Genomic DNA, 72,089 nt, shown 5'->3' with positions numbered 1-72,089 from the left:
CAATGGGTCATTTTGCCACTCTTGACACCAGGCAACATCCATACACTCAATACTATAGTCAAGAGCCACCTTGAGCTTCATCTTTCACATACTTGTTCATTCAATCAATCAAGAAGCAAGATTAAGGACTTGAGTAGAGAGAAGCTTGTGTGCATCCGTTCTTGGTGATCGGTTCTTGCTCAAGTGAAGGCCTTAGCTTGTTACTCTTGGTGATTGGCATCACCTAGGCGATCTTGGTGATCGAGGTGTTTCTCGCGGAACTTGCCAAGGATTGTGGGAGCCCGGAGAAGAAGATTGTACGTGGCTTGATATCCACCACGCCGGGATGGTGAACGGAGACTCTTAGTGAGCGCCCTCGTCTCGGTGACTTGGGAGGTGACAAGACTCTTTGTGAGTGTCACAACGTGGATTAGGGGTGTGTGCCAACACATCGATACCACGAGAAAAAATCCGGTCGTCTCTTGTCCACTCTCTTTATTCAAGCATTTTCTTTCATGCAATTTATACAGGTGCTTGACTTAGAGATCATAACTTAGCTCTACCTTGCTAGGCTTTACCTCTCGTTTTATCTCTCATAGCTTGTGTAGGTAGCTTAGTTATCCGGTTGGTGAATTGGTGCCTTACTAGCATTGCATAGGTTAATGTTGCTTAATTGTGTTTTAGAATTTGAAAAAGGCCCAATTCAACCCCCTCTTGGTCCATCGATCCTTTCAATTGGTATCAGAGCCTCGTTGCTCATTTGGATCATTAGGCCTCACCGCCTAGAGCTATGGCCAAGATGGGAGGTTCGCCGCCTCACTTCGAGGGCAAGAACTTTGCTTATTGGAAAGTTCGCATGGCCGCATACCTTGATGCGATTGCCCCCCGAAGTGTGGTTGGCAACTAAGACCGGGTTCACCGGAACTCCCACCTCGGAACAAATAAAATGGAATGCTAAGGCTAGAAATGCAATTTTCGAAGCCATTAGTGAGGAAGTCTTTGCTAGAGTTAATGGCATGGACCTAACAAGTGATATTTGGAAGGAGCTCATTGAAATTCATGAAGGCTCCACTAAAGTTCGTGAGCAAAAATATCACTTGTTTAGAGCTAAGTATGATTCCTTTAAAATGCTAGCTCATGAAAATTGCAATGATATGTATTCTCGCTTGAATGTCATTGTCAAGGACATTAATGCACTTGAAATATCCAAAATTGACAGTGCCTCCATCAATCGCAAGATTTTCATGCTCCTCCCGAAGCCCAAGTATAACATCATCAATGCTATGCTTCAAACGGAGAATCTTGACACAATGGAAGTGGGAGAACTTGTGGGCGAAATTCGCGCTCATGAAATGAGTATCCTTGGTATGTCCAAAGAGCCAACTTCAAGCAAATCAATTGCTCTAAAGACCAAGGCAAACAAATCCCGCAAGCTCAAGATGATCAAGCAAGATTCAAGCTCAAGCAATGAAGAAGATGATCATCATGAAAGCTCATCCGATGTTGAAGATGATGGAGAACTTGTTCTCATGATGAGAAAGTTCACATGCTTGAATGACAAGATCAATAAGAAGGGTTTCAACTTTGACTCTAAAAAGGGAATGTTCCGGTCAATGGATGCCAAGAACAAAATTTGCTACAATTGTGGAGAAAAAAGTCACATCCGTCCAAATTGCCCCAAGTCGGACAAAAGAAACAAGGATAACAAGAGCAAGCATCGCCATGATTCAAGCGATGATGAAGAAGAAGAAAGGAAGAACAAAAACAAGAGACTTGGGAAGAAGAAGAGCCATGACAAGAAGACCAAGCTCTTCCCAAAGAAGAAAGGGCACACCAAGAGAAGCTTCTTGGTGGAAAAACAAGAGTGGGTGACCGATGTCTCATCAAGTGAAGAGTCAAGTGATGAGGAAGAAGATATCGTCACCATCGCCCTCACAAATGAAAAACCACCACTACCTCCGCCTCCTATGTGCATCATGGCAAAAGGTAACACCAAGGTATGTGAGGTGGATAGTGAAGATGATAGTGATGAAGAGCTTGACCCTTATGAATTCACTAACCTCATTAATGAGTATACATCCGTCATCAAGAGGGAAAAGGGCAAAGTCAAGATTCTTGAGAGCACTCATGCCAAGTTAGAGCTTGCCCACTCCGACTTGCTTGGCAAGTACAATGACTTGCTCAAAGAGCACAATGAGTCACTTGTACTCGCTAAGCAAGTTGAAGAGATCCACAAAAAGCTTAAACAAGAGCATAGGGAGTTGGCTCACAAGTATCAAGAACTTGAATTTGCCTATGAAGCAATTGACCCAAGTCTTGAGAACTTTGCTCATGAAACTATTGAGAAGGTCAATGATTCTACTTCATGTGATGACCTACTCATCAATGATAATGCTACTAATGCTTTGTCCAAGCTTGCCCCTTCTAGGGAAAAGGAATTGATGGATCAAGTAGCAAGCCTCAAGAGTAATGTGGAGAAGCTCTCAAGAGGAGAATACATCCACAAGGAGATTCTCTTCAACAATGCCCGTGACTATGGCAAGAGAGGTTTTGGTTCATTTCCGGAGCCAAACATAGCTACTACTCCTTCTTCGGAGATCAAGATTAGCTTCATCAAGGAAGTTGGTTCATATTGCCAACATTGCCAAGTCACCGGGCACCACACTAGGGAGTGCACTTTACCATCACATCCTCTTCCTAAATTACCCAAGAATTACTCATCAATGTTTCAAAATAATCATTTTCTCTTGAGTAAAGTGAAGGGCAAGGTGAAGACCAAGTTCATTGGCAAAATTGCTAAGGAGTCAAAGAAGAAGCTCCCCAAGCAACTTTGGGTCCCAAAAGCTCTTGTCACACATGTGCAAGGCCCAAAGCTTGTTTGAGTTCCAAAAACTCAAAAATGAATTCTCATGTGTGTAGGTGAACTACAAAGCCGGTGGAAAACATTGGGTACTTGATAGCGGTTGCTCTCAACACATGACCGGCAATGATAGCATGTTCACCACTCTTGAAGACCCCGGAGATCATGAACATGTCACCTATGGTGATAATTCAAGGGGAAAAGTTTTAGCTTTGGGTAGAATAGCAATTTCTAAAGATTTATCTATTTTTAATGTCTTGTTTGTAGAAGCACTTAGTTTTAATCTCATTTCTATTGCTCAATTGTGTGATCTTGGACTAGCGTGTACCTTTGACAAGAATGGTGTTGTAGTAACTCATGAAAAAGACAAGTCATTGGTATTCACGGGGTTTAGGCATGGCAACATTTACTTGGTGGATTTCTCTTCAAAGCAAAGAAGCACCATGACATGCCTCTTCACCAAGTCGTCTCTTGGGTGGCTTTGGCATAGAAGAATTGCTCATATCGGCATGAGCAACCTCAAGAAAGCCCACAAGAGAGGGATGATCACCGGCTTGAAGGATGTCACCTTTGACAAGAACAAGCTATGTAGTGCATTTCAAGCCGGAAAGCAAGTTGCAACACATCATCCCATCAAGACGATGTTGTCTACCTCCAAGCCGCTCGAGCTACTTCACATGGATCTCTTTGGTCCAACTACATACAAGAGCATTGGTGGTAACCTCTATTGCCTAGTAATTGTTGATGATTTTTCACGTTACACTTGGGTTATGTTTCTAGGCGATAAGGATGAAACTTCGGAACTCTTCAAGACATTTGCAAGAAGAGCTCAAAGGGAGTACAACTCCCCAATTGTGAAGATCCGGAGTGACAACGGCACCAAGTTTAGGAATATGAGAATTGAAGAATGGTGCGATGAAGAGGGTGTCAAGCATGAGTTCTCCGCCACCTACACGCCTCAACAAAATGGAGTGGTGGAGAGAAAGAACAAGACATTGATCACTCTAGCAAGAGCAATGTTGGATGACTATGGCACGTCCGAAAAATTTTGGGCGGAAGCAATCAACACGGCGTGCCATGCGTCCAACCGGGTGTATCTCCACCGACTCCTCAAGAAGACGCCATATGAACTCCTCACCGGGAAGAAGCCAAACATCTTCTACTTTCGAGTCTTTGGTTGCAAATGCTTCATCTATAAGAAGAAAAGGCTCGGTAAGTTTGAAAGTAGATGTGATGAAGGATTCTTTCTTGGTTATGCATCAAACTCCAAAGCATATAGAGTATTCAATCAAACCTCCGGGTTAGTTGAAGAAACATGTGATGTGGAGTTTGATGAATCTAATGGCTCCCAAGAGGAGGTTGTTGGCTATGACATTGTAGGTGATGACGAGATTAATGAAGCTTTGAAGAATATGTCCATTGGGGATATCAAGCCGGAAGAGGTGCATGAAGGCAATGATCAAGGGGGAGGACTTTCCTCATCTACACCAAGCACCTCTACGGCACCCCAAGTGGATGAAGATCAAGAAAAAGATGATCCACTACCTCAAGAAGATGTGCCAACGCCAACACCCCAAGTCCAAGAACAAGAAGAGCAAAATATTCCACCACAAGCGCAAGTCACCCATGATCCACCCCAACAAGCATCCACGCAAGCACCGCTAGTGAAGCATGGTCGCATCTCCAAGGATCATCCAATTGGTCAAATAATTGGTAGTCCTTCCAAGGGAGTAAGAACTCGCTCCAAGCATGCTTCATTTTGCGAATATTACTCGTTTGTTTCTTGTATTGAACCCACTAGCATAGAGGAAGCGCTTGAGGACTCGGATTGGGTGATGGCCATGCAAGAAGAATTGAACAACTTCACCCGCAATGAAGTTTGTGTCCTCGAAGCTCCTCCGAAAGACAAGAACATCATCGGCACAAAGTGGGTCTTTCGAAACAAGCAAGATGAACATGGGGTGGTGATACGCAACAAAGCAAGACTTGTGGCAAAAGGGTTTTCTCAAGTCGAAGGTTTGGATTTTGGTGAAACTTTTGCTCCGGTCGCAAGACTTGAAGCTATTCGTATCCTTCTTGCTTACTCTTCACATCATAATATTAAGTTGTACCAAATGGATGTGAAAAGTGCATTCTTAAATGGTGTTATTAACGAACTTGTTTATGTTGAGCAACCTCCCGGGTTTGAAGATCCGAGGAATCCTAATCATGTTTATAGGTTGCACAAGGCACTCTATGGACTCAAACAAGCTCCAAGGGCTTGGTATGAGAGGCTTCGTGACTTCCTAATCATGCAAGGCTTCAAGATCGGGAGGGTGGACACCACTTTGTTCACAAAAGACGTCAACGGGGATCTTTTCATTTGTTAAATTTATGTTGACGATATTATCTTTGGCTCAACTAACGATTCACTAAGCCATGAGTTTGCTACCATGATGTCTAGGGAATTCGAGATGTCCATGATTGGCGAATTGACCTTCTTCCTTGGTTTTCAAGTCAAACAAATGAAGGAAGGGACATTCATCCATCAAGAAAAGTACACTAAAGATATCCTGAAGAAGTTCAAGATAGATGAGTGCAAGCCAATCAAGACACCCATGGCTACCAATGGGCATCTCGACTTGGATGTGGACGGTAAACTGGTTGATCAATCCCTCTATCATTCTATGATAGGGTCTTTGCTTTACCTTACCGCATCTAGGCTCGATATAATGTTTAGTGTGTGCTTGTGTGCCCGCTTTCAAGCTAACCCAAAGAAATCACACCTTTCGGCTGTGAATAGGATCCTTCGGTATCTCAAGCACACCCCTAGCATAGGCTTGTGGTACCCCAAAGGCGCTAGCTTAGATCTCTTGGGATACTCGGATTCGGATTTTGCCGGAAGCCGTGTGGATCGCAAGAGTACCTCCGGGGGTTGCCACTTGCTAGGGCGTTCTCTAGTTTCTTGGTCGAGTAAGAAGCAAAATTCCGTGGCTTTGTCCACCGCAGAAGCGGAATATATAGCGGCCGGTGCATGTTGTGCCCAAATCCTATATTTGAAGCAAACCCTTTTGGACTTTGGTGTGAAACTAGATAGAATACCACTCCTTTTTGACAATGAAAGTGCCGTAAAAATTGCCAAGAATCCGGTTCAACACTCTCGCACAAAGCACATTGATATTCGCCATCACTTCTTGCGTGATCACGAAGCCAAAGGAGACATATCTCTTCAAGATGTGAGATCCGAGGAGCAATTGGCGGATATTTTCACAAAACCTTTAGACGAGAGTACCTTTGTTAGGCTAAGAAATGAGCTTAATGTGTTAGATGCGGCAAACGTCATGTAAGTTGCCATGTCATATAGAAAAATGCATACATATAGGACACTTGTCTAACCATGGTAAGATAGTGATGAGCAAGGGTTTAGCTAGAGGTGGTGGTCCACTTGTTTTCCTCTAGGCTTGTAGAAAGACTCATCATGAAGAAGCTTCCCGTGGGTTCAAACTTGACAAGTAGAATTTAAATTCTTGCTATGCATTTCTTGTCATATAGATGTGCACTTCATGTTTACCTTACTTTCGCATGTGATTGTAGCTTGCATTATCATTGCATGCGTAAGGGTCACAAAGGAGATCACTTGATGAAAATGAGACTTGTTTCATATACAAGATCTTAATTCATGAAAAGTGAAAAGAGTAAAGTGTTAGGTGCGTTATTGCCTAGTGAGCAATGTCATGATGAGTTTGAAGCTCTCTATCTTCAATATTCCTATGACAAGGCTCATACATTTTATTTGGCGCTTTGTCTCGCTTCGCGGCTTTTCCTTGTGTTTGAAAAGAAAATTATTTAAGCTAGTGTGCTATCCTATTTATTTTGAGGGGTAAAGTCGCCTATGCAAGTCCATTAACTTGAGTTTAGTTGAATTTTATAAGTTCATTGGACTTAGCATAGAGGTGTGAGCTGAGAGAAGGTTTTTGGGTTCACTGGTTAAACCGACGCTCAACGGATATATACCCATCGGTTTAACCGGCGTTACTAAAGTGTGTCTCAGCTCAGTCAGTTTCAGGCGTTCAACCGGCGTATACAAAAGTGATAGCATCGGATCAACCGGTGAACGTAACACATATCTGACCTGCCAATCAACCGGTGATCCCTTCAATCAACCGGCGAGTTCAAAAAGCATTACGTCGGATCAACCGGCGCTCAGATGATATTTTGCTGGAGTCACGGGTGAACTGCACCGATGCAATCGACCGGTGTTCTAAACCTAGTCATCGGTTTAACCGGCGTTAAGGAAAAACACGGGGCCCACCTGTCATATATCCCTTGCCCGCTTCCTCTGTTTCACCCGCACTCTCCCTTCACGCCGCCGCCCGACTCGATTCGCGCCGCCGCCGCCATTCCACGCCACCACGCCCTCGCTCACCCACGCTTACGCCGCCGCTCGCCTGCACGCCGCAAGCCCGAGTCACCTCCGCCGCGCATCCACCTCAGCGCATCCTGCGCCGCTCCGCTCCCGCACCCGTGCCCGCGCCGCCAACACGCCGCCCGTGCGCTGCCGCCACCGTGTGCCTCCACGCCGCCGTCAGGGTCAGAGCCGCCGTCCCTGCACCACACGCCGCCCACGCAGCAGCACGCTTCACCGCAGCCACAGCCGCTTCGCGCTCACCAGGTGCTCGTTTTTTTGCCTATTCGAGATGGGACGCGAGAAGAGGAAGGGGAAGGAGGTCGTGGTCGAGAAGCCCGCTCGCAAGCAGACTCGTGCAGAGAGAGAGAGAGGCCGAGAGGGCCGAGATGGTGGCCAAGGCCGCCGAGGAGCAGGCGTCAGGCCGTGCTCGCCCGTTCGCGATCAGGGATCCGCCAGCTAGGGGCAGGGGCAGAGGCCGAGGTATGGGCCGAGTTAGAGGTGCCAGGGCTACCAGAGCCACGACTGAGGCAGCAGCAGCAGAGTCAGATCGTTCAGGTACAGCTACAGAGTCAGAGGCAGATTCAGAGGCAGAGCAGTCTGAGCAGTCGCAGGGGCAGTGCACACAGGAGTCACTGACTCTACGACGTTCTGGCCGCACTCGGCAGACGTCCCCAGCAGGAGAGTCTTCTCCGACGATCGAGCGTCGCACTGGACCGAGGACGCGAGGAGGTCACCAGCCACAGGAGCCTCGCAGGTCCGCAGCAGCAGTAGCTCGTAGAGCCGAGGCCCTAGCGGCCGAGCGCGCAGTGTTCCGAATGGACACTGTTGTGCATCTGGAGCCAGGTGTGCTGCTCCAGAACTTGACCAAGGCCAATGCGGTGAAGGTCAAGAGGCTCAGGTGGAGTGTTCAGGAGGAGCACTGGTTCCCCGTGACCCATGACAGCCGGGTCGACCGTCGGTTCTGGATGCTCCTACAGGCCAGTTTCTACGAGACCTACCAGAGGCGGGGCCACAGGATCTTCCCGCACAGAGTGCTTGACTGGGTGTCACTGAGGACAGCCGCAGGGGGAGCAGACGTCAGAGAGCACTTCGCTCACTTCAGGGGCCTGCCCAGGTTACTCTAGATAGAGCAGAACAGATACATAGAGGACTGGGTTAGAGTGTTCTATGCCACAGCTTGGATAGCTCCAGACCGCAGAGCAGTACACTTCGTGTTTGGAGGCCAGGTTTTTGGTCTGTCCAGAGCAACTTTAGCAGGGATTCTTTGAGTTGACTTGGTTGACGTCTCCCTGCACGAGATGATTTACGGGGACTCAGACCCACCCCGCAGGGCGATGATTAGCGGGATTGCACCTTCTCACGAGGCGATCTCTCAGTGCTTCCGCCAGCCGTTCCCTGCCTCCTACGCCAGAGTTCCCAGCCTGCTGACCCCAGAGGCATATGCAGTACACATGGCACTCCGGAGGACTTTGCTACCGAGGAGTGGCTACCCAGAGGGGTTTACAGGTTTGCAGCAGCTCCTGCTTCTACACATCCTCACTCACGAGCCGTTTGACATAGTTGACTTTATTCTGGCTGAGATAGATGATGTGATCACAGACGGGATGGGTGTGGTGCGACAGTTTCCATATGCACACTGGATCAGCTATATATGATCTATGATTGTGCCAGCAGAGTCACCCATCAGCGCTCCTTACCATCACGACGAGGCTCCCCGGTTCCCAGTTTACCGTCCGACAGCACCCCAGGACCGGAGGAGAGGCAGACAGGCCGAGAGAGCTGCCATGGCTCAGTTGTCCCCAGAGGCACAGACCCGAGTGGCACAGGAGGACGAGGCACTGCTAGCCGCCGAGGCACAGCTTCCCGGAGGAGAGGATGAGATACACTGGTCTGAGCTTGAGTCAGACTCCTCCGAGGACGTCGAGTACTTCCCTGCAGCAGCCCCAGCTAGTCACGACCACGAGGCAGGGGGGTCCAGAGAGCCAGCCCCAGAGTCAGCCGCTGCTACTACAGTTTCTGAGTCCCAGGTGTCTCAGCCGTCCGAGCTCACCACACTTCTACAGCAGCTCGTGACTTAGCAGAGAGGACCGGCTTGCACAGGAGGAGGCCAGAAGAGCCCATGAGGCTCAGCTTGCTGCCATACAGAGGGAGGCCGCCCGAGAGCGGGCTGCGACCGAGGAGCGTTTTGTCGGGCTTATTGACAGAGTCTCTCAGAGGACAGACGCTCAGTTCCAGCAGATGCAGCAGGGCATGATGGCGATGTTCGGGATGATCTCACAGCTTTACTCTCACACCGGACTCGCCCCGCAGCAGCCAGGTCTTCAGGGTGTTGCAGCACCTCAGCTTGCGGTCACACCAGCTCCTCCTCCGGTTACTATTGCAGCTCCTGCTCTCTCGACGACACCGGAGACCACGTTCTCGATGTCAGCACTTCTTGGGTTTGCCGGTCGTCCACTTTTCTCGCCACTGCCAGCGACCACACTCTTCCAGGACTCACCGTCGACAGTCGCTCTCCCCGCCGTTCCACAGACACTACTTTCAGGGGGAGGAGGAGAGGGGTCCTTACTTCAGCAGTCGACACAGCCGGCAGCTTCAGCACTCACAACGTCAGATGTTGACACTTCTTCTGCTGAACCGGTTACCACGTCTACGGACCCCCTTCCAGGCAGTGCTAGCACGAGAGCCTCTACCACAGCTACACCCCTAGTCAGTTCAGATCCAGCAGGCAGTACTGACCAGCAGCTCCCGTCTGTCACCGAGGGTTCACCGTCTGACGACGACGACGACGATGACAACCCGGACCGCTTCCTTGCCGTGCCACGACAGCCGGATCAGTAGCTCGCCTTTTTGGTACTTTGATGCCAAAGGGGGAGAGAGTCAGAGTCAGGGGGAGGGTAGAGTTAGAGAGAGCTCGTAGTTATCAGGACCTTGATGCTTTGTATCACATTTGGTGTTAGTTCATGGATATGTACATTTGTCGCTTGAGTATGCTGTGGTTTGAGACATATCTATGGATTTCGTTTGAGCCGTTGAGCTCTTTGGTCCTTCTTCGAGTTTGCTTGTGTTTATCTTGTTTTTATCTTTCTCGCTCTCTCGTTATTTATGTTTGTGTTGTCATCAATCACCAAAAAGGGGGAGATTATAAGCATCTAGGCCCTCAAGGTATGTTTCGGTGATTAATGACAACCATTATTGTGACTAATGAGTTTGTGCAGCTTAATAGATCATTATCGCTCATTTGGTCATATGTCAAAAGAGGCCCCTTAATTTCATTATTCAAAAAGTCGATCTCGGTATTCAACTCATATATATGTCAAGACTAAGGATCTTTCTAGTGCTAAGTGTCACAAGGTTGAGAAGGACACTTAGGTTAGTATAGGTTTTATAGTTTTGTAGTGATCGCACTATTAAGAGGGGTTAAGGCCAAGTAACTTGAGCATGGACATGGTCAATCAAAAATGGATGCACACTATGATCACTCAGGTTCCTTGAAGTTCAAATAAGTGGCTTTCAACTTATATCTCAAGAATATTTGGATTTCATTCAAGACTCAAATCAGAAAAGGCAAAATCAGAAAAAGTCGTTAACACCGGTTTAACCGACGCTCTCCCTTTTATATACGTCGGTTAAACGAAGTCAGCAGAGTCTGGACAAGTCAATACACCGGTTAAACCGACGTGTTTGAATTTAACGTCGGTGCATTAGTCCAGAGTTGGTTTTTCCAGGGTAATTCAAGTTCTATACACCGGTTAAACCGACGCTATTTGAAATGAGACGTCGGTGCAATTGACCAGTGAGATGGTTTTTCCATGGATTTCTGAAGTTGTACTCACCGGTTAAACCGACGATGTTTTTGAGTTAACGTCGGTGCAGTTGTCCAGAGACTTGGTTTTTCAGTTGATCAGTTGACAACTACACTCACCGGTTAAACCGATGATACGTCGGTTAATCTGCCCAAGTTGTAACGGCTAGTTTTCAGAAGGGGCAGTTTACATTCATCGGTTAAACCGACGATGACTATTGGAGGTACGTCGGATTAACCGGCGCTACGCAGTTTTCTGGCAGCTTTTTCTCCAACGGCTCTATCCGTGTGAGCTGCCTATATATACCCCTCCAATGGGTCATTTTGCCACTCTTGACACCAGGTAACATCCATACACTCAATACTATAGTCAAGAGCCACCTTGAGCTTCATCTTTCACATACTTGTTCATTCAATCAATCAAGAAGCAAGATTAAGGACTTGAGTAGAGAGAAGCTTGTGTGCATCCGTTCTTGGTGATCGGTTCTTGCTCAAGTGAAGGCCTTAGCTTGTTACTCTTAGTGATTGGCATCACCTAGGCGATCTTGGTGATCGAGGTGTTTCTCGCGGAGCTTGCCAAGGATTGTGGGAGCCCGGAGAAGAAGATTGTACGTGGCTTGATATCCACCACGCGCGGGATGGTGAACGAAGACTCTTAGTGAGCGCCCTCGTCTCGGTGACTTGGGAGGTGACAAGACTCTTTGTGAGTGTCACAATGTGGATTAGGGGTGTGTGCCAAAACATCGATACCACGGGAAAAAATCCGGTCGTCTCTTGTCCACTCTCTTTATTCAAGCATTTTCTTTCATGCAATTTATTCAGGTGCTTGACTTAGAGATCATAACTTAGCTCTACCTTGCTAGGCTTTACCTCTCGTTTTATCTCTCATAGCTTGTGTAGGTAGCTTAGTTATCCGGTTGGTGAATTGGTGCCTTACTAGCATTGCATAGGTTAAGGTTGCTTAATTGTGTTTTAGAATTTGAAAAAGGCCCAATTCACCCCCCCTCTTGGTCCATCGATCCTTTCAATTGGTATCAGAGCCTCGTTGCTCATTTGGATCATTAGGCCTCACCGCCTAGAGCTATGGCCAAGATGGGTGGTTCGCCGCCTCACTTCGAGGGCAAGAACTTTGCTTATTGGAAAGTTCGCATGGCCGCATACCTTGATGCGATTGCCCCCGAAGTGTGGTTGGCAACTAAGACCGGGTTCACCGGAACTCCCACCTCGGAACAATTAAAATGGAATGCCAAGGCTAGAAATGTAATTTTCGAAGCCATTAGTGAGGAAGTCTTTGCTAGAGTTAATGGCATGGACCTAGCAAGTGATATTTGGAAGGAGCTCATTGAAATTCATGAAGGCTCCACTAAAGTTCGTGGGCAAAAATATCACTTGTTTAGAGCTAAGTATGATTCCTTTAAAATACTAGTTCATGAAAATTGCAATGATATGTATTCTCGCTTGAATGTCATTGTCAAGGACATTAATGCACTTGAAATATCCAAAATTGACAGTGCCTCCATCAATCGCAAGATTCTCATGCTCCTCCCGAAGCCCAAGTATAACATCATCAATGCTATGATTCAAAAGGAGAATCTTGACACAATGGAAGTGGGAGAACTTGTGGGTGAAATTCGCGCTCATGAAATGAGTATCCTTGGTATGTCCAAAGAGCCAACTTCAAGCAAATCAATTGCTCTAAAGACCAAGGCAAACAAATCTCGCAAGCTCAAGATGATCAAGCAAGATTCAAGCTCAAGCAATGAAGAAGATGATCATCATGAAAGCTCATCCGATGTTGAAGATGATGGAGAACTTGCTCTCATGATGAGAAAGTTCACACGCTTGAATGACAAGATCAATAAGAAGGGTTTCAACTTTGACTCTAAAAAGGGAATGTTCCGGCCAATGGATGTCAAGAACAAAATTTGCTATAATTGTAGAGAAAAAAGTCACATCCGTCCAAATTGCCCCAAGCCGGACAAAAGAAACAAGGATAACAAGAGCAAGCATCGCCATGATTCAAGCGATGATGAAGAAGAAGAAAGGAAGAACAAAAACAAGAGACTTGGGAAGAAGAAGAGCCATGACAAGAAGACCAAGCTCTTCCCAAAGAAGAAAGGGCACACCAAGAGAAGCTTCTTGGTGGAAAAACAAGAGTGGGTGACCGATGTCTCATCAAGTGAAGAGTCAAGTGATGAGGAAGAAGATATCGTCACCATCGCCCTCACAAATGAAGAACCACCACTACCTCCGCCTCCTATGTGCCTCATGGCAAAAGGTAACACGAAGGTATGTGAGGTGGATAGTGAAGATGATAGTGATGAAGAGCTTGACCCTTATGAATTCACTAACCTCATTAATGAGTATACATCCGTCATCAAGAGGGAAAAGGGCAAAGTCAAGATTCTTGAGAGCACTTATGCCAAGTTAGAGCTTGCCCACTCCGACTTGCTTGGCAAGTACAATGACTTGCTCAAAGAGCACAATGAGTCACTTGTACTCGCTAAGCAAGTTGAAGAGAGCCACAAAAAGTTTAAACAAGAGCATAGGGAGTTGGCTCACAAGTATCAAAAACTTGAATTTGCCTATGAAGCAATTGACCCAAGTCTTGAGAACTTTGCTCATGAAACTATTGAGAAGGTCAATGATTCTACTTCATGTGATGACCTACTCATCAATGATAATGCTACTAATGCTTTGTCCAAGCTTGCCCCTTCTAGGGAAAAGAAATTGATGGATCAAGTAGCAAGCCTCAAGAGTAGTGTGGAGAAGCTCTCAAGAGGAGAATACATCAACAAGGAGATTCTCTTCAACAATGCCCCTGACTATGGCAAGAGAGGTCTTGGTTCATTTCCGGAGCCAAACATAGCTAGTACTCCTTCTCCGGAGATCAAGATTAGCTTCATCAAGGAAGTTGGTTCATATTGCCAACATTGCCAAGTCACCGGGCACCACACTAGGGAGTGCACTTTACCATCACGTCCTCTTCCTAAATTACCTAAGAATTACTCATCAATGTTTCAAAATAACCATTTTGTCTTGAGTAAAGTGAAGGGCAAGGTGAAGGCCATGTTCATTGGCAAAATTGCTAAGGAGTCAAAGAAGAAGCTCCCCAAGCAACTTTGGGTCCCAAAAGCTCTTGTCACACATGTGCAAGGCCCAAAGCTTGTTTGGGTTCCAAAAACTCAAAAATGAATTCTCATGTGTGTAGGTGAACTACAAAGCTGGTGGAAAACATTGGGTACTTGATAGCGGTTGCTCTCAACACATGACCGGCAATGATAGCATGTTCACCACTCTTGAAGACCCCGGAGATCATGAACATGTCACCTATGGTGATAATTCAAGGGGAAAAGTTTTAGGTTTGGGTAGAATAGCAATTTCTAAAGATTTATCTATTTCTAATGTCTTGTTTGTAGAAGCACTCCAGTCAGCTTCACCCACTGGCACCGAAACAGAGGCACCTTGAAATTGGGACCGTAATCCAGTTCCCATATCTCTTGAATGTAACCGTAAAATGTCTTTATTTTTTATATTGTTGTCTGTGGCGTCCATACGCACACCACTATTTTGATTTGTGCTTTTTTTTATCTTGGGTTGCCGTGTAAAATGTGTTTCCATTTATCTCATACCCTTGGTACGTTAAGATATTCCAAGACGGTCCCCTAGACAACAAGAACAGTTGTTCACCTATATCCATGTTATGCATTAGATGTCTCCGCAACCAGCTACCGAAAGTGTCGATGTGTTGACGTGTAATCCAGGTCTCAGACTTTTTTGGGAATTCCGAGGTTAGAATCTTCTTATGTTCCTCGATATACGAATCCACCAAGGACGATTGTTGAAGAATCGCGTAATGCGCTTTCTTGAACGAGTCATCATCTGTGCAGACATGAGATTTTTTCCCTAGTGTGCCCTTTCCATTTAGTCTCCCCTCATACCGCGATTCAGGGACCCCAATCGGTTTAAGATCATCCATAAAATCAACACAAAAGTCAATAACATCCTCTGTTCCGTACGCACTGGCGATGCTTCCTTTTGAACGAGCACGGTTACGAACACATTTCTTTAGTACACCCATGAACCTCTCGAAGGGGAACATGTTGTGTAGACATACATGTCCGAGGATATCAATCTCTTTCACAAGGTACACTAGAAGATGTGTCATAATGTTGAAGAATGATGGTGAAAATATCAGCTCAAATCCAATAAGACAATGTACCACATCGTTCTGCAGCTTTGTCAGATTGTTTGGGTCAATTATTTTCTTGAGAAATTGCGTTGAGGAAGGCACATAGCTTCACGATGGTTAACCGCCCGTTCTCAGGCAGAATCCCCCGCAGAACAATGGGAAGAAGTTCAGTCATAAGCACGTGGCAGTCGTGAGACTTTAGGTTTGTCAATTTCTTCTCTTGCAAATTTAGGATTCCTTTTATATTCGATGAGTATCCAGATGGAACCTTGACACTGCTCAAGCATTCAAACATGCTTTCCTTTTCTTCTTTGCTAAGAGTATAGCTGGTGGGACTTAAATAGTGTCATCAATTGTCTCGCTTTTCAGGATGTAGGGCATCTCTGTCTTCCATTCGTTGCAATTCCTGATGTGTTTCTAGTGTATCTTTATTCTTTCCGTACACTCCCAAGAATCCTATCAGGTTGACACAAAGATTTTTTGTGAGGTGCATCACATCAATTGCATGGCGAACATCTAAGAATTCCCAATATGGTAGCTCCCAAAAAATAGACTTCTTCTTCCACATGGGCGCCAATCCGTTGATGCTCGGAATAGGTTGGTGTCGGGTACCACGATTAGGGACACCATAATCGGGGTACTAAGATCGCCTTAAAACGCAAACACATGCTAAGGCAACTGGGCCCACGAAGGCCCACGGCCTCCTTCCAATCTGAAGGAAAGGACTCAAAGAAGCACAGCGTGCGGCCCATTCGCATCCCCCTCAAACCCGCGGGACGATCTCCGCCTCGCTCGAGGGTCCCCGTCGAGACCCCTCGACTATGCCCCGTAGCTCCGACTCGCTCGAGGGTAGCGCACCTACCCTTGAGCGGGCAAAACATCTCCGCCTCGCTCGAGGCCACCTCTCGGCATAAGGGACAAACGGCCCCGCCGCTCAACCACTCGCCGTGCGGAGGCATTAAAGGCCAGCCACTCCTCCACGGCTCCCAGGACGGGCGGCGTCGGGCTGCCATTCCCACAGTGGATATGACCGGGGTCTCATCCGCCGACTTCAGTCACCACCCCGCCATACCGGATGCTATAGCAGCACTGTTGGACCTGCAACGCGAGATAAGACAGGCGCTACACTGCTCCCGTTACTATTCTGCCTGCACCGACCAACCAGACCGCCTCCCGCTGAGGAAGGGGTCCGGCGACGTCACGTATCCTTCAGAGAGGGGCGCTCAGCACACACGGGCGGAGTCCCGGATCTCCCCCCCTCAAGGGGTCCGGGACCTCCACGTGTCCCCCGGACCTTCTGGTGCGCACGCCCGCACTCCGACCAGGGGGTCCGGGGCCGTCGCGCGCCCCGCTACCACTAGTGCATGCAGGACCCTGGCCCACAGGGCCCACTGAACGCCACCACGCCATATATAGAAGACCATACACAAGCGACGACCACGCCGCTAGCAGGAGGCTGGCAGAACGCCGGCGCGATCTCCGCAGGACCAAGGACGATATCCAGGACGACTGCGACACACGCCGCCATGCCCAACAGTGTACTTCCTACAGTGCTCGGCCACTGTACCCCCGCGATTCGGGGAAAAACGATGACTTCCACGCCCCCATTCATGTGCACCGCCCCTCCTTGTGACTATAAAAGGAGGAGGCAGGCTTCCTTTAGACAGGCTTCTGGCACTCTCAGGCTCTGGCTGACGGGCTAACTCTCTCTTACACTCTCTCTCGGAGGACGCTCAGATGCTCCCAGACGAGATCTATCATCACTTACACTCCGGCATCCCTGTTCGCCCGTTCAACCCCTCTTCTAGCAGAGACTCGGGAGCCTCTCTCCCTCTCTCACCTCGCTTGTATCCCCTACTACAAGCACGTCGGGTGCAAGATAATACAGAGCCCTCGCACACCCCCTTTGCTGGACGTACGGCCCCGCGGCCGAAACCAGGATAAATCGTGCGTTACTGTATTGCCTCTTGCATCATCATCTGGGACGAGGAAACACGCAGCATTTACTAGTTGGGATCCAGGTCCCTCGGGTCGGGACGCCGACAGTTGGCTACCTGGTCCCTTTCCAAATACTACTTCTAGATCTTTGACCATTTCCAAGACGTCACTGCCAGTACAGTGCTTCGGTTTTGTTCTGTGGTCCACCTGCCCTTTGAAATGCTTGCCTTTCCTTCGTACCTGATGTCTGATGGGAAGAAACCGACGATGACCCATGTATACATACTTTCTGCAGTGAGTCAACCATATATTATCGGTATCCTCCAAACAGTGTGTGCAGGCTCTGTATCCCTTGTTCGATTGTCCCGACAGGTTACTAAGAGCAGGCCAGTCATTGATAGTTACGAACAACAATGCTCATAGGTTGAAGTCCTCTTGTTTGTATTCGTCCCACATCCGTACACCTTTTTTACGCCATAGCAATAACAATTTCTCGACCAATGGTCTTAAGTACACATCGATGTCATTTCCGGGCTGCTTTGGGCCCGGGATAAGTATAGGCATCATGATGAATTTCCGCTTCATGCGTAGCCATGGTGGAAGATTGTATATGCATAGAGTGACAGGCCAAGTGCTGTGCCCATTGCTCATCTCACCGAAAGGATTCATGCCATCCATACTCAGACCGAACCTTATGTTTCTCACATCCAAGGCAAAGTCAGTGTACGTTCTATCTATTTTTCTCCACTGTGACCCATCCGCTGGGTGTCTCAACATTGAGTCTTGCTTGTGTTCCTCTTTGTGCCGTCGCATCAACTTAGCATTATCTTTATTTCTAAATAGACGCTTCAGACGTGGTATTATAGGCAAGTACCACATGACCTTGGCGGGAACTCTCTTCCGGGGACGCTCCCCCTCGACATCCCCAGGATCATCTTTTCGGATCTTGTAACGCAATGCACCGCATACAGGGCAAGCATCCAAATTCTCAGAGTCACCTCGGAACAGGATGCAGTCATTGGGATATGCATGTATCTTCTGTACCTCCAATCCTAGAGGGCAAACAAGCTGGTTCGCTTCGTACATCGTGCTAGACAATTCGTTGTCTTTAGGAAGCATTTTTTTAAAGTTTTAGTAATTCACCAAATTCCTTGTTTGATACACCATATGTTGCCTTCCATTGCAGCAACTCCAGTGTGGTGCCAAGCTTCTTCAACCCATCCTCACATCCTGGGTACAACAACTTGCGATGGTCCTCTATCATCTGCTGGAACTTTAGCCTCTCTTTTTCACTCTCACAATCTTCCGCTCACCGCACAATGCCTGCCCAAGCTCGTCGGTGGGCTCATTTTCTGCACCATCTGCTTCAAGCTCTTCCATGGCAGTATCATCGTCAAGGGCACCGAATCCAGCATGGATTGGAATTTGGGCACCATCATAATCTACTTCTTCATTGTCTTCCAACATAACACCCTTTTCTCCATGTTTGGTCCAACATAAGTATTTGGGCATGAAACCATGACGAAAAATGTGACTGTGAAGGGTTGTTCTAGAGGAATAATCTTTATTATTTTGGCAGTGTAAGCATGGGCAGCACATGAAACTATTCTGCTTGTTTGCCTCGGCGACATTCAAAAAATAATGCAAGGCATCAATGAACTCTTTGGTATGTCGATCAACTTTATATATCCATTGCCGGTCCATCTGCATTGTTTAAATAACATGAATAGAAAAATAAATGGTCCAAAGTAATAACATTACTCATACACCATGATTAATTAAAATGTCTACATAATCCATCACACAAACATAATAATTTAAATAGTCTAAGCTGAAATAATAGTAAATACAATACATGCATGCTAATACAAACTACTCACGAGACCTATTGACCGAGGCCTCGTAAACCGCCTCGCGAAGTTTTTCCACATTACGGTCAAATTCTGCTAGCCCTGACGCTTCACGCCTTGCATTATATCGAGCCATCAACTCGCGATCGTCATCCGTACCATGTAGTTCGACATTAAATTCACGCTGAAATTTGTGATTTTCTCGACCAAGTTCAAAGCATTGAAATGCTCTCTTAACCCAACGACGAATACGACGTCTCAGAAGTCCAACACGCTCCTCAGGTCGGAACTCATGGGAATGTCCGATGGGCTCCATTTGATTGCGTACCGCTGCCTGAGCGGACGCACGACGCTCCAATGTACTCACAGGCGGCAAACTCATACTCTCTATACTTATCTTTATAACAATATAATGAAGACACATACAAAATACAACTAATTATTCATAATATAATACAAAATAATAAAATGATAAATAGTCACATTGTAATATATACATACTCATTGTAAACAAAAATCTAGTTTTAATTTATAATAATGAAAAAGTCTATTTTTGGCCATCCAACTCTTGCCTCAGTTTGATTTTGGCCATTGAACTCTAAAACCGGGTATCTTTGACCACCCAACTATGAAAACCGTTTACAAATGACCATTTAACCCCTTTTAAGTGGTTTTGACCCTGATTTTCCCTGCCACGCTGGATCTACTAGCCATGTCAGCATGTTGACTAAGATGGCCCCACACGTTAGGCTCCGTTCCCCTTCTTCCAGTGCCACGCAGCTCCGGCCACCACCGCCGCCCTCCCCTGTCTCTGCTGCGAGCCCCGCACCTTCGCCTCGCCTAGCCTTGCCCTACTCCTCCGCCGAGCCACTGCGCCGCGGGCCGCGTGGCTCCGCTCATCCGCCGAGCCATTGCGCCTGCGCCACCCCAACCCTCGCCGCCGCGCCGGCTCTGCGGGGCCCAGCAGCCGCTCGGGCACCACGGCGCCCAGCCCCGGCTGTGCCGGTTTCGCGCAGTCCCCGCTGCCCGATTCGCATAGCCCCTGCACCGGCTGTTGCTCAAGTTCGCCGCCGCCGCCCAGCTCCGCGCTGCCCCTACATGGCTCACCGTGGCCCAGCGACTGCTCGATGCTCCCTCGCCCTCATGCCTCGCCGTGCGCGGCCGCTCCTCGCGGCACCGCTCGTGCCGTCGGCCGGGTGAGCTCGAGCTCCGCCATGGGCCCGCATCGTTGGCCCCTCCATCAGCCTCACCCGTAGCGGAGCTCGAGCTCGCCCGGGCGGCCGCGGTGGGGAGGCGGGGGAGGATGTAACATCCTGATTTTCACAACTAGTTTTAAAATTTTTTTTTACAAATAATTAGAGCCAATGATAATATTTTATATGGACGATATTACATACTAGATAATTAAATAGACAAGCTAGTTCCTTCTCTCGAGATAACTTTCTTGCTCACTCTCGTAATCACGTACACCCTCACACTAAAATTTGTTCACAAAGACCACGAAAATCATTGTGCTACTCCAACTTTGAACAGCAGCCCATTCATTTCCATTGATCAGCCACGTGCTACTGTTTGCACTTGCAAAAGCAACTGCCCTCTTCCTTCCCTGTCCACGCAAAAGCAAATACCTTCTTCCTCTCTCTCCAAGAGCACACACACGCCTCAACAGCAGCTAGCACACGCCATAGCCATTCTGGAAGCTGGTTCGCCATGTATCTTCCACCGGAAGCCTCTCAAGCTCGTCTTACCACGCCATAACTCATCGTCAACTGGTGGCAGCACTTACCCGCAGTTACTTGCAAACCGACGAGGAGAAGCGACGTGAAGAAGATGCACCACCTCAGTGCACCGTCGAGCCTTTGCCATCTGGTCATATCAACCTTGCCCAAAGGAGAATGCCACGCTGTTGGACTGGAGTTGACGCCGCGCTGCCAGACTCAGATGCGTTGCTGCCGACCGTGAGAAGACCCGTCGTGCAGAGAGCATGCCGGACTTGAGAAGACTCGAAGTGACTCCACCAGTAGAGAGATAGCAAGCAGCTCGACGACGCCCTCGTGCACGCCCGACAGCCGGCCACCCGCCGCAAGGGCAAATTTGCTATTGGACACTCTTTAATGTCGTTATTTGCTAAAGGACACTACTCAAATGCATCTTTGCCGATAGACACTATTGTTTTGAGTCTATTTGCTGGTGGACATTAGAGATAATAAAATATTAATTTCAGGCTTGAGAGGAGAGAGAAAGAATGTGAAAAGTCTTCTTTGCCCTTGGTTTAGGTGGTCCACAAATTCATTTTTCTTGTCCATCGAGACCGTGCGGCTCGAGACAAGGCCTCGCCTTCGCTAGCTGTGCTACAACGGACGGGCCTCAGGCGAGTGGTGGAAGAGTTGGGAGGATGTCCTCGCTCCTTGGGAACCACACCAGATGGGACTCCAGCATCAGGGCGGCCTGTGCGGCGGCGGGGCCGGCCTGCGCGGCAGCCTGTGCGGCGGCGGAGCCGGCCTGCGTGGCGGGGGACGCGGCCGGCCGGCGCGGCGAGCGGTGGTGGCGCGGCGGGGCGAGCGGTGGCCGCCCAGCGCGGCGTCGAGGGGCGAGCGGCAGCGCCCAGCACCGGTGCGGAAGGGCGATAGCAGCGGCGCGCCGAGCGGCGGCTGTGCGCGGGGCGGGCTGACGGCGACGCGCTCCGCCGTGCCGCTCGGCTGACCGGAGCGGCGGTCGGTGCAGGCGAGGGCTGCGCGCGGCGGCGGCCGGCCCGCGAGGCGTGCGGCGGCGGCCGGCGCGGGCGGGGGCCGGCCATGGCCAGGCGCGCAGGGCCCCCACAAGGCCACGCGTCCGCGGCGAGCGAGCGGCGGCGGCGGCGGCGCGCGTCCGCGGTGAGCGAGCGGCGGCGGCGGCTCTCCCGTCGTGGGTGGAGGTCTAGGGCCCCGCGAGCTCCTCGTCCTCCCGGGCCTGCAGGGCCCCTCTCCACCGCCGTCACCCTCCTCTGCTCGCGCTGGAGGCCATGGCGGGGCAGCTGATGGCGGCGCGGCCGAGCTGCAGTGGCAGAGCGGCGGCGAGCGCCATCCCCTCCTCCTCCCTCCTCTCTTGGGTCTCCGCCGCCGGAGCTCACCGTTGGGGAGGGAGGCGAGCCGCTCAGCCTGCGCGCAGCCGGCCACCCGCACCGCTCGGTCACCCGTGCGGCCCGCCATGGCCACCCGCGCTGCTCGCCGTGGCCCCGCTGAGCTCGAGGCCGCGCCCGTCGAGCTCGAGGACGAGCCTGAGGCCGCGTGCCTGCTGAGCTCGAGGCCGTCAGAGGCACGGGCCGCCGCGGCGGAAGCTGCAGGGGAGCGCGCGGAGGTGCCGCAGCGGCCGGCGCGGGCACGGGCGGATGTATGGCCGGCGCGAAGGCGGGCTACCGAGCGGCCATGGTGGCAAGGTGGGGCAGGGGCAGGTGTGGGGCCGTGGAGAAGATACGGAGTAGGTAGACAAAAAAAAAAGAAGAGACTGGTAGGTTGGAGGGGCATTTTTGTCCATCGACTCTTTTCTCTCTCCCCTCTACTCTAAGAAATTATTATTTTATTAGTTTGGTGTCTTGAAGCAAATATTTGTAATTGAATGATGTTTTCTAGCAAAGACAAATTTAAATGATGTCTACTAGCAAATATCAACATTCAAGAGTATCCTCTGGTAATAGTAAAATTACCCCCGCCGCAATCACCGCCGAGCTCGTGCCCCACCTTCGGCAACTTGCCCTGCCAGCCTCGGGAAGTCGCGTCGAGGTCGCACTGTGCCGGGTCGTCGCGCACAGTTCGCCGGCTGAGATTTATCTCGCCACAAACCGACTTTCCCCGCCTAAAAATTGAGCTGGCACCTCGCCGTAGCACCCCGGCACCACCAGGCACCAGCTCGCTGTCATAGCACCCACAGCCCCGAGCCGAGCCCTTCTTCCTCCTCCAGCCGAAGCACCGTCCACCATCGATCTCCTCGCCGAGGCCCGCACCCGTCGATTCGAGTAGCAGGTGAGCAAGCCGAACCTCCAGCTACCTCCCAACACCGCCCTCTTGGCTTCTCCCTCCCTCCACTGTGCTCACCCCGAGCTCCAGTCAGCCATGGCCGCCACGCCGGTCGCAGCTGCCACCCGCCGTCACCTCGACCCAAATCACCACTCAAGACACTCTCCCTGTGGTCCGAGGAGCCTTTCCCCTCTCTCCCCAGTCACCCACTCCCCTCTCCCGTGTGGATTTTGAACTCCAGTAGCTCCCATGGCGAGCGGAGGAGAGGAACGAGCTCTCTCGTCTGTTCTCCCCCTCGATCCCCTTCCGTTCTGGACCGTGGCAGATGTCCACGGTAAGCCCAAGTGATAAAGCCACTCATCAGCCTTATCCTCCACCTAACCTTGGGCTAATCAATTGATTTGGACCAGCCAATCCAGGAGCCCACGTGATCCAAGACAGCCAGCTACTCCCTTAATTATTTTCGTAATTATCCAACCAGTCAACTTCCAGAGCCAATATCTCAGCCATTTTAACTCCGTTTAATCTAATTCTTTTTCCTAAATTCATATAAAATCAAACTCTATTTAATACAACAATATTTGTGAGATGTATTGATGTATGTTTGCTTTGCTTGTATGATTGTTTGCGCACGACTCTGTCGAAATAGAATCGATTTCGGAGGAGAGTCCGGAGGAACCAGGAGACCAGGAAGCAGCCGCCGCCGCCGCGTACGAAAGCGAAGGAAAGTCTCATCGATCCCTTACATTGACCATGATTAATCCTAAGTAAGGTTAAATATAAAATTTGCTAGACTTAGGGATTGCATGAGATGATACACTGAGGGTATGAAAGAAACCATTGATTGAAGTCATGTTTCATATTGATTTACTGTCAGATTGGCATATTATCAGACCTTGTTAATTGATGAAACTGGAATGAGAATGAGCCTAGGGCAGGGGCAGAATGTGTTGGTTCATACGCTACCGTGGTGGTAGACTTGCGACCGAGCTCTGTCGTGGTGACATCTCGGGTTTGGTTGTTTATGGTTGTTGGCTGCCCTGATGAGCCTTAAGGACCGAGTGTTGTGGTGTCATCTCACCTAACCTACCTTCAGTACGACCACATGAGCTTATATGGGTAAGCCTTAGTCTAATCCCACTGGCTAATCTGGTAGTCGTCCGAGGTGGATATATTTTGGGGTGAGACCTGGATTGGTCCAGACCCGGGGGTTTATGGGCGACTAGTCGGGGTTGAGCCACGGCTGGGTGTCGGCTATGACGGAGCCGTCTCTGGACGGTGAAGTGCGTGTGGGTAAAGCGTACAACTTCTGCGGAGTGTACAATCCATTCGAATGGTCCGTGTCCTCGGTTTGGACAGGTTACGGTATGGACATCTCAACTAGTTGAGCCACCTAGCCCCTGAGATGGATGACTGTTTGGGTTATCTTTAATACTACATTTGTTATTTATTCTGGCTGGTTAATGGACCTTTGCATATTAATCTGTAACTCCCTCCCCGTAAGGGTGAGGTGGGACTTGCTGAGTACTTTCGTACTCAACCCTTGTTGATTATTTTTTTCAGATGATCCTGACTTTGTGCCTGAAGCTTACGAGTAGATCGTGTCCGCACCCAAGATGATCGAGTGGATCTGTGATGGACGAAGAGCTAGTATTGCATGTCGTTATGCTACTCGTTATCCTATGGTTATTTGCGGTAGCTTTGTGTTGTCACTTTACTCCTCGTGTACGAGTTGAATAAAGCTTTGTATGACTTTGGACTCCACTTGATGTAAAATGTATTGTATCGGAGACTTGCTTCGGTTATTAATACATGGTTTAGCCTCGATCTTTGGGTCGGGGCGCTTCAGAGGATGAGCGGCGGGTGATGGAGCAAAGAGCTCGGTCGATCTGGGGAGGTGAGGCGCGAGAGGCTCAACGAGGAGATGGACGGCGGCAGCGGCCCAGCAGGAGGCATGGCGGCCGGCGCAGGGGAGGCACGGGGGCGCGGTGGAGGCTGCACAGGTGCCGCCGGCTCAAGGGCCGGCGGCTGCCAGTGGTGGAGAAAGAAAAAGAGAGGAGAAAAGAGAGAGGAGAGGGAGATGGTGCTGACAAGTGGGCCCCACTGCCACGCGACGTCCATGTCAGCGAAACCGCCCACAAAAACAGCCCGATGGTCATTTGTAAACGGTTTTCAAAGTTGGGTGGTCAAAGATATCCGGTTTTGAAGTTCAATGGCCAAAACCAAACCGAGGCAAGAATTGAATGGCCAAAAATGGATTTTTTTTCCTTATAATAATAATATGAACTCTCTATACATGGAAAATCACACACATCAACTCTCTATACAAGAAAATCGCACATCAACTCTCTATACTCATCTAGATAAATCAAAACAAGTAAATCTATCTATATATGCACAGCTAAAAGTACCACACACATTTAAGTTCAAATGGTATAAAAATGAAGAAACTTTCACAATGAAACCTCCCATTATTTCTCTATTTCTAAACAATAAAAACTGAGCTAAACAAGAAATGAATGATGGGAGGAACAAGCTCCTAACCTTTATAGCTGTTGAATGGACAGGGAATCAAAGAGTCTTCACAAATCGTGGACGAAATGGGCAAGAACTCCCCCCACCCGAGCTAAGAACAGCAAGAACACTGAGTTGAATGGCTCGGGCGGGGGAGGAGGAAGAAAGAGGATATACTGGGGCTCTTTTGTCCCGGTTGGAGCCACCAACCGGGACCAAATCCCCTAATTTTGTCCCCCTAATTTTATCCCGGTTGGTGGCTCCAACCGGGACAAAAGACTCCTGCCCCCCACACTGCCCCGACTAGCCGTTGGACCCGGGACTAAAGTACTCTTTGGTCCCGGGTCCAAAGACAGCCGGGACAAATGATTTGTACTAAAGGCCTGTTCTATAGTAGTGAGCGCTAGCTATGGCGACGCCCAAATGGTTTCAGGTCCAGCGGCCGTGCCCGCCGGCTGGACGTTCGGCTGTGGGGAAGAACACGCCGGCAAGGTGCTCCTCGTTGCCGCCTCCAGAACCTATACGTCGGTCGGCGAACTACCAGCCTAACAGCTGGAGCTACGCTTCCATGGAGTCGTTAGCGGCTGCCAACAAGTATGATCATAATCTGGTGTGGTTAACTTAACTATGTAAAACTCATATCACTTTTCTTGTCTCATCTCAAAAACATTTTGTACGTGAATTTAAAAAAACTTAGAGATTGTCCGGTTGCCCGTTAACACCAGCTGTGTGAGCGCGCGGGGTATGTTATTTTTTCTTGTGCCTAGCTCTACTGTATTTTCGATAGAGAATAAATATTCTGTTGCATATGATTTGTTGGTAGGGATTAACATGGAATGGTAAGGAATGTAGTTAAATTCCTGAGTAAATTGCGCGCACCATACTACAACTTATATGGAAAACAAATAAATATTTGAACTTCTTGTTGTTTGCATGTACGGTCACATATATGTATCCAAGTTGAAAAATGTGCAAATAAATATATCAAAGCTTCGTAGATTTTTCGCATTTTTGCATGTTAGTGAAAAGATAATTTTAGTTTAATTTGTCTAAATTTTTTTAAATAAGCAATGGTCATATAGGTTAAACAAATATAAATGGACGTATTTTATAAAACTGTGGTATGACTATTTCTATCTCCCAAAATCACCGAGGTAATATGTGTGCTTTTTTGTAAACAATGAACATGAGCCTACCTGGTTAAGGAGTTTATTAGGTTCTTCTGTTTGTTGGTGTCGATATATTTTTTTGTTCAATATTTCCTCAACACTGCTGCTATGACATGTTACTTCACATTGGGAGAAAAAACGATGTCGCATTACCCCGGCCCAGGTTAGGAGAAAAATATGTTTACGTCTAATATTAACACATTGTCGCAGCTAATAGATTGTCACAGATCTAATGGAAAATATTTTCGTATTTTTTAAAATAACAAATTATTAATTACTGCTAGGTCTAGATTGGAGGATAGTTTTCGTATTTTTGTAAGGCCAGTTTCACTGGAGTTTTCATGGATCCTACAATCTAGATCTAGCGAAATAGACAGTCTACAATCACGTTGGATCGGAGTACTATAGCAAAGCGGCCGCCATTAATAGAACAAGTCAATCATCACACTCCTTTTCATAATTATAAGGTGTCCATCGAGAGATCTAATTCTTATCTTACCATATCTATTAACTGCAGTATATACTTATGAAATTCCTTTTTTCTTGGGATCTAGGCTGATCCATCTATCTTTGACAAGTTAATGTTCCGCATAAGGCATCTACTTCTCCATGAAATGGAACTACTGCCAAAGCTTAGAGTCATCGACACCTTGCAACGTCTCGGTGTTGCCTACCATTTCGACGAGGAGATCAGTGACTTACTCAAGTCTGTCTCAATGGAGGGACAAGACATCGATCGCATGGACGATGCTCACCTCATGACCTTACTCTTCAGATTGCTTAGGCAGAGCAAGTCTCCCACTTCTCCAGGTAACCAATCTCAGAAAACACCATACGAAAAAACATTCAGAAGCCGATTGATGCTAAGCAGATTAACTGACGAAGTCGGCTAAACAAAATCACAACAGAACTGCTATTGCGAAGCCTGAAGGACGCAACGGGTGGCTTCAAGAAATCACTTCGGGAGGACACACAGGGTCTTCTTTCCCTGTACGAGGCTTCACATCTTGCATTTGGAGGCGAAGATATCCTTGACGAAGCAAGGGTATTTTCAACCGAGGCTCTAAGAGAACGCATGCCGTTAATGCGTCCTCATCTAAGGAGCTCTGTGAACAATGCTTTGGCCGTTCCTCTGCACTGGGCGGCCCCAAGGTTGCAAGCAAGTGTGACAGAACCGTCGAGTTAAAACGTTTAATTAAGCGTAACCGTCATCATTTGAACATATTAGACGCATTAGTTTAATTAAGTATAACTTGACAGGCTATTTCCAACCCACAGGCCGATCGAAACACACCAGGAGTCTCGCACGAAGGCGAGCGCAGAAGGTACCAGCACGATATAAACTTACAAAAATAGTAAATTACATTAAAACTTTTACAAAACAGTTTTACATTTAAAATTTACAAACGAAAAGATAGCCGCGGAAAAGAATCTAACTTACAGAGCATTTTTACTAGAGAATAAATAAAACAAACTAGACAAATCGAGAACTACCAAGACGTGAAGACAAGGCACCACATCGAGCCCACCGATATGACACCTAGTTAGCTCCTAAATCTGAAATATGGTAAACAACAAATCCTGAGCAACTAATACTCAGTAAGACTTACCCGACCAGTGGGTATAACTTAGCCCACATACCTAGACATGCAAGGCATTTGGCTGGTGGTTATTTTGCAGAAAACATCGACTAAAGTAACTCCTTACTTTCAATATTTTAACCCCAGATTCTATACAAATTAACCCTAATCCAATATTTACATAAACAAACTATAGCAAATATGGTGGTGCAATCAATTATAATTCAATATGTTCAACATTATATATATATATAACACATTCTAATATTTTGCTACGATGCAGCAAGGAGATCAAGGCCCTCATAATCGCGAGACACGGCGAATCGATTCGATTTAACCTTGCACGGTTGACCTAACCAACACGGCACACAAAAGCCCCGTCGGACCCCACGCACCGACCTTTCCCCTCCCCGCCTCGAACTACAGGAACCAGCCCAACGACATATGGTCAGCCAAGCTCAACGTGAGACCACCAAAAGTAAACATATGCATCCCCATTTCTCCGCGACTACTCAACTACCCCAGGAGTTGGGTGTGGGTTCCTGTACTTTTGAAGTAAGGCAGTACTCGGCTTACCGGTTTCGACTACCTCCTACTCCCGGCATGCGGTTAGTACAATTCAATCCCCAATCAGCACTGCCGACAACGACCGGTCCTTAATCGACACAGACGGGACTAAGACACCCAGGAACCCTGTCCTGCTGCCATTCCTATGTATCCTCATCATTTCCCGTCCGGTCTCAATTCTCCATTTATTCCATATCGAACTCAACATCTCATGCACTGGAATATAACTATATCTCATATCTCGCGAGTGACCGGAAATTACTCGACTTCTAAACATCCTATATCTCGCGAGTGCAAGAGATCACTCGTCTTCTACCGGAAAACCATTAAGCATAGCACTTCTACCATCCTATACATACTAGTATAACTCAGGGAATCCTAGAGATCATGCAACTAGGGTTCCAAACAATTCCTAAACCTAATGCACAAGTAATAGTTACGTATATAGGTGTCATAATTTAAAATAATAGGATGTGCACAGGGGCTTGCCTGGGGGGTAACACTAAGTCAGTGTTAATGCTATCAAGGCCTTGAGCCCTTCCGACCTTGGGCCGGGTCTTCGGTTGCCCCTTAGGGTCCTTCCATCTTCTGGAGATATCCACCGAACACCGTCTTGTGGTTTGGCTCCAATATCGCGTGCTTCACATTCACGCATTGTATATCTACCGCATCTACACGAGATGCAACGATGCATATGTATGAATGCATGGATAATGCAATAAAAAGTGAGCAATACAAGCACAAGGTCGATATTGCCTAACTATAAACAACTACACTGGCGGAGGTTAATTAAACCTTACATGAGTCTACACAAAGTTAACCCAACTAGTTTTATATTTTTAGAATTCTCCTAACTCCAACTATGCATTTATAAACTATAAAAGCATTTTATCCAGCACAATTAAAATTACATGTAAAAATTGTCAAACAATACACTTTATAGTTCTATCCTACCGAGCATGGAAATATAAAGCTAATAAACCTAGTTTTACATTCACCACCGTTCAGATTCGAGACCAAAAATCTGGAGTATCCGGACAGATACCCGGAGTATCCGGGACAACATTTCCGGAGTATCTGGTTTAATACCCGGACTATCCGGGTTTCTCGCCATTTTCGCCCCCAAAACTGAAATTCTGATTTTGGCAAAACTACCCCACAAAAATTGAAACCCTTCTAGACCCTGGTAGAACGACTCGTATGAAGATAATTGACCCAAGAGAAATCACTCAAAACCTCCTAAAACACCCAAATCGGCTAGCCCTAGCTTTTAGCACCTTGAGCTCACCTTTCTTGCCCGAAGAACTTGAATCAAAGCCAACCCAAGGTGGAACACGTAGAAAAGATGATTTCCCCATGCCGGTAGAAGCTTCTTTGGCCTTGGAATGGATTTGGAAGGAAGGATTTGGAGTTTATGGCCAAAGGGAGAGGGAAAGCTCATGAGGGAGTGAGGAATAGAGAAGAGCTAATGTTTTAATGTTTGGAAACAGTGCAAGAGCTAAGACACGTGATATAGAAACTCTAGGTTCGGACTATCCAGAAGCAAATCCGAAGTATCCGGGTAATTCCGGAATATCCGGGTGCAAACCCGGAGTATCCGGGTTTTCCCAGGCTCCAGAAAATTGGACTGAATTTGAGTCGATTTTGGTGACTCGATTTGTACCCGAAGGATTATGTCTCTAATTAACTTGTTAAGCCCGTGATTAATCTTGATTATAGGTGATTAACACCTGGGGTGTTACAGCAAGATGGTTCATCGACCAGAAAGAACTTTCGAGGATAACACGGTAATGTACGAAATGGTACTTCCTTGATGGATAGCTTTAATTTCAGACAATCTTTTACACCTCAAATGTTGCTGTTGGTGGAGGAATGCTGATCTGAACAAAAAATTACCGTTTGCGAGGGATCGTTTGATGGAATGCTTCTATTTTGCAACCGGTGTCGCTTCGGAACCTAGTCTTGCAGCATGCCGAGAAGTGGTCGCTAAAGCATTTGCTCTAATTGCGGTCTTAGATGATATCTACGATATCTATGGAACATTAGATGAACTTGCAGTGTTCACCGATGCCATTGGAAGGTAAGCTCTGCTTTGGAAGACACATCCTTGGACTGATAAGAGTTTATTACAAGAAATGCTGTTGGCCAAACAGGTTTCACCATGTATATGTAATCTATGCTATAATAATCTTTTTGTTTCTAAAAAATGTCCGTATTATTAATAAGACCATTTCACCAAAACCAAAATCAGAAATTAAATGTTTTACCACTTGCAGATGGGAGGCCACTGCAAGCGAACAACTACCCGAGTACATGAAAGGAATCTACTTCACTATCTTCAACTTCTCAAACGTGGTGGCTGAGCACGTTCAAAGGACTTGTGGATGTGATGTACGGTTTCTCCTTAAGAAAGGGGTAAGCAGATACGGTGTCAGTGAATCAGTGATTCTGACCGGGACATCGCTGGACACTGCAAGTTCGTTCATTTAACTTGCAATGAGCTTTGCAACTTAAACTTGCCGCGTCATTGGAAGTTGAAACAATGCACAACAGAGAACCGTTTCATTTTTAATTCAGAAAATGCCATGGTTAATCAGTGAATCTGATGACTCCAACTGTTTTTTTCTCCCTTAGTGGCATGACCTTTGCAAGGCGTTTCTATTGGAAGCAAAATGGCATTATTACAGTAATCACAAGCCAACCCTCCAAGAATATTTGGACAATGGATGGATGTCGGTCTCCGGACCGCTAATGTTGCTCCATGCTTTCCCCATGCTCAACGAGGCCATCACCCAAAAGTCCATAGAACAACTTGAAAGCCATTATCCGAAACTGGTACAGATGGTGTCCAAGATATTCCGTCTTTGCAACGACTTGGCAAAACATTCTGTAAGAGCACTGTCTATTCTTGCACTTAATTGTTACTAGATCATTATTAGACATTGACCTTTCCGTGACATACCGTAATTACTTGCACGGGAATGCAGGAAGAGTTGAAGTGATGCGCCATCTTCCATAGCCATTTACATGTTTGAGAACAGAACCATGGAGACTGATGCTCGCAGAGCCATGAGAGACCTGACCATGGAGACCTGGAAAATAGTCATTCAGGATGTGTACAACAACTGCCAGTACCCTCCCTCCTTTGCAAATGCTTGTGTGAATATGGCGCGCATCTCCCACTGCATCTACCAAGGTGGCGATGGTGTTAGTGCACCAGATGATGGGAAAAGGAAGGAAATTAGCGAACTGTTCTTGGAGCCTTAAAAGTGGATCCTGACGGCAGACGCCTACTATCTTAACCCCCCCCCCCCCCCCCCCCCGACCACCGAGACATCTCAATTCAATAGACCATATGTATTTCAGCCATTTATTTCTTATACCGTGTGTAATCGCTGTAGTGTCACGAACTCGTTCAAATTTGATGCCTCTATAAAATCCTTCCGGATTATGTCACTCTGTATTAGTATTAAACTAGCAAGGTGCCCCGCACAATTTGCGTGGGTATCTAGTTTTTTCTCTAAACTTTTAGATTTTCTTACATTAGAAAAGTTGAATGCAAATAGTTTTGTTTAGTTCTATCCTTGTGATTGTCTTGTTCTAATGATCATGGTCTAGACACACAGGTACATCTTTATTTTTTTATTATATTTTGTGGCGTGTTTTTGGATTATAATTTAGAAAAAATGAATGCTTTATATAGAAATACATCTTTTGGGTATTTACTGAAGTAACAAAATATTTATATATTTTATTTTGACATCAATATTACTTTTAAAAATACTTGTGATGTATGATTTTTCTTGAATGTTCTAGTTATGGTGCATGATAAATAAATTACTCAAAAATTTGTAGAAGAAGATTTAGGTAAGTGGTAGAAGATTTAGGTAAGTGGTTTAATCTAGATATTAATAAGAGTATAATATACTTTCTTTTCATTATCCTCCAATCACCCGTTGATATAGCCTCGTAATGCATGCTCTCATATTATCTTAGGTATAGTTATCTCCATAATGATTCCAAGAACCTTTGCCCGCTATACTATGGTAACCGAAGATGCATCACTGATGGTGCACGCTACTACTTTTGAACACTATATTTGACTTGCTATCAATGGGCGTGCATCTCAAACATCAATTTTCAAGTTGCTTCGTTCTACATCTCGCATCATCGCTCCATAATGGTTGTATCATCTATCGTGCCTTCTTTTCTTATAAATATTTTTAGCTCTCGATCATCATCAAATGACAATATTACGTAGCAAAACATCACCATCTCAGTTTTTCTTGGTGTCGCTAGTTGATCGTCATGCTTTGGTAATAGAGACAATGCAATCCATGTTAGAGCAATCATCAACTTGGTGATAGGGCTAATATTATGTCGTGGCTATGATATGGATGCACCACATGCGGTCATCGCTATGCTTCTAATTTTGCTAGGCTAGTTATCTATGTGTTTTCATGTTTAGAGACTCTCATCCGCTCATCATTCTCCACATCAAAATCACTTCTTAGCAACTTTTCTATCTTCCAATTATGTAGAATATGCTACTATTCGGCTAAGGTTCTTTGTGGCTAACTCATCAATTTTTTCTTTTTTAGTTAATATGGTAATTTTTAAATCGTCTTGGCGAATGTGATGGCTTCTTTTAGCACTTTGTTTAAAATTTATATACAAATTAACTACTAAATTTATTAATTGAAATTCTAAATTTAGCTATTTATTAATTAATAGAACATGAAATGTTTGAGAACTTGTAGTCCCGTTTATAATTCAAATTTAGGATTTATTATTTGCATTTGACCTAAACTATTTATTTAGTGATTCTTAATCATTATACAAACTAACTACTAATTGTTTTCTATATTTTAATTCTTGCACTTATATATTTATTAGTTATATTCGATAAGGACCCTTCGGTGAACTGCTAATTTTCTTATATATTTAATTTTAAATTTAGCGATTTTGTTAATAGTAACTCTTTTATATCAAGTGCTAATGCTAATAATTCTAATTTTATTATTTTTTATAATTATGACTTTATATATTTAATAATTGTATCCAACATGAACTCTTTGGTTAATTCCTAATTTCCTTATATTCTTCTAATTCCGAATTTATAGCCGCGCGTAGCTAGTATTTTATTGAATTATTTTTGTATTTTTACCTTAACAGAAAAGATGTATTTGCTAGTTTATTTACATATTTTAATACTTTAATATGCAAAATATCAATTTGAGAATCGTATTTAAAATTGGGTCAAATTGAATAGATGTTTGACCTCGATTTGTACCTTGCAATATTTTATTATTCTTTAGCGAAAAGATCTCAAACCTAGTTGTTAGAATACCTAAGTAGCTTCTAGTAGACTTAGGTCTAGCTTATTGTGAAAGCAAATTAAAAATAATCATGGATAAAATATTTAGAAAAAGGTTGGGCCTCTTTGCTGGCTTCGATCAAAACATATTATTTTTTATTCATTTTCACTTGTCCATACAAAACTTATATACATGCTATATTACTATATATCTATATATTAATTTTTATTCAGTGAAATATATTGGTATTTTCCCCATTTATGTAGATTTTTTTATTTATTTTTAGCCCATCTGAATGATTGCATAATTGGTCAACTTCATACTTTTGTCATCTCGGCAATGTATAATTCCAGACATATCTTCGCTGTTGTTTCTAACACTTTTCTTTTGACTTCCATTTCCTTGAGCTATTTTGATTGATTTCTCCATCTTCCGTTTTTTTTCTCCACACATTTAAAATCAATTAGTGTATTTCACGTCCGATGCACCTAACGGAGTAGTTTCCTGTTTAGTTCGACTCACTTGCTGAGTTTAGATTGTGTCTCTTGCTGTTTTTTCCTAGCGAAGAGGAGAAACAACACCAACTGAATTGAATTATTTTGTTGTAGGCTATCAACTTAGGGCTAGTTTGGCAGGACTTCGGCTATGGCTGAAACGACTCCGGTTGTAGCTCCGTTGATGGAGCAACTTCTCTAATGGAGATGGAGCTTGGAAAACGTTTGGTAAAACTACTTCTATTTTTTCATGAATACATAGAAGATGTTAAATATGCAAAGTGCTCCTAGATTATGATTCCTTACAGATAAATTTTATTATACTCCTACAATTTATAATATGATTTTATAATAATATAATTTTATATGAAGTAACATAGTAGTAATATAATAATAGAATAAGCCAAAATTTTATCTTTTCTTCTTTTTTCCCCTCACTTTTGTCATTTTTCCTATCTTTCTTTTCTCTTCTCTCGTTTTCTAGTTTTTTATCCGATCTACTTTGCTTCTTTATCCTTTCCCCACACAAGTTATGTATAGATTATGGAATATGTAATATTTTAAAATATGGTATAAGTCAAGACACTAATGGAAATATGGATTCTTATGCGAACTTTGTATTTGCTACGGGCTCTGTTTTGGTAATACGGACTTTGGGTAATTTAGAATATTACATCTTCATTGAATTCAACATGAACTCTTCTAGTTACTTTAGACTACGCTATGTCTCCTTTAACACTATTACATTTGATAATAGATAAATAATTAATTATTATACTTAGAAAGGTTAATTTTTCCTTCATGTTAATGGAAATTAACGCTTTGCTTACGCATCAAGAATATCACACGTGTGTACGGTTCATCGTGGCACATGAAGGGTATCGTGCTTTCGCCTTATTATGGATACGGGCTCAACCACATTGGTGCCTTGCTATTCATAATGCACGATGCTAGCTTCTTGCTATTTAAATAGCTCAACATATAGTTTTGCGCACTCCACAGCATCAGAGGACAAACCTGCTGAATGCCTAAGTTGAAACAATTTAATATGGTGCAGATCGATATATGTAGGGCGAATATTTGAACCACAATTCCATAGCCCCGTAGTACTGGCACATGCAAGTCGTGCCTCTTATTTTTGTCGAATTGCTAGTCAGGCTGATCAGTTTCTGTACGCATAGCAAATAAATCAAATTAGGTTGTGTTTAGATGCTGAAAAAATTTAGACAAAATTCACTGTAGCAATTTTCAACTGAAAGTAGAAGGACTAAACATGATCTAATTATAAAATTAATTACACGGATGGACGGCAAATTGCGAGACAAATCTATTAAGCCTAATTAATTTGTCATTAGAAGTTGTTTACTGTAGCACAATATTATCTAATAATAGTTGTGGTGGTGTGGCAAACCACAGCCGGGTGGCGGAAGGTACCCACCTAAGCCCAGAGGGTGAGTACTCGGGGGTTAGCTAGTGACTAGTTCAATCTCGCACAAGAACACGATGAACACAGCAGGATTTAGAGTGGTTCGGGCCGCCGGAGCGTAATACCCTACGTCCACTATGTGCTGTATTGCCTAAGTCTGGGTGAGCTTGTGTGTATCCTCAGCTGAGTCTCGAGAGAGTCTGAGAGATCTGTATTCTAGCGGGCGTGCTCTCCCTTTTATATGTCCAAGGGGAGCACGTACACTGAGCAGGGCCCCGACATGTGGACCCGGCGATGTATTATAAACTACACTTTGGCCTTCAATGCCTCAGATCCGGAGATCTTGTCGTCAGCTTCCATGCGTAGCTTCTGACCAGGGATGATCTTGAGCTGTCCTGTCGGAGTAGAGTCTAGCCTCTGCAGCCGCTCGTCGAGGTCATGATGAAGCGCCGAATTACTGACTCAGTCCACTGTAGCAGCGTGCACTGTTGCTCCAGTCAGTAGCTGGTCATCATGACTCGTCGCCCATGCGCACGGCGCTGAGTCTTTAATGCTTGCCTTGGTAGCTGATGAGCCGCCTCGGTAACTGGCGATCCACAGTGTGGACTGACAAAAGCTGCCCCATTCCCAGAGGCAGCAGAGCTCGCCTCAACCACTCGCACTTAATGCGGGTGGGAGAGGGAGCTTCCAGCGGAAGGCTTGCGCCCGCGCCCGCGTCTGCGTGACACGTGGCGGCTCCGGACCCCTCCCGAGCAGCTAGCTGAGCGCCTGAGCCGAGAGCTCACGGGGGTCCGGATAGGCACGTGGAGGTCCAGGACCCATCTGCGGGAGTCCGGATGGCACGTGGAGGTCCCGGACCCACCCGCGGGGGTCCGGGTCCGTGGCCACAGGTGCTGAGCATTTCCACCTCTGGGACACGTGGTGACACCGGACCCGTCCCCGAGCGGGAAGCGGGTCCGGGACCGTTGGTCCGGTGAGATGGAGTCGGACCCCAGGGGTCCGGCTGCTCAACTCCTTAGGGCGTAGTTACGGATAACTACGCGAGTCTTTGCACAGTAGGAGTGGGTACCCCAGCTGCAGGGTACCGACAGAGGCCCCCGGGCCCGCCTCGGGAGAGGCAACGAACCCACAGGTGGGGCCACTACTGTGAGCAACTTTGCTGCTTCTGGCGCCCAGCGGTGCGCGCCGCAAGGGTCTTGTCCTGCGTCGTCCATCCTTTGGGTCACCTGCTGCATCATCACGTTTGGACCTGCACATAACTCAAGGTAGATGCTTAGTAGCGTGCCCACAGGTCCCAAATCCTGTTGGCTGTAATCCTTTGAGATAGACAGCTAGGTTCAGTGAACGGAGCTCAAGGGGCTGGTCTTTAGGTTAAGAGAAAATCCGGACCTCCAGGTTCCCAGTCCTAGGTACTACGGCACTCATTCACAGGAGGTGGTGCGTGCAGGCTTAGGGTACGGAACTAGGCTAAGCGGCTACACGGCTCCGGACCTCCCCGGAGAATGAGTGCGCTTCCCTGAACCTGCAGGTTCCCAGGGCTCCGAACCCCTCTCTTCCATGAGGGGTCTCGAGCTAAGTCACTAACTAGCCAACTCAATTCGGACCACAATCACCGCACAAGAGTAAGAAGCCACGTGGGAGTTAGCGCAAACAGAATGCGTAGATTGAAATTGGAATGTATCATCCTTAGAGGCGAACTGAGAATAAACTTTTCCTTTATAACTAGATGTACATGAGATGTGCGATGTAAGCCAGAACACGGGTTTATGAGGTTGGAGCTGTCCGGACCTCTGGGCCCCCAGTCTTAGGTACTACGGTACTCGCCCTAGGGAGGTAGAGCATGCAGGCTTAGGGTACGGAACCAGGCTAAGCGGCTACACGGCTCCGACCTCCCCGGAGGGTGAGTATGCTTCCCTGAACCTGGTTCGCAGAGGTCCGGACCCCTCCACGGGGGAGGCTCACCGGACTGGACCACACGGAAGTACTACCTAGTTACAAAGGAAAATGCTTTATTCCCTGCTGGGCCTCTAAAGGTAGGACTTACAGAGATGTAGAGTCGGGGGTGCGACCGGAGTCGGCTTTCCGCCGGAGCGGGCTTGGTGCGACCGGAGTCGGCATTCCGCCAGAGCAGGCTTCCTCACATGAGTGAGGTATGCTGCGAGCTGGGATTTGTCGCTCCACCGCTCGCAGCTTGTGAGGGAGCCCTTGACGGGCGCCCTGACTCTCGCCGACGTGCAGCGCGCACCGCTGCCGACGGTGGCTGCTCCACGGGCACGGTTGCCCCTGGCGCAGGAAGGCAAGAGGCGTGTGGCGCGGATGACGCCACACCCTCCGTCATCTCCACGTCATCATCATGGTGGGAGTGCTCAACCACCCGAGCCATGGAGATGGGCAAGAGATGAGCTAAAACTAGCTAAAGCCCCCCTACCTGGCGCGCCAAATGTCGTGGTGTGGCAAACCACAGCCGGGTGGCGGAAGGCACCCGCCTAAGCCCAGAGGGTGGGTACTCGAGGGTTAGCTAGTGACTAGTTCAATCTCTCACAAGAACATGATGAACACAACAGGATTTAGAGTGGTTCGGGCCGCCGGAGCGTAATACCCTACGTCCACTGTGTGCTGTATTGCCTGAGTCTGGGTGAGCTTGTGTGTATCCTCAGCTGAGTCTCGAGAGAGTCTGAGAGATCTGTATTCTAGTGGGCGTGCTCTCCCTTTTATATGTCCAAAGGGAGCATGTACACTGAGCAGGGCCCCGACATGTGGACCCGGTGATGTATTATAAACTACACTTTGGCCTTCAATGCCTCAGATCCGGAGATCTTGTAGTCGGCTTCCGTGCGTAGCTTCTGACCAGGGATGGTCTTGAGCTGTCCTGTCGGAGTAGAGTCTAGCCTCTGCAGCCGCGCATCGAGGTCATGATGAAGCGCCGAACTACTGACTCAGTCCGCTGTAGCAGCGTGCACTGTTGCTCCAGTCAGTAGCTGGTCATCATGACTCATCGCCCATGCATGCGGCGCTGAGTCTTTAATGCTTGCCTTGGTAGCTGACGAGCCGCCTCGGTAACTGGCGATCCACAGTGTGGACTGACAAAAGCTACCCCATGCCCAGAGGCAGCAAAGCCCGCCTCAACCACTCGCACTTAATGCGGGTGGGAGAGGGAGCTTCCAGCGGAAGGCTTGCGCCCGCGCCTGCGTCTGCGTGACACGTGGTGGCTCTGGACCCCTCCCGAGCAGCTAGCTGAGCGCCTGAGCCGAGAGCTCACGGGGTCCGGATAGGCACGTGGAGGTCCCGGACCCACCCGTGGGGTTCCAGGTCCGCGGCCATAGGTGCTGAGCATTTCCACCTCTGGGACACGTTGTGACACCGGACCCGTCCCCGAGCGGGAAGCGGGTCCGGGACCGTTGGTCCGGTGAGATGGAGTCGGACCCCAGGGGTCCGGCTGCTCAACTCCTTAGGGCGTAGTTACGGATAACTACGCGAGTCTTGGCACAGTAGGAGTGGGTTTCCCAGCTGCACGGTACCGACAGCTCCCCGGACCCGCTTAGGGCGTAGTTACGAATAACTATTGTCGGTACCCCAGGACCGGGGTACCACCTCTTGCTCTGCCTAGGCAAGAGTCTCGTAGTTATCCTTAACTATGCCCTGACAGCCGAGCAGCCGGACCCCTGTAGTCCGAAGCCCTACTCTCCCGGCAAACAACCCCGGACCCGTCTCATGCTTAGGGAGGGTCCGGTGAAGCCACATGTCCCGGAGAAGGGAGCGCTCAGCTAGGGGGCCCGGACCTCCCACCAGGTCCCCGACCCCCAAATACTATACGGACCAGTTAGAGGGAAGAGAACAGACACCCCGCCTGTCGGGGTCCGAAGCCGCCTGGGGGGGTCCGAAGCCGCCACGCGTCCGCAGGTGTGGGCACGCGTAGGGACGCGACGCTTCCCCGGGAAGACACGCCCACCTACCGCATTCAATACGGTAGACGTAAGTGCGCTCTGCCGCAGCATAGCCCGAGGCGACTTTTGCCAGGCTGTACTATTGACCGCGCGTTACCAAGGCGCGCGGTGCAGCCTCTGGCACCGCCCACGCCACGCACAACAGTTAGACATGACAACTCGGCGACGGAGAATTATAACGCCTACGCGGTAGACCCAACAGTCTACGCCACAACCTACACTGCCTCAACGAGCGTCTCACAGATGGGACGGGAGAAGACTCCCCTCGGTCAGAGCATCTACAAGGCGATGAAGTGTATCTGGCAAGAGATGCTCCACCACTGTAGCTCCATTAGTGTCTATAGTATACATCCATGTTGGACCCACCTGTCGGGGTCCAACACCTGTGTACGCGCCCTCCTTGCTCTATAAAAGTGAGGCGCCCGTTAGAGAAAGGGTCAAGTCCAGAAAAGGACTAGAAGGCAGAGGATAGACTCATCACGGACACAAGAGCAATACTGCTCTCAAGTGGACGTAGGGTATTACGCTCCGGCGGCCCGAACCACTCTAAAATCCTCATGTGTTCTTGTGTTCTTTCCCCCAAGCTAGATAGGCCTGATCGCTTAGCGCAATCCCGAGTACACCCCCTCTGGGCTTAGGCGGGTGCCTTTCGCCACCCAGCTGTGGTTTGCCACACCACGACGTTTGGCGCCGTCCGTGGGGAGCACGCAAGCGTTGGCTAGATCCCTGCTCAATTCCTAGTTTCTGGGGTTGAGCTCATCCTCTGCAACGACGACGAGAAGATGAAGAGGGGCACGGCGCCACCCGCGATGCATGCCCCAACACCGAATCGGCAGAATCCTCGGTGCAGTGGCGCACGGCAGAGGCGCCTGCTGTGTGTCGCCATTAGGACACCTCAGAGCCGGCACGGTGGTGCGCAAGAGCGACGCCAGCTATGCGTCGCCCTGCATCATTCCAGTGTCGGCTCAAGGTTTTCTCTCAAGCAATCACCGGGAGCCCCCTCCATCGACACAACGTCGGCTCAAGGTTTCCTCTCAAAATGGAGCTGGAGCCAACGGCTGTGGCTCGGGAAGGATGCATGTCGCCTTCTTCCTCACCTGGCTCAGGCCTCTTTCGGTGCTGCTGCAGACAGGCCTCGGCCTCACCGAGAGGCATGGGGGCCCTGTGCCAGCACCAAGGTGGAGCCGGCGAACGACCGCCCTTCTCCACGCTCCGTGCTCATCCAAACAATCACCCGTCCATCAGCTGCTCCCAGGGGGCCAGGCAAGCTTCAGCTCACTATGAGCGGCCATCGGGCTGGCTTCCGACGGCAACCGGCAACTGCAGGGCCACTCCCATTCAAAGCCAAAGAAATTGTTCTCATGCAAACTAAGCATGAAATAGTTCTTATGCTGGGAAGGGCCCTGCAAGCTCCCGAGGTGATGCTGGATGATGCTGGACAAGCACGTCCAGGGCGCCTTCGCCCTCAACGACTCAGAAGAGCCCCCAAGGTGCCAGCACCACTACGGCCAGCAACGTGCATGCCTTACGGGGCAGCGGCTGTAGGTTATCACTAGATAGGATTAAGTATGTTTCTCCTTTGTAATGATTTGGTGCCTACATGTGGACCAGAGTGGTAAAGGTCCGCCCTTGTAAACCCGACCTCTGGCTTCATCGCACAAACAGGCGACACCAGCAAGTGGTCCAGAGCGGTAGAGGTCCGCCCTCGTGATCCCGACCTCTGATGTACACCACGAATCAAGCAATGAAGGAGATTTACTTTTTCAGTCCTATCTTTACATTGACCTGATAGCACTCGTCCGTTCAGCTTGCATGTTTCCTTTCTTCCGTACGGAGTCTTTTCTTTTGTTGCTAACGATCCAAATTGAGTTGCTAGCTTGTGGTCAGGTAGGGACACCCCTTCTAGCTGGAAGGCAGTTCGGACCTCTAGTGACCTGCTCAGGAGAAGTGGTGCCCGTATCCTGGGGTACAGAAGCTCCGCGTAGCTTAGCCTGGTAATGTACCCTAAGCCTACGTACTTCACTACCCTGTTACGAGTCCCCTAGTATCTGAGACTGCTGTCCCTAGAGGTCCCGGGCTCCTTTCTAGTATAAGGCCTGGTTTCCTACACCTTGCTGCAAGGTCCGGTGGCGTAATTCATGGGATCGTCAGCAACAACCCAAGTCCACTCCGGTGGCCCGCTCCGGCGGAGACCGCTCGCCACGGTCGACTCAAGTCCACTCCGGTGGCCCGCTCCGGCGGAGAACGCTCGCCACGGTCGCTCCAAGTCCACTCCGGTGGCCCGCTCCGGCGGAGACCGCTCGCCACGGTCGACTCAACTCCACTTCGGTGGCCCACTCCGGCGGAGACCGCTCGCCACGGTCGCTCCAAGTCCACTCCGGTGGCCCGCTCCGGTGGAGACCGCTCGCCACGGTCACCTGAAGCCGGGTCCGGGGAATGGTGCTCGCTCCCTGGGTGGTTCGGGGTCCGTGCAGTTGCTTAGCATGGCTCCGTACCCTAAGCCTACACCTTCGCTGCCCTATGGAGAGCGCTCTAGTACCTAAACCTGGCAACAGGTGTTCCGGCCTCCAAGGGGTCCGGAGCACCCGCTCATTGACATGAGCACACCGACACAACCAAGTTGTGCGGAAACACATCGTAATAATGGCACCACCCACGGGTTCGTACCTCTCCCGAGATGGGCCCGGGGGCCACTGTCGGTACCCCAGGTCCAGGGTACCCCCTCTTGCTGTGCCTAGACAAGAGTCTCGTAGTTATCCTTAACTACGCCCTGACGGCCGAGCAGCCGGACCCCTGTAGTCCGAAGCCCTACTCTCCCGGCAAACGACCCCGGACCCGTCCCATGCTTAGGGAGGGTCCGGTGAAGCCACATGTCCCGGAGAAGGGAGCGCTCGGCTAGGGGGCCCGGACCTCCCACCAGGTCCCGGACCCCCAAATACTATCCGGACCCCTTAGCGGGAAGAGAACAGACACCTCGCCTGTCGGGGTCCGAAGCCGCCACGCGTCCGCAGGTGCGGGCACGCGTAGGGGCGCGACGCTTCCCCGGGAAGACACGCCCACCTACCGCATTCAATACGGTAGACGTAAGTGCGCTCTGCCACAGCAGAGCCCAAGGCGACTTTTGACAGGCTGTACTATTGACCGCGCGTTACCAAGGCGCGTGGTGCAGCCTCTGGCACTGCCCACGCCACGCACGACAGTTAGACACGACAACTCGGCGACGGAGAATTATAACGCCTACGCGGTAGACCCAACAGTCTACGCCGCAACCTACACTGCCTCAACGGGCGTCTCACAGATGGGACGGGAGAAGACTCCCCTCGGTCAGAGCATCTACAAGGCGATGAAGCGTATCTGGCAAGAGATGCTCCACCACTGTAGCTCCATTAGTGTCTATAGTATACATCCATGTTGGACTCACTTGTCGGGGTCCAACACCTGTGTACGCGCCCTCCTTGCTCTATAAAAGGGAGGCGCCCGTTAGAGAAAGGGTCAAGTCCAGAAAAGGACTAGAAGGCAGAGGATAGACTCATCACGGACACAAGAGCAATACTACTCTCAAGTGGACGTAGGGTATTACGCTCCGGCGGCCCGAACCACTCTAAAATCCTCGTGTGTTCTTGTGTTCTTGCCCCCAAGCTAGATAGGCCTGATCGCTTAGCGCAATCCCGAGTACACCCCCTCTGGGCTTAGGCGGGTGCCTTCTGCCACCCGGTTGTGGTTTGCCACACCACGACAATAGTCCAGTTAGACTTAAAAGATTCATCTCACAATTACACTCGGGGTTATGGAATGAGTTTTATTAGTTATCCACATTTAATACTTCTAATTATTGGTCAAACATTCGAAATTACTGCATGTCCTAATTTTTTTTGGAATCTAAACATAGCCTTAGGATGGAAGCTGCAGCATTCAAATCGAGCTCCTCATCCGCGGGATTGAGTTGTTTCCTGCCTAAACGAAGTTCTCATGACTCAATTTAATTACTTCTTATTCAAATTGATTTTTCTCATCTGCGGATTGCGGCCTAGCCAACCGTCCAACCCTATCGAGATCTTGTTCTTTGTTGGATTGAACTTCTTTTCATCAATAATTATGTTGCTAATTCTTAGATTTATTAGCTTGCATCTATCTAGACCGGGTGTCTCATTATCTAAAATTGAGCTTGCATCTATTTAATAATGTGAGCGACGTAGAGGACAGGATGCATGGGGGTGCTGTACGTGTGTGATTAGGGAAGGAAAACATAGAATCCATGTCCATGTTATCGTATTCGGCATGAACTCCTTGGTCATGTCCTAATTTTTCTTAAATCCGAAAATAGCTATTTTCTAATTGTATTTGATATGGAGATCTAGACCGTTAGATCTTCATAAAATCCAACGGTGCAAATCTTCTCTTTTTATATTAACGTGGGAATTTCTAGACTCTCTCGGCGAACGTAGTGGCTTCTTTCGACTTCTTTTCTCACGCTGTACAAAAAATTGAAATCTTTGCTTGACCAATTCTCAACAAACAGCTTCATGCATGAAAGACAATTTATCACCTTGCCTACCCTTCTCCTGAAATAAAAATAAAAAATACATAATATTAAACATATGAAGAGGTTTTAATCTCCCAAATGTACATCAAAACAGTATAAATAAAGAAATTAAAGACTACCACCTTCAACGGGTGGCTAGTTCCTTGCAATAAAACCTCTTTACTGAAACCACTGTTCACAGTCAACTGAATTTTTTCCCTCTTCATGAAAACTTTTGGTAGCGGGTTGACAAAGTAAGGAAAACGAAAAGGTATGTCAACAGAGAAGCGACCATTGTTTCTAAGACCATCGAAATGTAGCATATATATCTGCTCCACCCTCATTTATTAGCTTGCATCTATTTAATAATGTGAGCGGCGTAGAGGACATGATGCATGGGGTGCTGTACGTGTGTGATTAGGGAAGGAAAACATAGAATCCATGTCTATGTTATCGTATTCGGCATGAATTCTTTGGTCATGTCCTAATTTTTCTTAAATCCGAAAATAGCTATTTTCTAATTGTATTTGATATGGAGATCTAGACCGTTAGATCTTCATAAAATTCAACGGTGCAAATCTTCTCTTTTTTAGATTAACGTGAGAATTTCTAGATTCTCTCGGCGAACGTGGTACCTTCTTTCGACTTCTTTTAACCTTCTCTTATTAATATAATAGATAAAAAATACAGAATATTAAACATATGAAGAGGTTTTAATCTCCCAAATGTACATCAAAACAGTATAAATAAAGAAATTAAAGACTACCACCTTCAACAGGTGGCTAGTTCCTTGCAATAAAACCTCTTTACTGAAACCACTGTTCAGTCAACTGAATTTTTTCCCTCTTCATGAAAACTTTTGGTAGCGGGTTGACAAAGTAAGGAAAACGAAAAGGTATGTCAATAGAGAAGCGACCATTGTTTCTGAGACCATCGAAATGTAGCATATATATCTGCTTCACCCTCATTTATTAGCTTGCATCTATTTAATAGTGTGAGCGACGTAGAGGACATGATGCATGGGGTGCTGTACGTGTGTGATTAGGGAAGGAAAACATAGAATCCATGTCCATGTTATCATATTCGGCATGAACTCTTTGGTCATGTCCTAATTTTTCTTAAATCCGAAAATAGCTATTTTCTAATTGTATTTGATATGGAGATCTAGACCGTTAGATCTTCATAAAATTCAACGGTGCAAATCTTCTCTTTTTTAGATTAACGTGTGAATTTCTAGATTCTCTCGGCGAACGTGGTATCTTCCTTCGACTTCTTTTAACCTTTTCTTATTAATATAATAGATTCAGCCACTGCAAATTTAGTTGAGCTCAATTGGAACCTAACTACGTGAGTCTAGGCCCCTAAGGCTGACCACAGCGGAGGGAGCAAGAGCAAATTTGCTCCCTCCTCGTTTCCCACGCCCTCTCTGTCTACAGTGCCAAACAGTGCATCTACAGTGCCAAACAGTGTATTTGCTCCTTCATTTCCTCCTTCCACTGTGGACGGAGGAGAAATTGTTCATATTTTGCCTCCGAAGGAGAAATTGTTTTGGATGAAGCAAGAATATTTTCCACTGATGAAGCTCTAAGAGGACGCATGCCACCGATGCAGCCCCATCAAATTGAAGGAGCTATGTGGTTAATACATCAGCAACTTGACGATACTGATGCTTGCTTGCATCTTGTAGCTGGTGGAGGAACGCTAATCTCAATGAAAAATTGTTTTTTTATCGAATACGCAAGAGAGTTGCGTATCTTTCGATTAAGATATAAAAGGTTTCAATGAAAAAAAATTAAGTGGACACTGAAATACCATATTGCTTTTTTTTATAATACCATATTGGTTTATGAATGGCTTCAAAACCGATTTCCTTTGTACCAATCTAGTAGTACTGGTTATGAACTGAATGACACTTTGACATCTGTACTGGACCGGGCCCTCGATCCGTTCGGACATCACTAGTGGACCGGGCCATCATCACTAGGGGAAGTATCACCCGGCCTTTCCATTCGTTCGGTACGCTGTTTGGCCCAAATACACCCGGGCTAGAGCTCATGAAGTGAAGTATACAAGCTGCGTAAGGCGATTCACACACATTTGCTAGTTTGTTTTTGATAGAAAAACGAACATTTTATAAGACAGAAAAAGAAACAATAAACTAACGAAACCGTCCATGTGCACCTTGGAACAGACTGACTAGGTGCGCAGCCTCGCCGCTGAAGCGAAAGACCCGTCAACACTGAAAAGTCAAACACACGGCCGACGACGCGCGAAGTCATTGGCGTCGCTTTGTCCCAAAGCGCTCTATCTTTTCGCTGTCCGCGCGGCTAGTAGTGACGCGACAACCGGACCCATCTGCAGGAGTGCAGGACAGACACCGTGATCCGGCGAACCCCCAAGACAGTGACACCCGAGCGGAGACGCTACACGAAATCATGATGTTAAGCTAAATAAGCCCACGCAAATCCCCAAATCCGGTCGCGTACGGTATGACCTGCTCCTCCGTTGATCCTGGCAAACGGCAAACGAGTTCCCAGTTCCACACGGCAAAGATCGGCGAGACGAAAGGAGCCGCCGGGAGAGAGAGAGAGAGAGAGAGAGAGAGAGAGAGAGAGAGAGAGAGAGAGAGAGGTCCGACACGCTCCGGCGGCCGCAACGCGGTTGCAAAGGAGCAACGAACCGGCCAACCACCGCGCCTACTCTGATCCATCCAGTAGTGATCCTGGACCTGAGGTCACCGCGGTGACTCGGGTCCCCGCCCCAACTGCTCGCCGTCTTCCTTCGCCGGATGAACCCCACCAACCGGAGGGCAGATCACTACTAGGCTTTTGTTTAGCTGCAATTATTGGCCACGTAATAGCCCGGCCTCCCGCTCGCTAACCACAAGCCTCCAAGTGTCAGCTCGCTCCGACCTGGCTTCCGCTGGCTGGCTGGCTGCGGGGAGCAATCAAAATTTTCCCTCGGCCCATACGCGCCGCGGACACGCCCCCCGCCCCGCGTCCCGCGCCGCCCGCTCTCGGTTCCTGCGCCCCGCACGTTTTCAGTTCGGCCGAGCCGACCCCCCGGCCCCGAGCAGTTTCCGTTTGCTGCTGCTGCTCTCGCGTTTCCCCTCCCCGCTCCCCCGAATTCGAGCCGGAGGCAGATCTACGGCGGCGGCGGCGGGCCGAGGATGGCGGTGAACTGGGAGCTGCGGGGCTGCTGCGGCCACAACCAGAGGATCTTCATCGCCGCCGTCGGCGTCTCCACCGTCGTCATCCTCCTCGTGAGTGCAGACCTCCCCGTCACTGATGCTCCCTCCGGTTGCTTTCATTCTCCTCGCGACTCCGCCGGAGACGAGGGGGGTTTCGGTCTCACCGTGGTCTGAGGGGTTTTGCTTTTTTGCAGCTGTGGAGGACGTTCCTGCTCACGCCGTTCAAGCTCATCACCATCTTCCTCCACGAGACCAGCCACGCGCTCGCCTGCAAGCTCACCTGCGGCGATGTAAGTCAAGTCATGAACCCTTTGCTCGTTCCAGCGCCCGCTTTGGGATCCCCACACACTGTGCCGTGATGGTGTGGCATTGCGATTGGGCAGCTGCAATCGAAGTTCGATTAGGCTCGAATTGGGGAGAATAGGTTTCTCCCATCATTTTGTGCCGGTAGGTGGGATAAGTAGAATTCTTATCAGTGAGGATCATGGAGTCCATATTGTGGGCCTGCCTTTTTTGCTTTGCTTTTCACGGGAGCAGAATATTCGTGGGTCTTTTCATTCCTCTACATACAGGGATTTGATTTCATCAAGGACCTGGGAGTCCTGGATTAGTTGCTGGGCTTTGTTTTCCTGCTGTTGGCAAGTATCTCTTGCTCTTGTAAAGTTGTACTGTTCTTCAGCATTCATGTGAGGGGCTCTGGTCAACGAATGTCCACTATCTGGTCTAGGTCAGGTCATGCTTGTTTTTAGATAAAAGGTGATTGCATCTGGTGAGTTTCGGGATCTGTACAGGTTCCCTAAACCTGTATGCTTGTTCTGGGTTTCTAAAACCTTTTTTCTTCTTAATATATTGATACACAGCTCTCCTGCGTGTTCAGGAAAAAAAATGTCCACTCTCTGCAACTGTGCAGTCCTGGGCACATTGTTAAGCTCCAGCCCTCTCCACCACCTGGTAATGCAAACCAATGGCTCTTTGCTAGGGAACCAAATAAGATCATGCTGTATGATGCGCGGTATAAAAGGAGAAGTAATGCATGCTTCTAAAGTCAGCTCTTAATTAGGAAGACAACCACAAGATTAAGTGTGAAACCATTGGGGTTGAATTGCCCTTCGTTTTTTAATATTATAAAGGAGAACCAAACAACTGCTTAGATGGATGGCGTGTAGTTCCTTGCCTTTGTTTCATTCCTTGATTTCATCTGTAGTTTATACCAAGGTTTTCAAGGCGTCGCCTAGGCGTCCGAGCGGTAAAAAAACTGAGGCGTCGGCGTCGCCTTACCATTCCTCGCCTTGGCCGGCGTTCCAGTGCCGCGCCACTGGGGGACGGAGCTGCGCCGCCGCCTCCTGTCCTTCTCCTCCTCCTCCTCCGGTCTTGCATCGGGCTCGGGCGGAGGCAGGGGCTGACGGCGGAGGAGGCAGAGGTGGGCGGCAGAGAAGGCAGGGGTGGGCTGCGACGGAGGAAGCAGAGGCGGAGGCGGAAGAGGACAGCGGCAGCAGCTGAGGAGGAGAAGGAGGAGGAGGAGGAGGCGTGCAGGCAGCGGCGGCGGCGGCGGCGCGGTCGTCCGAGGAGAAGTAGAGGCGGCGGCGCGGTCGGAGGAGATTAGAAGAGGCAGAGGCGGCGGGATGGGAGGAGAGCAGAGGAGGCAGCGGTAGGGTTGGCCGGTTGGATAGGGTGGAGGGGGATGTGTTAAATTGGGTTGGGCTGATTTAATGGGCCTATTTTCCACCTCTAGGCCCAGTAGTCTTCTATTTTTCCTTTTTTTACAGGTAAATGTATGTGTTTTAGAGGTAAATAGATGTGTTTTACACGTAAATAAGGCGTCGCCTCGCCTCACCGCCTTATCGCCTAGGCGTCCGAGCGGTGGCACATCGCCTCGCCTCGCCTTACCGCTTTAAAAACCTTGGTTTATACTTTGGTTTTAAAACAATTTCAGCCTGCTTTTCAAAAGATCTAGTCTTTTGATGTGCTTGGACATTTGGTGCTCTCCCCGTGTTAAACAGTTCGATTTTTGGATACCCCTGATTGTGTCTATGGAAAACTATGTGTGTAAGAAATGTTCCAGGCATTTCAATACATTTTCTGAGTTACTTATCTCGCTCTATACTTTCTGTTTTTTTTTTTACCATATGTGGTCTTTTGATTCATTTGGAGTTGGCTATTTGGTGCATTGCTTTTAGACGTAATATTTTGGCCAGTTTCTGTCAACTTACCATATCTAGTCATTATATCCCCTCAGTATTGATGCCAGATAAGATATCGCCTCAAATGTTCACTAGGTTGACATTATATTCAAATTTGATCCTCGTGCCCATTCGTTCAAAATATGTTTCATTTTGACTGGCTTCTTCAGGTTGAAGGCATGCAGGTCCATGCGAATGAGGGTGGTGTTACTCAAACTCGGGGTGGCATATACTGGATAATCTTGCCCGCTGGATGTAAATCCCCTGCCCTTCTCATCCCTCCTTTTCATATGATTTCTCACAATGATAATAAAAAAACGAAGCTGCTTCTCTATTATTCAACGTCCTATTTTTGTGTTCTCTCGGATAGTTTAGTGTTATGAGACCTGAACTGTTGAATTTATCAAACAATATAGACCTAATTTCCCATGAGCAAGCTTGTGATGAATTTATTTCATGGGTCTAATTTGTTAATCTGGGCGTGTTTGGTTTACAGCCAAACTTTGTCACGCTAGACTCAGTGGCGCTGCCACAAAAATATTGCGCCGTTTGGTTGACGAGATAGCTTAGGCAGCCACAGGAGACGATAGTGCCTTTTCTACACATTCGCTTGCCACAGTTGTGACGCCGATTCTGGGCGCCTAGCGTCCGCCACAGGTTCAGTGTGGCAGACTGTGGCTGGGTACCAAACAGCCCCTCTATATGAAACTTGACTAGGTTAATTTTAATGTTCCAGGAACCTTTCATTCTTTTATCACCCTCCAACCATAAAACTAAACCATCTATTTGGACTAGATTTGTTGTTCTGATCCTCTGAATTTTATGTTCTCTTGTTCAGTCAATCCATCTTTAATCCCTTCAGTGATGCAGCTGTTTTGTTTTGAATTGCAGATCTGGGCTCATCATTTTGGGGAATGATCTTCATACTTGCATCCACAAATCTCCTCACTACGAGAATTGCAGCGGGTTGTTTCATACTTGCATTGGTTGTTGTTCTTTTTGTTGCAGATAATGTAAGTTCACTAAAATATGTTTGGTTGTTTCAAATTATGACTTTCTTCATTTGTCTTGTCCTACTTGTCCACACAGTAATCTTGATCATTTAATAAAGCGCTATCATCTGTTTTTTTGAATTGTGCAGTGGTTTCTTCGCTGGCTCTGCATTGGTATGAATAAACATGACTTTATCTCCATTTAAGACCTTACTCTGCAGCATGCTACTTATGATGTTATTATCCAGGATTCGTTGTGTTCATTGCTGTTGTTTGGGTCATACAAGAATTTACATCTTTCCATATTCTGAAATATGTGATCTTATTCATAGGTGAGAGTGAAGACTTCCTACAATCATATTCTATTTATTTTACCTTCTGGAACAGAAATTGGATGGTTGCAAATTTAATGTTTTATGTTTGTTTAATGTGTGTGCATCAGGTGTGATGAACAGCTTATTTTCAGTTTATGGTAAGAAACAAACAGCCTTTCCCTTTTTATTACATGTTAGAATAAAGGATTTACTATCTGTTCTTATAAATGAAATGTTCTCGAACTGTCTAGATATTTACGATGACTTGATATCCCGAAGAGTTCATTCAAGTGATGCTGAGAAATTTGCTGAAATCTGCCCTTGCCCCTGCAATGGTGTTGGATGGGGTGTTATATGGTCCGCTCTGCAATTTCAATAGTTTCTTCTTCTCCCTTGATATTGTATTAAGATAATCCTGATGATAAAGACATATACTGACATTTGCTGTTCTTTCTTTCAGGGGCTTCATTTCATTTATCTTTCTCTGTGCATCGATATACCTTGGACTGGTCATATTGTCGTGAGGTGATTCCTATTTTTCATATTACAGTCCGCTTTATTCTCCTTATGTCGACATGCTCATTCACTGTTGTACGGAAATACATGACACAATCACAGAAATTGACAAATTGTATTAACTGAGTTATTAGGAAAACAAAACATTACAAAATTTACAATAAAGTAGGAATATAGTCTACCATGTGAAAGATATACTGACAAACACAATGACCTGGCACCTGCAAGGAAAATGGGGTACAAAACTGGTTCAGTCATTCCAACCTTGCTTTCAAATTTCAATGGCCTTCATTCTGAAGATTGATATGTGAACATATCATGGAAAAGTAGTTCAATATTAATAGATTGCACTAATAATTTTCAGGGCACCAATTTGCACCCCCTATAAAATAAATGCTGTTGATCACTTGCTCTAGAGTTGTACCCTTCTCGACATATGATTTAAGCTCATACTAGCTCTGAATCATACTTTCATTTGTCCAGGATTTCAACCTCGTGCTGTTTTGATCTGACAACCAACTCAGGTTGGATTTTTCTGAGTTCTCTACTTCTCATTACTCCAGATATTGGTTCAAGCTTACATTGTTCTGGTAGTTGTACAGAATTCATGGGTGGTAAACCTGTATATCCATTGGAGTTAAATTGGTGGGGATCATTCATGCGATTCTATAGATACATTTTTCTTAGCCTTTGTATTTATGGCTGGTAGCCTTTTTCTATTTAGGCGATGTATATCATAATATCTTGCCTAATTGCTCATTTATCCAATTCAAAAGCAGTGCAGCATTGTGAATTTTATCTGGCACCCATCGCCAGAACGATTGACGGGCTGACGCTACCAGCAGTTTAGTGCCCCAGTGCAGTTTAGCTTATCCTGGTGCTTTGAGGCCACTGATGTCTAATCCCGTTCTTTTTGACGGATGGAACTGCCTCGTGTTAACTAACTCTAGATCTTGTCGCCTTGTCGGTTCCAAGCAAAATATTGGTGTGATGTGGTTGGGCTGCTGCTGCTGCAAATTGCCGGAAGCCTCGATGTACAGTAAGGTGACTTGCTTTATTGCCTTGCCTCGCGGCAAGGGCGCCTTGTGCTCCCGGCTAGCTTCAGTGCATCACCTAACCTGTTCAGTTGTCGCTGTCCGGGATCCGGACTTCCTGAGTCCTGACGGAGTTAGATGGCGTGTAAAACTGCATAGTGTGCTAAAAGATACTTGTCGCGTCACCATTTTTGTCGGTAATAAATATCATGGTCCTTCAGATGTGTATTAAGGCCTTGTTTAGTTGCATAATCTAAAATTTAAAATTCCAAAATTATCATATGCAAGTATTAAATCTATACGAAATAAAAAAAAACTAATTGCACAGTTTGCTTGCAAGTTGGGAGACGAATCTAATAAACCTAATTAGATACTAAATTACTATAATAAACATGTACTAATAACAGATTAATTAGGCTCATTAGATTCGTCTTGTAGTTTACAGACGAGTTTTGTAATTAGTTTTATAATTAATCTATATTTAATATTTTAAATGTGAAAAGATTCTCTTTCAAAAATTTTACAGAAGTCATCTAAACAAGGCCTAAACTTTTCAGAGTACTCCGTACGAGTAGTTCCTTGGCCTAAACTTTTCAGAGTACTCCGTACGAGTAGTTCCTTGTGTTTCAAAGAAGGTAGAAATATGGGAACAACGAGCTGGTGCGATAACACTGGCAAAAGATGGCTGCAGCCAATGTGAAGATGGGTGTGCAGGTTCAGATTATTATTAGCACACGCTGGTGCACCCCTTCTTGGTACATTGATTGACATCCTTACATCTTACACGTACAATCAAGGTAGCGTTGAGAACATACTCTACGCATTTTGCCGTAACTCCATGAAATGAGCTCGAGTCTTATCCTAAAAGAAATCGACATTCGAAGTGCGGCACTGGCGTCGCGTCGAGACACACGCTGGCTTCCTCCGTTTCCGAGTGTCTAAAGCCGTGCTGCTGGCCGAACAGCGAGGCAGCCCGGGCCCGTCGAGAAAACGAGGGGCCAGCTAAAGAGGGAACAAGAAAGCATCAGGTTTGCGTCTCCTTGGCGCTCGGTCGTCACACTCCCCTTCTGCCCTGCACTGTCTGCCACGGCAACACCGGTGCCCGCGCAAGCCGCTGCCTCGCCGGCCCGGGCCCTAGCCCCCGGCGCTCCGCGGGACGCACATGAGCACATGGGCGCGACGCGGCGCACCTTTCCCCTCGGCGGCGTGCTCGCGCCGTGCCCGTGCGGCTGCTCGCCTGCTCCGGGCTGGCGGCTGCCCGGTGCGGTCGTGATCCCTCTAATTGCCACCGCGGGCCCCTGCAGGCAGGTTGCGGCGGGCGGATCAGGCGGGTGGGGAGCCGATGTGACTTGCAATCGTCCCGTCGCCGGTCACGTCCTCTCTCCAGTGTCACGTACGCCCCGACATTCCACGGCCAGTCGGCCACGCCGGCGCGCCGCTTTCTTCATCGGGCAAAGCTGCAGCAGCGGGCCTGGGACGGCACGGCATGGCAAAAGGCAACCTGGCACCCTGATCTCTTTGAAGCAGAGCCCTCTGCTAATCGAGGGGTTTTGTATACGGTATTCTGGGTTTATTTTTTTGGGAGGATATATGAATGACATGCTGGTTGGGCATTTTGGTTACGACGAAATTTTCGTTAGATGACGCGGGCAAGGGGCAACATTCGGTAGGTGCCGCAAATTAGTGGTAAGCTCCGGCCGATCCGTCGACGTCTTGGGTCCGCGCCGCGCCAACTTCAGCTTCCACGCACGCAAGACGGGCGGGCCGCGGGCGGGGGCGGCTTGTCGCGTGTATGATTGATGCCCGGAAATGGCGGCGGCCATGAACCGCAACCTCACGGCACTGTCAACCTCGACGTGCAATATACTAATTGTTGGAGTAATGGGCTTGGCCCATTTATTCTAAAGCATTAAAAGAATTTAAAGCCCACTATTAATGCTAGGGAATCAATGTTTAATTCCGTACCGGGAATTGAGGAGGATCTCAACCGACTTAAAAGGTGGACTTCTTGTACACCACTTGTGAAGCCGGTAAGAGGAGGACGGTGAACCACACGCGCGCGCGCGCTCGCTCGCCTCGCCGCGCCGCGCCGCGCCGGGCCGTGGCCGTGGCCGTGGCCGTGGCCGTGGCCGAGGCCGAGGCCGAGGCGCGGCGCGGCCGGCCGGACGGGCGGTGCGGCGCGGCGCGATGTGATGGCTATTTTGCCGTTGACAGCAATTAATCGTGCGATTAAACGTGCAATTAAATCTGTAATTAATGGCCATAACCGCATCACCTAAATGACTCTGATGGTGTCCAGGTTCAACGATCCTGAGCACCTGAGTCACTATATAAGGAGTGCCATTCCCCTCATCCAATTAATCGTGCGATTAAACGTGCAATTAAATCTGTAATTAATGGCCATAACCGCATCACCTAAATGACTCTGATGGTGTCCAGGTTCAACGATCCTGAGCACCTGAGTCACTATATAAGGAGTGCCATTCCCCTCATCCATCCTGCACCAGAGCACTGAGGCAACTCGGCTCCTCTCTTCTCCCTCTCCAGTTGCAACAACTGAGTTCCCCAACGCTAATTTCTGCGCGCACAGAATTAGCGTGAGCAGGCCTCCGAAACCTTGCTCGCCTTGAGATCCTGCACGGGATAGGCGGGCAATCAGGTTTTTGGGTAACGCTTTAGCGTGACTGCTCAAAAATACTAAGGCTTTGCCCGATTGTACGACTACTTCCTGGTGGACGAGCCGAACGACTACGTCGACTACATTCTGGTGGCCGAACGACTACGTCGACTACATCTTGGTGACCGTTCGTGGGACTGCACTGCGAACTTCTTCCTGCACCGATTTAGTTCGACTACTTCGACTGAGGCCAACCGAGTAGATGTCTACTCCAGTTGGTAACAGCGCAGCCAATGCCTCCGGCAACGGCCCCGCTTTAGGGTACTCCCTGAAACTTTGGTTATTTATATTGTTTATGCTTATATGTGTGATAAGTATAAACATGTTCACATGTTTTATTTTACTCCTTAAAGTCATAGAAATATTGCTAGTTTATACATTTAATTTTGGAATTAAAATATACCGAAAATTGCCTAGATTTCTAACACTACTAGGGTCTAGTACTCTAGTCTACCACTACTGCGTACTTTATTACTCGTACATATTCTTGGGAATGGATCATCATCCAAAATCCAACTAACGATATCCAATTAATATCCAACTGATATCACGCTATCCTCCAATCCAGTCCAGGTAGATTGTCCTCATCGTCCAATCCTGTCCAATCCTATCTAAATTACATAACAAGATGAGCACTGTCATGAGCGCTTGCAGGCCCTGCGGCGGTGCACTTGCCGACGTCGACGACGTTCACGGAGAAGAGCATACTCGCGACGAGGTTGATCACGCTGCTATACACGTCTTCCTTAATGTCCGCCTCCGCATACGCCGGCGTGGCCGCGGAGGTAGGCCACTAGGATTCGCACCTTCTACTCTCAGATAGCTAGCGCGCATGTCGCTGCGAGGTTGAGCGGGAAGAAAGACGCGCGGCGCCATGGCGCCAGCAAGGTCTTCTAGAGCGGGTTGCAGCTGGCTAGCTAGATCATGGACCGGTCGTAGAAGCCGAGCGCATGCTTGGAATCGAGGACGGCGTGCGCGGAGACGGCGAGCTGCCGGTTGTGCGCGTCTGCGCGCTTGGAGTTGAGGACGGCGTGCGTGGCGAGGCGCCGGTCGTGCGCACCCCCGCACGGGAGGAGAAAATTGCTATTATATGGGCTACGTTGTTATAGGACTTCAAATATTGACTTCGCTAAAACGACATTTGAAACATGAGCACTTTGTTTTACATGACATTTGGGTATTTTCTCTCTTTTCTCATCTAAATACATGTATTTGAGACCTAAAAAGACTTTTTTGCCCTTCTTTTGTTTTGAAGGCAGGCTTTGCTCGCTCGCTGCCGTTCGCTGCTGCCTGGCCACCTGGGCGAGCAGGCAGGCTTGACTCGCTGCTGCCTGGCCGCCTGGGCAAGCAGCGCCAGGGCTGCTTGCTACCGCCTGGAGGCAGCCAGCAGACTGCTCGCTGCCGGGCTGGCAGGCTGGCCGCCGCCACTGCCTCAACATACAAATTATGTAATAACAAGCACAATAAAAATTCTGGAATAATGAACTCAATAGAAATTTTGGTGCCGCCATGGCACCAGGTGGTGCGCCCAGCGTGGCCATGGTTAGGGCGGACATGCCTTGGTCGGCCATGGCTAGGGCACCCTGGCAATCGGGGGCGGCGGCCCTGTCCTTCGCTTGGCCGGCCGGCGAGCGTTGGGCGCCCAGCGTGGGCAGCCCTAGCTACGGCGCCAGGCGTGGCCAGCCCAGGGAAGGGCGCCGTCGGCTCAAAGCCAGGGAAGGGCCATGGGGGCTGGGGCTCCATGGGGCGGCGGCGGCGGCGGCGGGAGTCTGGGGCAGCGACGGCGTCGGGAGTCTGGGCGGCGGCGGCGTCGTCAAGTGTCTCGGAGGAGATCGACGAAAGAGGCGGCGGTGGTGTGGCGAGTCTGGGCGTTGTAGGAGATCGACGAAAGGAAACGAACCGTCAATTCAATTCCTACGTGAATGACTCAAGGCCAATACGGTCAAAAGATGGCAAAATACATGTATCAGAGATGAGAATATTGATTAAAAGGAGTAAAGGACCAAATGTCATGTAAAACAAAGTGCTCATATTTGTCATGAATGGCGGTTAGCCGCCTGTTCAACTTGATTCAGTTAGCCATTGGGCTGTTATCTCCGGCCGTGGGACGTTTGTGGGCCGAAGGCCTTGTAAACCAGTATAAATGACAGCCATCGGCTGCCCCTAACGGTTATGGAATGAAAACGGAATTGCTATTCTATTCTTCTTGCTTCTCCTGTTCTTCATCTTCTTCCCGATCTCCCCTGTTCTTCCCCTTCCCTGCTCCAATCCGAGCGCCATTTACCCTCTGATTCGTAGCAAGTCCGTTACAATTGGTACCAGAGCCTCACCGCTCCGCTTTCCCCTCATTTTTTTCAATTACGTTCCCCGTTTGGAGTATTCACCGCTCCAACCCGCCGCCGGGTCCGCTCGGACTCCGGCGCCCACGCCCCGCCACCGACTTCCCGTCGGCGGCGGCCACCGCATAGCAACGGCTAGCCGCTCCGGCGCCGCCGCACACCGCTCCCTATCGCGCCGCTTAGGATAGTGGGGAATGCGAATCCGCTGCCTGCCGACTCGTCCTCGCGTGTGTGAGATCTGGCGCAGCGAAAACCTACCAAGTTCGAGGCGCAGGTGACGACCGCCATGGAGGATCTATCGAAGAAGTTTGATGGATTCGAATCCATGATGAACCGTGTCCTGGACAAGCTCACCGGCTTGGAGGCATAGAGGACGACCGCGGAGGAGGCGACCGACCGCTTGCTCTCACAGTCTGAGCGCATGGCGTCGCGTCTGCACCGACTCGAGACGACACTAGCTCCGCCACCCCCCCCCCCGCCGCCACCTCGTCCATCCACGGCGCCCCACCGACTTCAAGGTGGACGAATCCGTTCGATCTTAACACAGCTCCACAACAGGACATGCGCCATCTGCACGGACCCTGGAGCGGCCCAGCGGGCACTACCATGACCACAGCCACCGGGATGATGGCGGTGGGATCCTTGGATCTCATCTACCACACCTGGTCACGGGTACGTCGCATGAACCATCTCGCGTTCCTTCTACTACTTTTGGTGAGCATCGGGAGGGGACGGGGCGCTCTGCCCCGTTGCCAAAGATTGAGTTCCCAAAGTTTGATGGTGAGAACCCCCGATTGTGGCGTGACCACGGTGACATGTATTTCGAGGTGTACGCTGTGGCTTCCAACCTAAAGACGAGGTTCGCCGCCCTCAACTTCACCGGTGCAGCGGCTTCCTGGTTGCACACATTTGAGAAGCGAGGACATGTTCTGGATTGGGAGCAGTTCTGTGACGGCGTCTTCCAATGTTTCGACAAGGACCAGTACAAGATCCACCTACGCTAACTGGACACTCTGCACCAGGATAAATCGGTCCTGGAGCATCTACAGTGCTTCGAGGAGCTCTCACATGGTATTCTTCTGTACAATCCTACCTATGATGACACCTATTTCGTCACTCGGTTCTTGGGCGGACTCAAGGAAGAGATCCGAGCTCCTATTGCCTTGCATCAGCCGAAAGATGTTGCTGCTGCCTCTGCTTTGGCCTTGCTGCATGAAGAGGAAATCGAGAAGGCCAGGAAGAAGAGTTCGTTCAGGCAGTCCAGAAGATTCTTCACCCAGCAGCCATCCGTTTCAGACAAGTCTCGCAACGGGTAACCGGAAAAAGTGACCAAGTCTGATCGGGCTCCCACAGATGACAAATTGAAAGCATTATTGGCTCATCGCCACAAGAACGGGTTGTGCTTCAAATGTGGTGAGAAATGGGGCCATGGCCACTCTTGTCCAGCACAGATCCCTATTCATGTCTTGGAAGAGGTGTTGGATGCTCTGGAATCCGTAGATGATGATGTGATCACCAGTGAAGAGGAGGATGTTACTGATTCAGTTATGTCAGTATGTGCTCTTGCTTCTCCTTCAGCCTCAAAGCGGAGAACGATGAAGTTGCATGGCAAGGTGGGAGACAGAGATGTACTTATCTTGGTGGACTCTGGAAGTGTGGCATGCTTCATCAGTACATCTCTTGCTGAGCAGTTATAGTCTGTCCCTCAAGAGTGTGATGCAGCCAAGTACATGGCAGCTGATGGAAGTTTGATGGTATGCAACTCTGTTATTCCAAATTTGCAGTGGGCCACTCAGGGTTTCACCTTCTCTACATCTGTGGGCATCTTGCCACTCAAGTGTTATGATATGATTCTTGGTGAGGACTGGTTGGAGGACCATAGTCCTATGTGGGTTCACTTGAGAAAGAAAATAATGAAGTTCACACACAAGGGCACAAGGATTTCTCTAAAAGGAGTCACTTCTGATGTTACAAAGTGTACTGCAATTAGTAGTGGCAAACTGAAGGGACTTCTGAGGAAGGGTGCTGTCTCTCATTGCTTACAACTATGGGCTCAACCTATTAGCCAGCAAGAAGAAGGTGAGGTGATGGCAGTCTCTGACCGCCAAACTGATCTGTTGCCTGAAGTGGAACAGTTACTACAGATGTACAACCATCTATTCTAGGAGCCGACAGCCTTACCTCCTACTCGTGCTTGTGATCACCACATACCCTTGATACCAGGTACCAAGCCAGTTAACACTAGAGCTTATCGTTATGCACCTGCCCAGTAGTCAGAAATTGAGAACCAGTTATCTGAAATGATGAAGAATGGGACCATCAGGTCCAGCTCAAGTCCCTACGCCTTTCCAGTGTTGTTGGTAAGGAAGAAGGATGGCACTTGGAGGTTCTGTGTCGATTACAGACAACTCAACAACATCACTGTGAAGAACAAGCACCCTTTACCCATTGTTAATGAATTAATTGATGAGTTGTCTGGGGCACAACTGTTTTCTAAACTAGACTTCAGATCTGGTTATCATCAGATCAGAATTGCTGCTGGAAAAGAGCACAAAACTGCATTCAGAACCCACAATGGCTTGTATGAATTTCTGGTAATGCCCTTTGGCCTCACAAATGCTCCTGCAACATTCCAATGTGCCATGAATCAGATGTTTGCCCCTTTACTGAGGAAAGGTGTGTTAGTGTTCATGGATGACATTTTGATATATTCACATTCTTTGGAGGAACATATGCAACTGCTACAGCAGGTCTTCTCTATCATTGAGCAGCACCAGTTTCTAATCAAATTGTCAAAGTGTTCATTTGCAAAGACAGAAATTGAGTACCTGGGACACTGCATATCATCTAGAGGTGTGGCAACTGAGCCCTCAAAAATTCTAGCTGTCAAGAACTGGCCCACTCCTACAAATCTGAAACAGTTGAGAGGTTTCTTGGGTCTCACTGGGTATTATAGGAAGTTTATAAGGCTGGTATGTTGAGCAGGCCCCTAACATTATTGCTCAAGAAAGGTGTGGGTTTTCTCTGGACAGCTGCTACACAAGAGTCATTTGATCTGTTAAAGAAGGCTCTCATTGAGGCACTGTGACATCCCAGAGTTTTAAAATGCTAAGCAAAAGAAACTAAACATAGAATCATGCTTAATAAATCAGAGCAATTAAAATTATGCATTTCTTTCGGGAAATAATATATGTGTGTGTTTGATTATGCATGTGTATATGTGTCTATGTGTATATGAAAACAGATAAAAAAATGACGTTTTGCACATGAAATGGCGAGTTCTTCAAATAACAGTTTTTAAATATTTAATTTATCTTTCAAATTGTAACAAATAGGTTTTCAAAATAAATTTTAAACCGATGCTTAAATGGACTTTTGCCCAAAACCAATGTTATAGGTTTTCGAATGACGAACAACTTTCGTGTTCAAAGTTTTTCGAGTTGGCACACAAAAATGGGAGAAAAAGTTGAATTCTGAAGCATATAGGACATTTTCAAATGCACTCAAGTTTTAAATTTTAAATTTCAAACCATTGCTCAAATGAACTTTTGCCTAAAACGAAAGTTGTAGATCTCAAAATTTTGAGCAAGTTTGGTATTCAAAAGTTTTTCATTTGACTTTGGAATATGGAGAAAAATTGAGTTTACAAAATGAAATTTTGAACTTTGCTTTAATTACGAAATTGCCCTCATCACCATCTCCCTTCTCCTCTGTTTCACGTTCACGGCGTCGCCGTCTCGCCGCTGGCGCGGCCACCTGGCCGGCCACGCGCAGAGCCCTCGGCCAAACCCGCCTTCGCGCCCCCGGTTTCGCTGAAAACCAGCCCTCCCTGGCGCTGCGCGAGCGTGCCACGCGCCCTCGACGCCTCCCTGCCCGACACGCCGACGCCGTGCGCCGCTTGCCGTCGTGCCTTTGCCGTCGCCCCTGCCTCCCAGCCCAAGTGCACCTCCCCTAGACACAGTGCAAGCCTCAGCACCCTCCCCTCACCCCTCTCACCGCTAGGAGCCGTGCCCCAGCTTCTCCCTGCGCCAGAGGCGCCGGCGCCGCCAGCCATGGCCGCCTCCCCTGAACTCACCATGGAGCACCCCTCCCCAACCCTCCTCCGCCCGAGATAGTCCTCGGAATCGGTCCCCCACCTCACCCCGAAGCTTTGCAACCAGTCCTCGCCGCCCCTCCCTCACCGGAACGCCGCCTCCACCGCCGGAGCAACTGCTCCGCGGGGAACCCCCAATCCGCCCCCCAACCCCGTCCAAGACCATCTACAGGTCCCTCTCGACGTCCTCTTGCTCATCCCCCTGCTACCCCTCGCCGCCGGCGACCACAGCCGCCGGAAAACGGCCGGCCGGCGCTCCCCTATTGTACCTCCGGCCAGGGACCTCTGTGCGATTTCTTTTTAGATTCCAAGGGGTTTCGTGCAAGATCCAGGGGCTGTTCTGTAAAACTAGTTTAGGTTTTCTTTATTTCTTGCTGCGAAATTTGAAATTCATTTAAAAATCATAGAAAAATCAGAAAAATGCAAACTCAATTGTTCTGAGTTCCTCATGAGTAGATCTACAACTTTCTCTACATGCACTTTTCTGTTTTCTCAATGTATTTTTCTCTATGTTAAATGCAAGTTTATGTGTCACTTAATTAGATCTCAAGTTCCATGTACTACATGGCCACCATTTTTGTCCAGTGATCTATATGCTAGTAGAGTAGTCTTGTGTAAAAATTTGATGACCAGTCCTCACTCCTAACTTAGGTTTTGAAATATATCTTGATTTATGCCGTTTTATTTCTCCAAGTTGTTCTACTATTTTCATGAGTTGAAATTTTACAGTGCCTTTATTTCGGTTCCTAACTACTATATAAAAAGTTTGAGAATTTTTAGTTAAGCTCAATTTGACCAAATGATTTTTGGGTAAGGAGAAATACATTAAATCAAGAAAAATAGTTTTTGTAACTGGAAAAATCTAATATATTTACTGGAGCTTTTATTTGGGTACATCTTCATTCTGGTAAATTATGAGCTTCTAAAACATAATAGAAGTAGCTGTAGAAATTTATCTTTATACATGCCTTAGAAAGGAATCTTTTTTTTCATGCTTTCTGGGTAGATCCTTTAATTCTGAAAATTTTACCACAAGCTCATCCTAAGGAGTACAATCTTCAGTTAAAAGATCATTACCAGCACTTACATTCGCTAGCCTGGAGAATTATTTTTGGGTAGAAATGATTCTTTGCCCTTCTATAAAAGAAAAACAGCACACCCAGCTCTTTTATGAGTTAGTATAGATAAAATTCCTACTCTATAAATGACTGCCCAACAGGATGAAAAAGAAAGTAGTAGCACCCTCCAACTTGAGTTTGGTTGACCTCTATCTATGTCAAGAAATAAATGTATTATATTCGTCTCAGACATATGCATTGTTGCATTTCATTTAGGTACGATAGATGTACCATGTGAAGGATGTGATGTTGAAGCCGAGCCAGGAGACGGTGAATGGTGGACACGTTTAGAAGATGGACGGATGGATCCCGACGTGCACGACTGAAGGAAGATGCTCGTTGAGCAATTCTCCTCTAACTAACACTGACCTAGTGTTAATCCCAGGCAAGCCCCGGAGCATATCCTATCTATTTTAAATTTATGCAACTTATTATTATTCCTATCTACTTGCGCATTTAAGTTTATAGGAGTTGCTTGGAACCTTAGTTGCATGATCTTAGGTACCTATGCTTGAACACTAGTATGTGTAGGTCGCTAGTTAGTTAGGCTAATGGTTCGGTAGAAGTCGAGTGATTTCCTGTCACTCGCGAGAATTATAGGAGTTGAATGTCTACTACATACTGCAACTATAAGGCTCACGGACGGGGTTGTGGTACTTGTGATACCCCATCTATTTAGTGAAAATGTTTAAGGCCGCAGTGTGTGGTAGTGGTGGTTAAGCTTTTGAACGTACTAACCACATGCCGAGAAATATGGTAATCGGTAAGCTTAAGTACCTGATCGGCCCGGCGAGTGGACTTCTCCCTCACTCTCTTTGAACGTTGTTCTCATGTGGCCACATGCGGGTGCAAGAAGGCTCACGACCCGACGTACTGTGGCGTGGATTCTTGTAGTCGAGGTGGGTGACCCTGATCCACAACCCAGAAAGAAAGGGGAAAAGTCGTGTGGGTGACTTGGTTCCCATACGTGTGTGTTAGGTCTGCCTGGCCAGGTTAATAAATTCGATTCGAATCGTCCGCTTCTCACGGTTTGGGACTGCTTAACCCTTTTGCCACATAGAGTAAGAAGTGAAAGATGATGATGAATATGGTTGGTTGGATGATGAAAGATAATTGTTTCCCACCATGTATGCTATTAGATAGATGCTCACCTAGAATGGTTAATTGAACTAGAATTTGGAAGCTAAAACCTGAAATTAAGGATCTACTCTTTACTTCTTTTCAGCAAAACAAACCCCTCAAGCCAAAAGTCTTGCATGTCTAGATTAAGGGCTAAGTATACCCTTAGTCGGGTAAGCCTTGCTGAGTATTAGTATACTCAGCATTGCTTGTGGCTTTGTTTTTCAGGTGGTACATCGGAGGTTACGGTTGACGTCATGTACGGGCTTCATCATGACGTCTGGTTTCAACGCTAGACTATCGTTCGTTTTTTTGTCAAACTTGAACTTTGTTGTACTTTTATAAATTCAAACTCGGTTTGTAATAATAACAATCAGTTTTCATACTCTGTACTGTAAAATTTGTGGAATATTGCATTCTCTGGACTGTTTTGTCGATCCTGTTTCAAGTGGTTTAATCGGGATTTTACCCGACAGCACTGCTGGATTACTCCGTTTTAAGTGCGTGTTAACCCTAGTTACCGTTTCGGTGATGGTTAGCGCACTTAAGCCGGATTAATTTAGACGGGACTGCAACAGGCACCTGTGCTGACAATTCCAGACTTTGAGAAACAATTTGTCTTGGAAACAGATGCAAGCGATGTGGGACTGGGAGCTATGCTGATGCAAAATGAACACCCAGTGGCTTACTTAAGCAAAGCTTTCTGCCCAAAGAATCAAGCCCTGTCTACCTATGAGAAAGAATGCATAGCTATACTTATGGCTGTTGATAAGTGGAGGCCATACCTGCAGCTGAAGCCTTTTGTCATCAGAACAGATCATAAAAGCTTACTCTACTTAACTGAGCAGCGAGTCCATACAAAGTTGCAGCACAAAGCATTACTAAAGTTGTTGGATCTTCAGTTTTCCATTGTCTACAAGAAAGGTGTCCCAAATAAAGCTGCAGATGCTCTTTCTAGGTGCCCTACAACTAAAGCTATTTTTGCAGTTTGCACTTGCTCTCCAACATGGATTGAGAATCTGATCTCAGGGTATGATGAGGGCCCAACAGCACAACAACTTCTAACAGAATTAGCTCTCTCCAGCCCCAATGCAAAGGGATACTCATTAACTGATGGTGTCATCAGGTATAAAGGTAGGGTATGGCTCGGCAACAATGTGTTAGCTCAGCAACATGTGTTGCAGGCTTTGCACTCCAGTACACATTCCGGTATTCATGGAACATAACACAGGGTCAAATCATTATTTGCCTAGCCCAAGATGAAGAAGTTCATCAGAAATTATGTGCTGGCTTGTACTGTGTGCCAACAGGCAAAACCAGAGCATGTGAGGCCACCGGGACTACTTGAGCCACTGCCTGTTCCAAATAAGCCCTGGATCACAGTGTGCATGGATTTCATAGAAGGTCTGCCCTCCTCCAATAGACAGAATGTTATCTTGGTGGTTATAGACAAGTTCACAAAATATGCTCACTTCATGACCTTGGCACACCCATTCTCTGCGTTGCAAGTGGCACAGGTCTACCTCAACATAGTTTATAAGCTTCATGGGCTGCCCGAAGCAATAATCTCTGACCGGGACAGAATTTTCACAAGCTCGGTGTGGCAAGAACTATTCAAGCTAACTGATACAAATCTCCTCATGAGTTCTTCTTACCATCCACAGACTGACTGAAGCGTCCCCTAATAAGAGAAGACTTAAATGTGTTACAAACATCAGTCCCAGGAGTCTGATGACACATTTATTACATCAAATGGTTCATTACCGTACAACTCTACGCGGTAGTGAGAAGAGGAGAGCCACTATCGCAAGGATTACAATCCACACACACGCAACGATATTAAATATAAAAAGAAAGTCATCAGAGTCTTGCGCCATGCGGTAACTCCTGCGGGTGACCCAATCCACAGGCAAGGCTGGGTGCAGGACAGTACCCCCTACTCAACGTCGTCAGGTACAAAGTCTGGATCTTCTTCTATAAAAATAAAGAATGGGGTGAGTACAAACGTACTCAGCAAGTCCTTGACCACCTAGATTAATGTCTGATTTTGCTTGGATGTTAATCGATACTAGAACGCTCGTCAGGTACAACGCTTAGGACATTAATCGTACTCCCTCTGGGTTCGTTAGGTGTACCACTTTGTCGGTACAACCTATGAGGCCATTGTGTCGGCTTAACCAGTCCATTCCAAGGATCACGTCTATTCCTTTGGACTTTAGTACTACTAAGTCTGCTAAAAATTCTACCCCACTTAAATTGATCCATACCCGTAGACAACCTAGTTGACACTTGATGTCACCTCCAGGCGTCCGGGTTATTAGGGGTGGTTTTAGTAGTACTGTAGGTATTTTGTGCTTTTCGACAAAACTCGAGGATATGAACGAGTGTGATGCTCCAGAATCAAATAGTACTGTTGCAAGGGCTGAGCTGACTAGGTACTCACCGAGCACTACGCCATGAACTCGTTGAGCCTCCTGCGCGTTGATGTGGTTGACGCGGGCTCGTCCAAACGACTGCTGGGGCTGCCTCATCTGCTGACTGTTGTTGTTGGTGTTGTTGTTGTTGCGGATGGGCGCTCGGTTGGCACCTGACAGAACTGGTCTTGTTCCATTCACTGTGTTGGAGAAGACTGATGTAGCAGGCTTGTTCTTGGCATAGGGACAATTGGCGATGAAATGCCCTGCTTCGCGGCAGTTGAAACAGGCCTTAACATTGCTGTTATTGGTGACCTGGCTTGCATTGCTCTGCGGGGCCTTCATGGAGTTCTGGCTCCTGAACTGCGTGTTAGAGGCTTGTGGGGCTGTCGCCTGAGACTGAGTCCTATACTGCATTGGAGCCTGATACCTTGGTGCAGTATAGTTGAAGCTTCTTGGTTTCTGAAAGCGGTCCTGCTGGCGGGCCTTGCTTTCCATAAACTTGCGCTTGTTGTCCTTTCTTTCTTCAACTTTGGCCCTCTCAGTGAGGATGGCCTTGTTCATCAAGGTGTTGAAGTCCAGGTAGATCTGAGGGGTAAGCAGGGTCCGGAGTTCTGGGTTCAACCCCTTCTTGAACATGTCCAGCTTCTTTTCATCATCATCCACTTCCTCTGGTGCATATCGGGACAGTTCCATGAACTGATGGGTGTACTCTTCCACCGACATGATTCCTTGCTGCAGAGCGCGGAACTCATCCGCCTTGCGCTTCATGGTGGCCGAGGGAATATGGTAGCGGCGGAACTCCTTCACGAATTCCTTCCAAGTGATGGTGGAGGCATCTTTGGCAGCAGCGCAGTAATTCTCCCACCAGGCTAAGGCAGACCCGGTGAGTTGGTGGGCTGCTAGAAGGACTTTGTCTCGGTCCTGGCATTCAAATGGCTCGAGCTTCCTTTGGATCACACGCAGCCAGTCATCTGCATCCAACGGGTTGCTGGATCCAGCAAAGGTGGGCGGCTTGGTCCTCAGGAAAGCTGTCAGCTTGTCATTCGTGGTTTGCTCTCAAGGCCGCTTGTCGATGAGGGCATTGGCCAGTGTTTCTAGGATAAAGGTCTGGTTGTGAATTATCTGGGCCAGGTCTCCGAGGGGTGGTGGTGGTGGCAGTGGCACTTCTTGATTTTCTCCTCGGTTCTGGCTCACTTCTTGTTCATCCTGAGGAGGGTTCTGTCCATTAGGCTGCACTCCCGTGCCAGCGACTGCAGGGTTCCGAATGCGAGAGGCCCTCGTGACGCTTCGGGAAGCCATCTGTAGATTGGGTAGGGTTTTGGTGAGAGTGGGATTTAGATTATGTGATGTTTAAGTTGTTTAAATCGTATTTTTGAAAAGGCAGAATCTAACTTCTGCCGATAAACACACAAGCAACAAGCATACAAACATAGCAAACAACAAGCACAAACCACTTCATTACTGCAAGGGGGTACAACACGGGGCAAGGCTAAACACATACTACACGTCCGGGTACATGTTCACACTAAGGGTACAACTCAAGCCAGAGGGGCTGGTAGGGTACAACACTAGGATGGCGTCGGTCAATCTACTCGCGGGGCGAGCCTTCTTTTGGGGCGGAGTGCGCGAGTAGTCCTTGCTCGTCGTCCTCTAAGTTCCCGTTCTCCTGGGGTTGCGTAGCAGCTTCTCCTTCGATGGCGGCAGTAGGCCCCTCGGGGTTCTCGGGTGGGGCTTGTGGGGTTATCACGAGTGGTCCCCATCCTATGACGGGTGTCCCGAGTAGAACATGGTCTTCTCCAATTGCCGGGACTGGGGTTTCACTTCTGGTCCATTCCTGCATACGCCGGTCTCGGGCTTGCCTGAGGCTTTCCTGAGCAACTGCTTCACTGCTGACCGCGGCTGCGGCTCTCGCCTCGGCTTGGGCTGCTCGTACCTGTTGCAGTCTCACCGCGAGCTCTGCTTGCTCGGCTCGATGGGTCTGCTCCCTCAGAATGTTGGCTTGCTCGTCAAAGAGCTGATCCAAGGCGGCTAGGTAGGTAGCCACTTGGTACAAAGGGTCCACTTTATGGCGGCGCCGTTCCAGACTTCTCATGCGTGCTTCAAAAACTGGGGTTCTGATGGCCGGCGGAAAGAACCTCATTGGTGTGGGGGATAGGTGTTCTTCGAAAATCCGGCACAGGTAACGGAGCGCCTTTCTGATGGCCAAGGGATAGGTGTCTTGGTGCCTAAATCCCGTAGCGGTCACTCTCCATGACTGGATGTCGGGGTAGCGATCACTTCTGGCGATGACTATGATCACCCTGCACCGGAGGGTACCATGGTGCTCGTACTCTCTGCTGTAGTACCTTGGGCGTTCCATAACGCCAAGGCTCTCCAGGGCGTTGATCAACAGGCTGGGGAAGCCAGGTGCAGCTTGGCAATCGCCCTGGGTCCATCCTTCCTCAGCCATCTGAAAAACAAAGATTAGGTGAATCCGTTTTGCATAAAAATGGTCTGCGAGGTTAAACAGGTTGGGCCTAATGGGAAAGGCTTGGAAAAAGGGGTCTCGCTCCTAGAGGTCACGTCCTACGGCCAATCTACGGCTCTGATACCACCTGAAGCGTCCCCTCATAAGAGAAGACTTAAATGTGTTACAAACATCAGTCCCAGGAGGCTGATGACACATTTATTACATCAGATGGTTCATTACTGTACAACTCTACGCGGTAGTGAGCAGAGGAGCGCCACTATCGCGAGGATTACAATCCACACACACGCAATGATATTAAATATAAAAAGAAAGTCATCAGAGTCTTGCGCCATGCGGTAACTCCTGCGGGTGACCCAATCCACAGGCAAGGCTAGGTGCAGGACGGTACCCCCTACTCAACGTTGTCAGGTACAAAGTCTGGATCTTCTTCTGTAAAAATAAAGAATGGGGTGAGTACAAACATACTCAGCAAGTCCAACCACACCCACGGAGGGGGTATAAACAGAATATAATGCAAAGGGTAAATCAAGGATAAGGCTAGGGTTTGATTTGCGGAAAGCAATATTTTATGCAGGGGTTCATTTGAAAGAAAGCATTTCCCAAAACCAGTTTTTTTGTACCAAGTAACACGAGGGGTTGATCCACATGGGATCCAAGTTTTAGACTGCTACTGGACTCCTCATCCGTCGTAGCACACGGCACAACTGCCGGACACATTTCCAAAACAACTCACGCCAACCCATCCATTCCAGATGAAACACTAGTTGTGAGACCACACCGTAACTCGCCCAGTACCGTGGGCACGGACTATTCGAATAGGTTTTTAACTCTGCAGAGGTGTGCAACTTTTTCCACAAGCGGGGTACCGCAACTCGATCACCTTAGTGTCGGTGTAGATCCCAACAAAGCCATTACCCACCTTAGCTAGACCTGACTAGCCATCACGGGATGCACCAAGGGGTCATCGACCTTTCACCTAGGTTTAACCGGGGCATAAGTCACTCGGGGCTTATCCCTTCTCCTTAGTCACCCGTTGCTCTCAGCTCTCCTGATGGCTATCAGACTAACTAGTGGGATTTATGCTAAGTCGTTGCCCATACAACGGTCGAGTGGTTTGCACGAAAGTGGAGTTAGGTGAGATGTAACACCAACTCGGTCCTTAGGGGTGACAAGATGGATATCTCCTTTCCTTGCCCTGCCACACCGGCACGAGCACACCAAACGGCAAATCACACTGAAATGCCATCCATCCCGTCTAAACTCATCTTTCAAAAATCCACTTTTATCCCTTCCCACACACACACCTTTTCTTTATAAAACAAGTTGTATATAGTAGCAAGTCCTAAGCGTTCTAGTATCGATTAACGTCCAAGCAAAATCAGACATTAATCTAGGTGGTCAAGGAATGGTTATCACAAATCAAGGGGTGGCTATCCAACCGTGTTTTCATGCAAGCAAAACATATGCAATTTTGTAAAACAGGCCAATGGGTTGTGTTTATAAAAACTAGGACAACAACATGCATCAAAGGGCGGGATTGAACTTGCCGTCTTCGAAGCCTTCGGGGAGGTCCTGGTCGAAGCACTGTCCTTCGGGCTCGGGGTCGTGGAACTGGTCCTCGTTTGCGGGCTCGCGGTACTGCTCGTCAACGGGCTCTCCTTCATTCACACCGTGGTCTACGACACGTACAAACAAACACACAATCAAGAAAAAGAAATAAAAGCTTTATCGTTGAGCTCGATTCAGAAATAATTAAGATATGGAGATAGGAGTGATATTTTTGGGTGGTTTCTTAATGGCATGGCCAAAACTATGTTATGAGAGGCGTGGTAAAGTTTTAGGTCGATCCAAGGTCGTTTGGCGCATGAAATGATAGGTTAATCAAAGGTTTAGGGGTTAAATAATGGTTCAGGGACCTATTTGTAAATATTTTGGGGAGGACAGGGGCTTGTTTATAAATTTTGGAAATCTCTGGACTATCCTAGAAAGACCAAGGGTTTAATTAGAATTATGTTTATAGGGGTAAGGGTTTATTTTGGATTACATCATAAAAAGGGCCTTGGTTTGCAAAATGGCCAAAAAGGGGAAGGGCTCTTTCTGGAATAGAAGAAAAAGGGGGGTCGGCAAAATCGCCATCCCCTTCCTCTCCCCACGCAGAATAGAGGAGAGGGGAGGGCGGCGCTCGGCGCCGGTGATTCGGGCGGCTTGGGGGTCCCGTGGCGGCTCGGGGTAGGGAAAAAGGGGCAGCGGGTGTGGAGGTTCGATCCCCCCGCTCACCTTGGCCTGAGGCACGGCGAGGAGGCGGGGCAACAGGAGCAGGCGGCGGCGGCACTAGCGGCGTGCGGCGGCGGCGCTGGAAGCCTTGGGAAGGAACGGGCTGTGGCGGTCGGGGATGAGAAGGTTGAGGGCGACGCCGAGGCCCTTTTATAGCTCGAGTATGGCGGTGGAGCGGGCGGGGTAGATGGCCGGCTAACGCGGTTCGCGGGCGGCCATTAATGGCGCTCAGCCAGGCTTTGCGTGTCGCGGGGTGGCGTACGGCAGTGGCGTGGGCATCGAGACGCTGTTGAGCACGTGAAGTGGGCCGGCGTTGAGAGGGACGACGCGAGCGGCGAGGCGGGGCGAGCAGTGCCGCGCTGTGCGGCCGGACAGGGCAGCGGCGGGCGACGCGCGGCGAGGCTAGGTGCGTACGTGGGCTTGGCGGAGCTCACGGTGTTGCGGCTTGGCGCGTTCGCCACGGCTCGGTGCTCCGCGTGCGCGTGCGCGTGGGCGAAGCGTGGAGCGCGCGTGGCAGCGGCGTCTCTTGCGGCGATGCTTGTGCGCGGCACGTGCGCGCGAATGGCGCTGAGTGGGGCGGGGCAGCGAGCGGCGTTGTGAGGTGGCGCGGGCGGCGAGGCCACAGCGTGCGCGTGTGCTAGCGCTGCCGCGGGGTGCGTGTGCGGGCGGCCTGGCAGCGGCGTCGCGGCGGATGGCACGGCGGGCGGCCCGGGTGGAGCACGTGGGCGAGCAGTGTGCGCGCGGGCACTACGTCTCGGCGTGCTGGGCACCGCGTGCGTGCGGTCGTGCACGTGCTCACTGGCGGCCGGGGCGGCGCGCGTG

At 48.2% G+C, this 72,089-nt stretch overlaps 1 protein-coding gene and 1 pseudogene across 2 annotated transcripts; both read left to right on the top strand.

Annotated features, from left to right (window-relative positions):
* The first annotated feature begins 25,808 nt into the window (after window positions 1-25,808).
* LOC120648182 lies at window positions 25,809-32,275 on the top strand (annotated as a pseudogene).
* A 15,233-nt stretch (window positions 32,276-47,508) lies between these two features.
* Window positions 47,509-52,583, top strand: LOC120652791. Of its 2 annotated transcripts, XM_039930719.1 has the most exons (10): window positions 47,509-47,796; window positions 47,919-48,014; window positions 50,075-50,159; window positions 50,796-50,917; window positions 51,046-51,070; window positions 51,145-51,228; window positions 51,339-51,368; window positions 51,462-51,567; window positions 51,671-51,735; window positions 52,210-52,583. In XM_039930719.1, the coding sequence occupies exons 1-9, from the start codon at window positions 47,704-47,706 to the stop codon at window positions 51,732-51,734; spliced, it is 705 nt and encodes a 234-aa protein (XP_039786653.1). In that variant the 5' UTR covers window positions 47,509-47,703; the 3' UTR covers window position 51,735; window positions 52,210-52,583. The 2 variants fall into 2 exon arrangements, with proteins under 2 accessions (XP_039786653.1, XP_039786654.1); XM_039930720.1 differs by lacking the exons at window positions 47,509-47,796; window positions 47,919-48,014 and adding an exon at window positions 48,030-48,675.
* The last annotated feature ends 19,506 nt before the right edge of the window (window positions 52,584-72,089 follow it).

This window comes from Panicum virgatum, chromosome 9K (genome assembly GCF_016808335.1).
Source record: "Panicum virgatum strain AP13 chromosome 9K, P.virgatum_v5, whole genome shotgun sequence".
Classification (NCBI taxonomy): Eukaryota; Viridiplantae; Streptophyta; class Magnoliopsida; order Poales; family Poaceae; genus Panicum; species Panicum virgatum.
This window is presented reverse-complemented; position numbering and strand designations above follow the sequence as displayed.

What these genes read in the sequence shown, in the direction of transcription:
- LOC120652791 (XM_039930719.1), top strand. Translation starts at nt 47,704, where the DNA reads ATGGCGGTGAACTGGGAGCTGCGGGGCTGCTGCGGCCACAACCAGAGG. An exon ending in TTCTTTTTGTTGCAGATAAT is followed by an intron (nt 50,918 to 51,045) that starts GTAAGTTCACTA and finishes TGAATTGTGCAG; the next exon opens with TGGTTTCTTCGCTGGCTCTG. An exon ending in ATATGTGATCTTATTCATAG is followed by an intron (nt 51,229 to 51,338) that starts GTGAGAGTGAAG and finishes TGTGTGCATCAG; the next exon opens with GTGTGATGAACAGCTTATTT.